General features: G+C 46.3%; 2 protein-coding genes and 1 pseudogene across 2 annotated transcripts; 1 reads left to right on the top strand and 2 right to left on the bottom strand.

The window, feature by feature from the left end:
- Positions 1-15,741: 15,741 nt before the first annotated feature.
- Positions 15,742-19,288, top strand: LOC136153924 (uncharacterized protein CXorf49 homolog). Its single transcript, XM_065916064.1, has 5 exons — positions 15,742-17,034; positions 17,666-17,822; positions 18,289-18,365; positions 18,641-18,686; positions 19,248-19,288. The coding sequence occupies exons 1-5, from the start codon at positions 15,742-15,744 to the stop codon at positions 19,286-19,288; spliced, it is 1,614 nt and encodes a 537-aa protein (XP_065772136.1).
- A 14,359-nt stretch (positions 19,289-33,647) lies between these two features.
- Positions 33,648-37,194, bottom strand: LOC136153923 (uncharacterized protein CXorf49 homolog). Its single transcript, XM_065916063.1, has 5 exons — positions 35,902-37,194; positions 35,114-35,270; positions 34,571-34,647; positions 34,250-34,295; positions 33,648-33,688 (listed from the first exon to the last, which is right to left on the bottom strand). The coding sequence occupies exons 1-5, from the start codon at positions 37,192-37,194 to the stop codon at positions 33,648-33,650; spliced, it is 1,614 nt and encodes a 537-aa protein (XP_065772135.1).
- A 23,381-nt stretch (positions 37,195-60,575) lies between these two features.
- LOC136154503 (phosphoethanolamine/phosphocholine phosphatase-like) lies at positions 60,576-61,478 on the bottom strand (annotated as a pseudogene).
- Between the last annotated feature and the right edge of the window lie 9,762 nt (positions 61,479-71,240).

Raw genomic sequence — 71,240 nt, 5'->3', positions numbered from 1 at the left:
TAGACAGCAAGGAGTTCAAACCTGTCAAGCCAAAGAAATCAACCCTGCACATTCACTGGAAGGACTGATGCTGAAGCTGAAGCTCCAATACTCTGGCCACCTGATGCGAAGAGCCGACTCATTGGAAAAGACCCTGATGCTGGGAAAGATTGAAGGCAGGAGGAGAAGGGGATGACAGAGGATCAGGTGTTTGGATGGCATCACTGACTCAATGAACATGAGTCTGAGCACCCTCTGGGAGACGGTGAAGGACAGGGAAGCCTGGCGTGCTGCAGTCCATGGGTGGCAAAGAGTGGGACACGACTGAGCTACTAAACAACAGTAAATTCTATTGCATATAATCCTGCAAGCCTAAAACATTCTTGTCTCCCCACTATGAATCAACATCAAATGAATAAGCATAGCCTCCTGCTGACGTAGCTAGCGCTCGCTCCTACATTGCTGGCTAGGGGGTCCTAGGTGTCCCAAAGTTCGCCTTGTCTTGCTGGTGAGTGTGGCTGTTTCTGGGGGCAGCTGGCTGACATGCCAGGGTGTCTTGAGGCTGGTTTGTCCTGCCATTGACTGGGTTTGCGGCCCAGGGTGTCCTGGGGCTAGTGCCAGCTCACTGGTGGGTGGAGCTCTGTTTCTGTTCCTGGCTCTCTAGCTGCAGGGCCCTGAGGGCCCCAGGGCTGGTCTCAGTTCACTGTTGGGTGGGGCCAGTTCCCCACATGGCTGCCTGTGGGATCCTAGATGTCCCAAAGGGGGCTTCCACACACTGCAGTGTGGGGACAGATTGCAGAGCTGCTGGCTGAGAGCTCCAAAGTGTCCCAGACCTGGTGTCGACTTGCTGGTACACTGTGCTGGGACTCAGTGGCTCTCGGGGCTGGGGTGGGCCTGCTGGTGGGTGACCTATTTCCTGTAGTGCAGGCTGCAGGGCTGGAGTTACTCCGCTTGCTGTTGTCTGCCTGCTGGTGTGTGGAGCTGGTTCTTGGGTTCTCTGGCTTCAGGGCTCTGGAGGAGTCCAGGAGTTGGTGTTTTGGGCCATTGGAGGCTGGGGCTGGGTCCAGGGCATCCTAGGGCTGTTGCCTACCCACTGATGGGTATAACTGGTCCTGGGGCTAGTGATGACCTGCTGTGGGCAGGAACTAGGTCCCAGGGTCTCTGACTGCAGGACCCTGGAGTCCTGGCTTAATGCCTTCTTCCTGGTGTATAGGGCCAGTGTGGTATGTCAGGGCCTCTGATTGACAGGTCCAGCTCCAGGGACTCTTAAGACAGCAGGCTTGCTTGTGGGTGGGGCTGCACCTCTGCCTGGCTAGTAGCTTGTCCTGCCCCAGTATTATTGCCTACAGGCTGATGGGTAGGTCTGGGCACTGGTGCTAGTAAGTAGAGGGAGGATTCCAAACGGCAGTGGCTAGTGCCAGTGTCCACGTGGTGGAAGGAGCTCCACAGAATGGCTGCTTCCAGGGTCGATGCCCCCAGGGTGAGTCCAGCTGCCTCTTGCCTCTCTGGGAGGCTCTCCAAGATCAGCAGCTGCCTCTGACCCAGGCTCCCTTCAAATTATTGCTTCAGCCCTGGGTCCTGGAGCATGTGAGATTTTGTATGCCCCCTTTAAGAGTGGAGTCTATTACCCACGGCTCTCTGGCTCTCCCAAAATTAAGCCCTGCCGGCTTCAAATCCAAAAGCTCTTGCAGATCCTCTTCATGTAAAAAATACAATTTCATTAGGAAAAATATACAAAGTACTACTACACAGAATAGGCATGAATCTCACAAATTTAACATAGATTGAAAAACCAAGAAGGAACACAGATATATTTAACACTTCCATTCATATAACTGTAAGTAGCTGTCAGCACTAACTCACAACATTATATATGTGTGTGTGTGTGTGTGTGTGTGTGTGTATATATATATTTGTATGTATATATTACAAAATCTTTGAGGAAAAGGGAAGAAAGGATGGCACATAAGTAAGAGTGTGCCTATTCTCCTTGAAGAAGGAACGGGCCTAAGATAAGACAGGGAAACTCTAGGAGTGTCGGGGGTAGCCGACACTATCCTTCTGTGACTTGGGGGTATACACTTCATGATCAATTATTAAACTCAACGCATATAGTGTGACTTTTTCTCTATCTTACGTTTCAGTATAATTGGAGAAAAATATAATGCCTAAGGAAATAACATCCCAGTGTAAGCATATTGTAACTATGTTCTAAGCAGAAGTAGCACCAAAGTTACTTTCTTTCTTTATAACATCTCTAACTGAGCTTAGTAATCTTATTTCATCTACATTAATAGCTATAATTTTGAGAACTCATGCCTTTTTTAATAATAAAGTGATGCTTACATAATTATAATATCAATCTCACTTTTTAATAAATAGTTCATATTTCGGTAGTACATTATCATTCAGAATTTAATTGTGAACTTGTGCTGAAACTCACAGAAGTGATGTACTTGGATACAATTTCTCAGAGACTTCTCCCCTCCCCATCCACTTCCTCTCAGAGGTGGAGCACCAAGAACCTGAGAAAAAGAAATGAAGGCAAAAAACCCAGAGCGCTGTGTCTGCATTGTAATACACCGATTTGACCGGCCGAGGGCAGTATGGTTTAAGGCTGTTTGTTGGGAAGGGCCAGATGCCATGCCTTTGGAGTCCCTCCTGTTCTTTGTGATTAGTCTATGAAGCCCTGAGACTAAGGGGCTTATTTGAGCCAACATGGTGGTGATGGTGCTGGTGCTGGTGGTTGGATGGGCGGCATCTCCCTTGCCCGTTTGGCACTTCTATCTTAACACCAGCCTTCACCCCTGCTCCCCGCAGCAGCAGCTCTTTTCTCCCTCTTTCTCCTCAGACAGAAACTGAGACCTTTGATGTGCTAGACTGGGTGAGCTCCCACCTTCCACTGGCACAGAAGCAGTAGGTGGGTGTGCACAACCCTTCAAGCCCTTCCTTGGTTCTTTGTAGGGGGCAAAGCTGAAAGAATTTTCCTTAAGTGTTAGCCGCCACCCCGCAGTGAGTGCCCCTGCTTTTGTTTCTAGTCTTGTGGCCCAAGTGAAGGCTCCACACTGGTTTGTGGCATTGATAGGGTCAACAGGAAGAATGTCATGTTCTTTTAAAATCTCATTGATTGATGAAATGAAACAAGAGTCATTTTCTGGGGCCAGCCCTCTGCCTAAAGATAACATAACTTTTCCCATTATAAATTCTGTTCCATCTTCTAACCTGGTTGTTCGGAATTCCAGCTATTATAATTCACCTCCCTTTTAAAGGATGGACTTGAAACCGAAATTGAGGTAACATTTCTCTTGGGACTTTACCTTAAATGACTGAGTATGTAAAGGGTCTTCTCGTGCTTATCAGGGATTTTTCATCTCTTTAAACTACATGTGCTTTATTGCTAATTCTTTGACGCCATCAGAAGACATTTTGAAAAAAACAAAAATTTGTTTTGCCCATGATTTGAGGACCCAGATGCCTCAACTGATTTTTCCCGCATGGTTCCTGCCCCAGAATCACAGATGTACAGAATATTAGAGCTAGATAATCTCATGTAGAAATCTAACAGGTCTACTCCTCAGGGGTGTACAAATGAGGAATCTGAGAGTAGAGGGACAGCCCCATGGCAAGGCCAGCAGACAGTTCAACTATACCTCTTCAGTCCCCACTTTGCTGTTTGGTAGGACAGAAGCACCTCCATCGCCTCACACTCAGAACTCTTGTGTGTGTATGTTGAACTTGGTGCAGCTTCTCCCCAACCTCCTGACTGATTTGAAACAATGAAATCTGCCCCATTTGCTGTCAGTTGTAGCTAGAGCCTTGTTCCCTCACTTGAGCACCCCAGGTGAAGCAATCCCCTTCACTGCATCCACAGAATCCCTAGTGTTTTGGGGTCACTGTGGATTGCTGACTTAACAGGCCTAACACAAGGCAGAGTAAGGTAGGGCAAGCACTTGATGAGGAATCAGGAGACCTACTTCTCTCCTAACCTGCTGAAAAGCCCTTCCCCTTTCTGAACCTCTTGTTTCCCCATCTGGGAAAAGAGGAAGGTGACCTAGAACAGTGGCTCTCAACGTGGGTTCCAAGAAGTTCCTGAAATTGTGTGCAAAGTTGTGGGAGGCATGTATACAGTCTTCTTAGGAGGGTGTGTAGAGCTTCCAATAGATTCTCAAAGGAGTCCTATTATGGGCTGAATTGTGTTGCCCCCAATTTCCTTTCTTAAAGCCCTAACCCTCAATGTGACTGAATTTGGAGATGGAGCCTTTAGAGAGGTAATCAGGGTTCATTGAGGGAGCTGGTAAAGAATCTGCCCGCAATACAGGTTTTAATTCCTGTGTCGGGAAGTACCCCTGGAGAAGGGATATGCTACCCACTCTAGTATTCTTGGGCTTCCCTGGTGGCTAGACGGTAACGAACCCACCTGCAGTGTGGCACACCTGAGTTCCATCCCTGTGCTGGGAAGTTCCCCTGGAGGAGGGCATGGCAACCCACTCCAGTGTTCTTGCCTGGAGAATTCCCAAGGACAGAGGAGCCTGGTGTGCCTCAGTTCATGGGGTCACCAAGAGTCGGACACAACTGAGCGACCAAGCACAACACACACAGAGGTTGTAAGAGTGGGGCCCTAATCCCAAAGGACCTGGCATCCTTATAAAAGGAGGAGTTACCAGATCTCTCGCTCTCTCTCTCTCTGTCTCCATACACACACAGAGGAAATGTCATGTGAGGAAACAGAGAGAAGGTTCCCAACTGCAATATAGCAGGAGTGCCTACACCAGGAACTGAACTTGCTGGCACCTTGATCTTGGACTTCTAGTATCCCAAACTATGAGAAACTAAACGCCTTTTGTTTAAGCCATCCAGCCTGTGGTATTTGGTTTCGTGACTGGAATAGACTAACACAGGGCCCACAACCAAAAAAAGGTTCAGAGCCATTGGACCCACTGGTTGCCAGAAACCCATCCTGGACATACATGTTTCAATACAACGTTTTTAGGTACTTGCAGATTTCTTGAGTTCTTCCTTGGAAGAGTGCAGTATATCTTTTATTGCAACATACTTCCTTTGCTAATAGTTGCATAACACGGGTTTGTATCTATATAAACCCAAAGACCAGAGTTTAAATCCTGATTCCACCACCTACTAGATGTTTGACTTTGGACAAGTTATCACATGTTTGTGCCTCGTATATAAACTAGGGGTAAGATTCGTGTCTACCTCACATGGCTGTTGTGAGAATTAAATGACATAATGCATGTATGAGGGCCTAGCACATAGTAAAGTTTCAACAGATATTAGTAGCTTTTGCGATGAAAATATAAGTAGCAGTCAGGGCTTTTTGCCCTTATAAACAGCACTGTTGTGAGTGAACTTCGTTATACACAGAGAATTTTATTTTAAAAATACTTACCTAGATTAACTAAGAGAAAAAGAGTAAAGTAACTAAAATCATTAAAAAAAGAGGGGATATTACAACCAATGTGACAATAACAAACAGGATCATACAAGAATATTATGAACAATTGTGGAAAACTGGTCAATCACTTGTAAAGGAATGAAACTAGAACACTTCCTAACATGACACACAAAAATAAATTCAAAATGGATTAAAGATCTAAATTTAAGACCAGAAACTATAAAACTCCTAGAGGAGAACATAGGCAAAACACACTCCAACATAAATCACAGCAAGATCCTCTATGACCCACCTCCCAGAATATTGGAAATAAAAGCAAAAATAAACAAATGGGACCTAGTTAAACTTAAAAGCTTTTGCACAACAAAGGAAACTATAAGCAAGGTGAAAAGAAAGTCTTCAGAATGGGAGAAAATAATAGCAAATGAAGAAACAGACAAAGGATTAATCTCAAAAATATACAAGCAACTCCTGCAGCTCAATTCCAGAAAAATCAATGACCCAATCAAAAAATGGGCCAAAGATTTAAACAGACATTTCTCCAAAGAAGACATACAGATGGCTAACAAACACATGAAAAGATGCTCAACAGCACTCATTGTCAGAGAAATGCCAATCAAAACCACAGTGAGGTACCATTACACGCCAGTCAGGATGGCTGCTATCCAAAAGTGTAAAAGCAATAAATGCTGGAGTGGGTGTGGAGAAGAGGGAACCCTCTTACACTGCTGGTGGGAATGCAAACTAGTACAGCCGCTATGGAGAACAGTGTGGAGATTTCTTTAAAAACTGGAAACAGAACTGCCATATGACCCAGCAATCCCACTTCTGGGCATACACACTGAGGAAACCAGACCTGAAAGAGATACATGCACCCCAATGTTCATCGCAGCACTGTTTATAATAGCCAGGACATGGAAGCAACCTAGATGCCCATCAGCAGACGAATGGATAAGGAAGCTGTGGTACATATACACCATGGAATATTACTCAGCCATTAAAAAGAATTCATCTTAATCAGTTCTAATGAGATGGATGAAACTGGAGCCCATTATACAGAGTGAAGTAAGCCAGAAAGATAAAGACCAATACAGCTTACTAATGCATATATATGGAATTTAGAGAGATGGTAACGATAACCCTATATGCAAAACAGAAAAAGAGACACAGATGTACAGAAGAGACTTTTAGACTCTGTGGGAGAAAGAGAGGGTGGGATGTTCTGAGAGAACAGCATTGAAACAAGTATACTATCAAGGGTGAAACAGATCACCAGTGCAGCTTGGATGCATGAGACAAGTGCTCAGGGCTGGTGAACTGGGAAGACCCAGAGGGATGGGATGGAGAGGGAGGCGGGAGGGGGGATCGGGAAGGGGAACACATGTGAATCCATGGCTGATGCATGTCAATGTATGGCAAAATCCACTACAATATTGTAACGTAATTAGCCTCCAACTAATAAAAATAAATGGGAAAAAAAAGAATACTATGAACAACTGTGGCAAGAAATTGGACAACCTGGAAGAAATGAATAAGTTCCTAGAAACACACAATCTACCAGAACTGAATCAAGGAGAAACAGAAAACCCAACAGACCAGTAATGAGATTGAATCGGTAATGAGAAACCTCCCCTCTGCGCCGCCCCCCGCCAAAATCAGGAACTGATAGCTTCACTGGAGAATTCCACCAAACATTCAAGGAATTCATACCAACCTTCCTCAAATGCTGCCAAAAAACTGAAGAAGAGGGAACACTTCCAAACTCACTTTATGAGGCCAGCACTATCCTGATATCAAAGGCACCAAAAGCAAAGAACACTACAGGCCGCTTTGCCGGATGAATGCAGATGCAAAACTCCTCAACAAAATACTAGCAAAACAATTCAACGGCATATTAGACGGACTATGTGCCATGGTCAAAAGGGATTTATCCCTTGGGTGCAAGGATAGTTTAACATACAAAAATCAATCAATGTAAGAAAACACATTAACAGAATGAAGGACAAAAATCACATGATCATCTCCATAGATGCATAAAAAATTTAACACTCCTTCACGAGAGAAAACAGTCAAAGAACTAGGAGTGGAAAGAAGTGACCTCGACATAAAAAAGGCCACAACTAACATCATACTCAGTGGTGAAAAACTGAAATCTCTTCTTCTAAGGTAAGGAACAAGGCAAGGAAGCCTGCTCTCACTATTATGTTAGTACTCAACAACTAGAAGTAATAGCCAGAGCTGTTAGGAAAGCAAAAGAAATAAAAGGCATCCACATCAGAAAGAAGTAAAGTTATCTCTGTTGAAGATAGCATCACTTTTTACATGCAAAATGCAAAAGATTACACACACCCATACACACACACACACACACACACACACACGCACGCACAAAACTGGTAGAACTGATAAACAAATTCAACAAAGTTGTAGGACAGAAAATCCAAAAACAATTCAGTTGTGTTACTATACACTAACAAAGAACAATTTGAAAAGGACATTAAGAATACAATTCAAGGGAGGCGGTCCTAAGAAGGCGGAGGAATAGGACGGGGAGACCACTTTCTCCCCCACAAATTCATCCAAAGAACATTTGAACGCCGAGCAAATTCCACAGAACAACTTCTGATTGCTGGCAGAGGACATCTGGCACCCAGAAAGGCAGCCCATTGTCTTCGAAAGGAGGAAGGACAAAATAGAAAAGATAAAAAGAGAGACAAAAGAGGTAGGGACGGAGATCCGTCCTGGGAAGGGAGTCTTAAAAAAGAGAGAAGTTTCCAAACACCAGGAAACACGCTCTCAGGCGGGTCTGTGGTGAGCCTTGGAATCTCAGAGGACAAAATAAGGGGGAGGAAAAATAAATAAATAAATAATTAAAACCCACAGATTACGTGCCTAACAGCCACTTCCAGTGGAGCAGCAGCCCGGACACTCGCATCCCCCACTAGCAAGCAGGGGAGGGACAGGGAGGAGCGGGCTGCATTGCTTAGCGTAAGATCCAGGCCTGAATGCCCTGAGGGCAATCTGAGGGGATTAGCTTGAGATAGCAACCCAGACTGTGGGGTAGCTATCCTGTGATCACGCGAAAAGCCCTAACCTAAGACATCTAAGACATCGCCAGGCACGCTCACAGAACAAAGCACTGAGCAGAGCTAGCCGGCTGCAGACCGGCCCATCCCCCGCCGGAGACAGGCAGGCGAGGGCAGCCAGAGTCGGAAGCGGGCATTCGACCCCAGAGAGGCACCCTATACCAAATGCAAGCAGATTTCTCTGCTAACCAAGACTTCTTGGGACTCTGGACGATCGACTAGCTAGGAGGGTCGCAGCCAGAGACCAGCTCCCCAGAATAGACACACGGCACACCTAAGAAGGCGCACTTGTTGCACACCCAGAAAACCAAGCGGCTGGAACGGGAGAGGGGGTAAGCCGCAGCCTCCAACTGGGGGTGGATACGCGCGCCAAGCCCCTGGTCACCTGAGCTGCTCGGGCCTGGGTCGGGCGCAAAACCAGGTCCAACCAAGTCTGCGCCTTTGTGCAGTACCTGAGAACCTGAACCTGAGCAGCTTAGGCCTCAGAAGTGCATGTAAACCAGAGTCTGCATCAGACAGTTCCCGGCAGAGCAACCTAGAGTCTGGGCAGTGTAGACTGGGGAAGCACACACGGCGTGAGCGGGGGCAAACCCTGTGTGGCTGAATCACTGTGAGCACACGCCAGTGATATTTGTTCACAGTGTTCCTCCCTCCCCAAAGCACGACTAAACAAGCGAGCCTAAAAAAAAAAAAAAAAAAAGGAAATAAAAGGGAACACCACCGCGCCCCTTGGAGCAGGGCAGAAATTAGACACTGAAGAGACCAGCAAACAGAAGCTAAAATAAACAGACGGAACCGCTTTGGAAGTGACAGGTGCAATAGATTAAAACCCTGGAGTTAGCACCGGCTACATAGGAAGGGGCCTATAGACCTTGGGAAATACAAGCCGGACCAAGGAGCTCTCTGAAGATGAACTGACCCCACACTGTCCGCAACAGCTCCAGAGAAAGTCTCAGATATATTTTTACTATTATCACTTTTTAAATATAAAAAAAAAAATTAAAATAAAAATTTTTTATTTTTTACTTTGTTGTCTTTTTAATTTTATTTTATCTTTTTATTTTTAAGTTCCCATTATTCCTTTAATTTTCATTTTTATAACCTAACATTACCTTGCCAAAAAAAGACCCTATATTTAAAACAAACTTCACATATACATATTTTATAATTTCTCTTACTTTGTCTTTTGTTTGTTTGTTCACTGGTTTGATTTTTTGCTTTTTTTCCTCTTTTTTTGCATTTTTCCTTTTTCTTTTTAAAAAAAAATACTGTAGTTTTGGAAATTTAACCTCTACTCAGGATTTTTAATCTTTGCTTTTTGGTATTGGTTATCAACTTTGTACCTTTAAGAACCCAATCTTCAGTACCCATTTTTACCTGGGAGCAGGATCACTGGCCTGATTGCTCTCTCCCCGTTTCTACTCTCCTTTTACTCCACCAGGTCGCCTCTATCTCCCCCACCCCCTTTTCTTCTCTACCCAACTTGGTGAATCTCTTTGTATGTTCCAGGCTGTGGAGAACACTTAGGGACCTGATTACTGACTGGATCTGTCTCTCTCCTTTTGATTCCCCCTTTGATCCTCCTGGCTGCCTCTGTCTCCTTCCTCCCTCTTCTCCTCTCTGTGTAACTCAGTGAAACTCTCCGAGGGGTCCAGACTGTGGAGAGCACATAGGGAAGCGATAACTGGCTAGCTTGCTCTTTCCCCTTTTGATACCCCTTCTGCTCCTCCTGGTCAGCTTTTTAACTCCCTCTTCTCTCTTCTCTTCTCCACGTAACTCTGTGTACCTCTCCGGGTGTCCCTCACTGTGGAGAAACTTTCCATCATTAACCTAGATGTTTTATCATTGGCGCTGTATAGATGAAGAAGTCTTGAGGATACTGTACAAATAAGACTGAAAACCAGTGGCAGGAGACTTAAGTCCAAATCCTGAGACTACCGGAGAACTCCTAAATCCAGGGAACATTAAACGATAGGAGCTCATCAAACGCCTCCATACCTACACTGAAACCTAGCACCACCCAAGGGCCAACAAGCTCCAGAGCAAGATGTACCACACAAATTCTCCAGCAACACAGGAACAAATCCCGAGCCTCAATATACAGGTTGACCAAAGCTACGCCAAACCCAATGACATCTCCAAACTTATTACCGGACACTTCATTGCACTCCAGAGAGAAGAAATCCAGCTCCACCCACCAGAACACTGACACAAGCTTCCCTAGCCAGAAAACCTTGACAAGCCACCTGTCCAACACCACCCACAGCAAGGAACCTCCACAATAAAGAGGAAACACCAATTGCCAGAATACAGAAAGGCCACCCCAAACACAGCAATATACACAAGACGAAAAGGCAGAGAAATACGCAGCAGGTAAAGGAACGGGATAAATGCCCACCAAACCAAACAACAGAGGAAGAGATAGGGAATCTACCCGATAAAGAATTCCAAATAATGATAGTGAAAATGATCCAAAATCTTGAAAGCAAATTGGAGTTAGAGATAAATAGCCTGGAGACAAGGATCGAGAAGATGCAAGAAAGGTTTAACAAAGACCTAGAAGAAATAAAAAAAGAGTCAATATATACTGAATAATGCAGTAAATGAGATCAAAAACACTCTGCAGGGAATCAGCAGTAGAAGAACGGAGACAGAAGATAGGATAAGTGAGGTAGAGGACTGAATGGTAGAAATAAATGAAACAGAGAGGAGAAAAGAGAAGAATTAAAAGAAATGAGGAGAATCTCAGAGACCTCTGGGACAACGTGAAACGCCCCAACATTCGAATCATAGGAGTCCCAGAAGAAGAGGACAAGAAGGAAGACCATGAGAAAATACTTGAGGAGATAATAGTTGAAAACTTCCCTAAAGTGGGGAAGGAAATAATCACCCAAGTCCAAGAAACCCAGAGAGTCCCAAACAGGATAAACCCAAGACGAAACACCCCAAGACACATATTAAACAAATTAAAAAAGATCAAACACAAAGAACAAATATTAAAAGCAGCAAAGGAAAAACAACAAATAACTCACAAGAGGATTCCCATAAGGATAACAGCTGATCTTTCAACAGAAACTCTTCAGCCCAGAAGGGAATGGCAGGACATACTTAAAGTGATGAAAGAAAATAACCTACAGCCCAGATTACTGTGCCCAGCAAGGATCTCATTCAAATATGAAGGAGAAATCAAAAGCTTTACAGACAAGCAAAAGCTCAGAGAGTTCAGCACCACCATACCAGCTCTCCAACAAATGCTAAAGGATCTTCTCGAGACAGGAAACACAGAAAAGATGTATAAACTCGAACCCAAAACAATAAACGGGATCATACTTATCAATGATTACCTGAAATGTAAATGGGTTGAATGCCCCAACCAAGAGAGAAAGACTGACTGAATGGATACAAAAGCAAGATCCCTATATATGCTGTCTACAAGCGACCCACCTCAAAACAAGGGACACATACAGACTGAAAGTGAAGGGCTAGAAAAAGATATTCCATACAAATAGAGACCAAAAGAAAGCAGGAGTCGCAATACTCATATCAGATAAAATAGACTTTAAAACAAAGGCTGTACAAAGAGATAGAGATGGACACTACATAATGATCAAAGGATCAATCCAAGAAGAAGATACAACAATCATAAATATATAGGCGCCCAACACAGGAGCACCACAATATGTAAGACAAATGTTAACAAGTATGAGAGTGGAAATTAACAATAACACAATAATAGTGGGAGACTTGTTGTGGAGTAATTAGCCTCCAACTAATAAAAATAAAAAAAATATAGTGGGAGACTTTAACACCCCACTCACGCCTATGGATAGATCAACTAAACAGAAAATTAACAAGGAAACAGAAACTTTAAATGATACAATAGACCAGTTAGACTTAATTGATAGTTATAGGACATTTCACCCCAAAACAATGAATTTCACCTTTTTCTCAAGCGCACACGGAAACTTCTCCAGGATAGATCACATCCTGGGCCATAAATCTGGCCTTGGTAAATTCAAAAGAAAATGAAATCATTCCAAGCATCTTTTCTGACCTCAATGCGGTAAGATTAGATGTCCATTACAGGAGAAAAACTATTCAAAATTCCAACACATGGAGGCTGAACAACACGTTGCTGAACAACCAACAAATCACGGAAGAAATCAAAACAGAAATCAAAAGATGCATAGAAACAAATGAAAATGAAAACACAACAACCCAAAACCTATGGGACACTGTAAAAGCAGTGCTAAGGGGAAGGTTCACAGCAATACAGGCATACCTCAAGAAGCAAGAAAGAAGCCAAATAAATAACCTAACTCTACACCTAAAGCAACTTGAAAAGGAAGAAATTATGAACCCCAGGGTTAGTAGAAGGAAAGAAATCTTAAAAATTAGGGCAGAAATGAATGCACAAGAAGCAAAAGAGACCATAGCAAAAATCAACAAAACCAAAAGCTAGTTCTTTGAGAAGGTATATAAAATTGACAAACCATTAGCCAGACTCATCAAGAAACAAAGGGAGAAAAATCAAATCAACAAAATTAGAAATGAAAATGGAGAGATCACAACAGACAGCACAAAAATTCAAAGAATCATAAGACACTATTATCAGGATCTATATGCCAATAAAATGGACAACTTGGAAGAAATGGACAAATTCTTAGAAAAGTATAACTTTCCAAAATCGAACCAGGAAGAAATACAAACTCTCAAGAGACACATCACAAACACGGAAAATGAAACTATAATCAGAAATCTTCCAACAAACAAAAGCCCAGGACCAGACGGCTTCACAGCTGAATTCTACCAAAAATTTAGAGAAGAGCTAATACCTATCCTACTCAAACTCTTCCAGAAAATTGCAGAGGAAGGTAAACTTCCAAACTCATTCTATGAGGCCACCATCACCCTAATTCCAAAACCAGAGAAAGATGCCAGAAAAAAAAGAAAACTACAGGCCAATATCACTGATGAACATAGATGCGAAAATCCTTAACAAAATTCTAGCAAACAGAATCCAACAACATATTAAGAAGATCATACATCATGACCAAGTGGGCTTTACCCCAGGAATGCAAGGATTCTTTAATATCTGCAAATCAATCAATGTAATCCACCACATTAACAAATTGAAAAATAAAAACCATATGATCATCTCAATAGATGCAGAAAAATCCTTTGACAAAATTCAACATCCATTTATGATAAAAACTCTCCAGAAAGCAGGCATAGAAGGAACATACCTCAACATAATAAAAGCTATATATGACAAACCCTCAGCAAACAGTATCCTCAATGGTGAAAAATTGAAAGCATTTCCCCTAAAATCAGGAACAAGACAAGGGTGCCCACTCTCACCACTACTATTCAACATAGTTTTGGAAGTGTTGGCCACAGCAATCAGAGCAGAAAAAGAAATAAAAGGAATCCAGATAGGAAAAGAAGTGAAACTCTCACTGTTTGCAGATGACATGATCCTCTACATAGAAAACCCTAAAGACGCTACCAGAAAATTACTAGAGCTAATCAATGAATAGAGTAAAGGTAGAGGATGTAAAATTAACACACAGAAATCCCTTGCATTCCTATGCACTAACAAACAGAAACCAGGAGGAGATATTAAGGAAGCAATGCCATTCACCATTGCAACACAAAGAATAAAATACTTAGGAGTATATCTACTTAACGAAACAAAAGGCCTATACATAGAAAATTATAAAACACTGATGAAAGAAATCGAAGAGGACACAACTAGATGGAGAAAGTCCAGGGTATCTGAGGTGGTTAATTTTATGTGTCAGCTTGACTGGTACACAGAGTGCCTAGATATTTAGTCAAATATTATTCTGGCTGTTTCCGTAGTGTGCTTTTCCATATTAACATTTAAATCAGTCAAATGGATAAGACAGATTTCCCCCTGATAAAGTGGGTGGGTTTTACCTAATCAGTTGATAGTCTGATTAAACAAAAAAGCAAACTTTCCTCATGCAAGAGAAGTCCTCCTGCGTGAAAGCCTTTGGACCTGGGACATCAGCTTCTTTTCCTGCCTTTAGACCCAAACTGAAATATCAACTCTATTGGTTTGGTTCTTAGGCCTTCTAACCTGGACTAGAGCTAAACCACTGGCTCTTCTCAGTCTCCAGCTAGCCACCTCACCCCCTAGATTTTGGGACTTACCAGCCGCTATAATTGAATGAGTCAATTCTTTTACACACACACACACACAGACACACACACTCCACTGAATCTGTTCTTCTAACACACTACCCAGAGTGATCTACAGATCCAATGCAAACTCTGTCATAATCCCAATAGCATGCTTTACAGAAATAGAAAAACTCATCCTAAAATTTAAGTAGAATCTAAAGAGATCCTTAATAGGGAAAACAACTTGGACAAAGAAAAAGTAGAGAACTCCAACTTCCTGATTTCAAAACATTACAAAGCTACACTAATGAAAACTGTGTGTTACTGCCATATTAACAAATAGATCAATGGAGTAAAATAGAGATCTTAGCAGTAAACCCTCACTTTTAGAAGATATGCCAGGCAGTGGACTTCCTGATAGAGGGGAAAACATACCTTTTTTAGATCTTTGAATCAAAGCAGTGACTCTGGAGTCAGATTGCTTGGCTTCAATTCTACCACTGATCCCCATGGGCCAAATGACCGTGGGTCAGTGGCTGAACCTTAGGCTGCTAATCATTAGTACTAGAGTCCTGGGAGCGTCACAAAGAACCACTACTACTTACATACAGCACTTAGAAGAGTGCCGGGCACGGGGTCTCTGCTGTATAAGTTGCTTTTCACAGATTCTGCGAAATTACCTCCCAAATGGCTTTCTTGCACCACCGCCACAGAGGTTTGCCGCTAAACTCTCCCACTCTCGGAATCGTTAAGCACTTGGAGGAGGTGGGACGAGAGGCTTGACAGAGGTATACTCGCAGCGTCACATTCACCCGCCAACTCGCCAACTGCCCGGACGGCCCTTGGACTTGGCAGCAAGCCAGAGGAGGCCCTCGACCCCATTGGTTACACCTCGAGGGGACGGCCAAACAAGGCGCGTGCTGGTTGGCAGGAACCGGACCAATGAGGAGGCGGCAGGGCTGGCGCGCTGAAAACCTCGCGTCATTTGCGGCCATCTCCAGCATGCTTGACGGCGAGCTCCAGACGCCGCCCGCCACACCTGCCCTGACCGCCGCCACCGCGACCCGGTTGATAAATGGTCGCCGCCCCTGATCCGGCGGCCACCCAGATCGCGACATGAGCTCCCCAGATGATGAGGTGTCTGTTTCGGGAGCGGGTTTCGGCTCAGAGTGCGGGGAGCAGACCAGCGGCCTTGAGGCCGGCTCCATAGCCCCGCGGGGACCCGGCCCCAGCCCAGAGCCTGGGGCACCACGAAGCGGCGAAGGTGAGGGCGGGAATGGCTTCCCAGACCCTGAGGGCTTCGAGTCAGAGCGGGAGGTGCTGGAAGCGGGAGCGCCGGTGCTGCAGGGCCGCGAACGCCGGCCTGGCTCCCTGGCCGACGACCAGGGGGACGCCCTGCAGCTGGCTGACGAGTCAGTGGCGGCCATCCTGCAGCAGCTGGCCGACCTGAACGACGTGCTGGGCACCCGCAGATACCTGTCCCAGGAGAGCTACGCGGTCGGCGAAGTGTCTGCCTTGCGGGACCTCGAGGCGCGACCCCGCAGTCGAGGCGGTGCCGCCCAGAGGTGTGGGGAGGCCGCACAGGCTGAGGCTGGCCCTCTCCGGGTCGGCGGGCCCAAGGCAGGCCGGGCCTGGGGGAACCCTAAGAAAGGCACTAAGAGTAGGTTGAACGTGGCTGTGAATTGCCAGTGGCCTCCGTCAGAAAGCACAGCCGGGCTGCTGTCCGACCCCGAGTCCTCCGATGAATTCAGTAAGATAGAGCGGATGAGGGTGAGCATTTATCCCAAAGACGGAGGCCAGGCCAAGCTCAACAGCCCCGAAGATCCTGGGAACACACCCAGACGCTTGCATGTCCAAGGCAGGGAGAATCTCCTTAATGTGCCAGACTCTTGCCTATCCTCGATTCCGCGAGGATTAATTTCGGTTGTGGAAAGGCAGGGCAGGCAGGGCGATGCAGGGCAGGAGGACACCTCTCCCCCTAGAAAAATGCAGAGCGTGCTCTGGGGGAAGGGGGGCAGCCTGTCCAGCTACCCGGGAGTGGCAGTAGCATCAGCTCCTGCAGCTGCCACTACAGGCAGCCTGCCGCGGCCCACTCCTAGAAGGAAGGGGGTCCAGGAGAAGAAGTCCCTTGGGGGCGTCTCCAAACCTGCCGTGGGGAGAATCTTCCCTTCCTGGGGGCAAAGAATCTCGGCCACTCCCCTGCAACCGGCCACCTTCTCCCCAATTTCTGGCATCCCGCTGCTCCGGAGGTCCAAGAAGGAGGCCTTGGTCCCTTGGGGAGCTGAAGAGTCCAAGCACACCCGTGCTGGGAAGAAACCCGTGGCTAGGCGGGCCCGGGAGTCGGTGGCAGCAATGGCGGTGTCGGGAGAAGACAACGATCCAAATAGAGACCCATTCCCAAAGGGCCAAGTGAGTAGGCCAGGCCCCTCCTCTCTCCTCACTCTTCCCCCTCCCACCCTCCCCACAACACAGGTCTTCACCCCTTGCTCCTTCTCTCCATCCCTCAGGGGTTGTCATTGGGTGACCCTCAGTCACTGGGTCATCAGGATGCCAGATTGGGGTCCTTTTACTAGGGACAAACGTTAAGGTAGCACTTTGGGTGTGCTGGGCTCGGTTTTCCACCCTTGGCCTGTTTCCAGCCTCCTCCACGAGGCTGGGGCTGGAGTGGACGGGAGAGCTGGTAGCTGAATTGATTTGCGGGGACCCCTTAAAAGCTTCACAGAGCTTCAGTGTTTAGTCGCATCACTTTCCTGAATCCTACTTGCTAGGTCTTCCCCAAACCTTCCTTGCAGGGACCCCAGGTTTCTCAGTGACACAATGCTGTCCCCAGCTCAGCTCTACCTGCTGACCTGGGGCTGACGGACAGAGAATGTGCTAAAGAGATCAGCCTTTCAATTCTCTTTCCAATTCCCTGCCTCAGCTCCGTCTTGAATCACATGAGCTCTCCCACACACAGGCATAGACATATAAATGCACTGGTACACACACGCGTGCACGTGCACACACACACTTCAGATCCGTGAGAAATCTGTCTTTCTAGCTGACCACTGACAGGCCATGGTCATCTTGTCCATGGGTGCATCATGGAGAACCCAGTAGCACCAATCTCATCATCAGAGGCACACAGTATTCAGGAAACTCAGAGCCCGTGGCCATGAACAAGGGAGAAGTCATGCCCAGAGGACCTGGCCCCTCAGGTGAGTGTCCTGGGTTTTGATATGGGGGGAGGTGGCCAGGGGTGAGGGCAGAAACCTCTGTCTCTGACTCTCTCTCTCTCTCTCTTCTGGGGGCTCAGCCTTGCTCTCAGGACGCTTCACCCATGGGAAAAAGGGTGTCAACTCTGGGCGTAGGCTGTAGGCTATTAGCCTTTTCTGTGAAGTGCTGTTCGCCCACATTGCTCTCCCAGGTGCTGGCTGTGGCTGCCACTCTGGGAGGTTCGAACCCAGAACAACAGCCTTTGGCAACCATTGAGGTGAAATGGCTGTCCCTGAGGTGTAGGAGGGGCAGGTCCAGAGAGAAGGTTTGTGCTGCCTGCCGGGCGGAGCAGGGGACGCTTGCTGCTAGCAGAGGGTGGTACTGCCTCACCTCACGTTAGACCTGGCTTGGCACTTTGCACCTCACTGGGAACCTGGGAAGCTGGATTGTGTGTCCTTTCCCTCTCAGGTGACCGGGAACCAACTGACCATCCCCCAAGACGGAAAAGGCAGCAGCAGCCACCCGGAAGGCAGGGCTGTCCTCGGGTAATGCTTCTTCTGGCTCCTGGAAATGCACACCCAAACCCCATGGTGGGATCTGAGTCCAAGTGCAACTGATATTTGTGGGCCCCCCACCCCCATCCCATCCCCGTCCTACACCCCAGGGAGGGAGCCCACCTCCTTTCCCCTGAGGAAAGTCTTTCCCTTGCCAGTCTAGACACCTGGTTTGGGATGGAGGGCCCGGGGGAGAGGAGAGGAGGAGGAGAGGGGAGGCGGGTGTATACTAACCATTTCTCTTCCTCCTGTGTCTGCTGGCCTAGTGTCTGGTGCTACAGAGAGAAATAGACGACCTTAAGGATCAACTTGGTATGAGGAACCAGGGACAGAGAGCAGCGGGTTCTTAGTGCAGAATCGGGGTGGTCCCTTGGGGTGGGGTGGGCTGCAGGTGCCGAGGGCCTCGTAGGGATCAGCGTTCCTGTGGGGAGGAGAACCTATCAAGCCTGTCGCTGGAGCGTGCGGTGCATATTCAGCTGCGGATGTGGACAAGTAGCAAAGTACTGCGTGGACTGTGTGCACACTCTGCCAGCCAGGAAGTCCTAGAGACCTCCTTCTGATAGGACTTTAGAGATGCCTTGTTGATCTGGTGTGGCCTCTAAGAGTCTTGCTGGATTGTTTACGAGACAGTTTTTGAATGGTTTGTGCGTGGCCCCAAGCTTGAGAGCTGCTGGCACATTTTGTTTCCTTTTAGGAAATGGCTCCACATTAAATTCCGTTGGCGGGGAGTGATCAGGCCCAGAGCTCTTTGCATTGGGGCTGGGGGTATGTGCGTTTCAGGTTGCAGGGCTAGGTGGTTCCCCACCGGGACAGGGGCACAGGCTTCTATGTCCGTCTGTCTGGAGCACCTGTTTATGCCTCTCCCTGTTGCAGCCTCCATGCGGTACCTGGCTGACAAGTTCCAGATCGTTTGAAGTGAGTGTTACACACTGCATACCCCTTCCCACAATGCTGGCTGTTGAGCAGGGCTGTGGGCTGCCCCGGCTTGAGGCTCTTCCCTGACTCTGCTGTCTTACAGGTTGAGTCCAGTATCTTCCTGCAAGAGGAGCAGCTGTTACCTCCGGGGCTGGCGAGCTGTGGCCAAGCTTGCTGCCTCTCGTTCTGCCTCCACCAGGGCATCCTCTGCCCCTTGTTTTGTCCCCTCTCAGCCCAGTGTCACAGCAGTTTTTGATTAAAGGACTTCTCATGTTCTTTGTGCTGCCCTTTCTCTGGGGGGTAGGGGTTGGGGGAGTGGTGGGGCAAGGCCTGGTGAGGAGCAACTCCGTATCATAGCCTGTTGCAGAGCAGTACCTCTGGCATCCTGTGGTGGGGTCTCTCGGTCAGCCTCTTCTACCATCCAGGCCATCAGGGCAACGGAGTGCCCCCAGTCTGGGTTTACTGAGGGCCTTGACTGGCCACATTGGCACATCCTCCCATCCCCCTAAAGGCCCTCTTCTAGTTCGCTAAACACCCTCCTCTGGAATTTGCCGGTTCCCATCCATTGCTGACATTCTGCCTCCCCGTTGGAAGGAACACATGACCCCCTTACAGAGCTCCAACCCATCCTCCTGCCTCACTGGACTCATGGTCCTACTTACCCTGACCACTCTCTTTTCCTGTTGGAGCACCCTCGATCCCTTCCCTGACTTGCCATTGGTGACTTTGCCTGCACGTGTAGTTCAGCAGGTGGAAACAGGCAGAGGTGCCCTCATCTCTCCCTTCCCAGGCTCTGCCCTCTCATTGGAGTCCCTACTGCGCGTACCATCCCCACCACTGCCCCAGTCCCACCTTGCACGCTGGAACCTGCACACAGTCCTCCTCTCCTCTTTAGCCCTCACCCCTGAGACGCAAGCGCCAATAGTTTCACTTCTCCTTCTTTGGATTCAATAAGGGGCTTGGGCATGAAGCCTGGACCCAGTGACCTGGGGAGCAGGAGAGAAGGTATAGGCAACACAGGAGACAGGCTAGGCTCTGGACTAGAGGTCAGGAGATGCATCTGTTTGGTGCCAACCTGGGTCAGACTGCACCCTGGCGGCTAGAGATGGATGGTGGAGTCCTCAGTGTTTTCACATCCTCCCTGCCCTAGCCAGCTGACCACCCTCGCCGCCAGCCTGAGCCTCTCTATACCCTTGAGTGGAAATGGGCCCAATCACGCTCTATGGCAAGTGTGGTTAGTAAGTCTCTGTTATTGCAGGGTCCCTATCAAATACCGATTGACCAGACCCATGACACAGATCTTCCAACAAATGATATTTCCCAGAGTATCCCAGCTCAGTATCCTGGACTACATCTTTAGGGCACATGACAATGAGCCTGAACTCTGTGTTCAATTCCCCCCTCGCTGGAATTTGGGGAGCACTTTGTTTCCCTCAGCCAGCACTCCAGGACTGTGCCAGCCTGAGACTCAGAGAGACAGATCTGTGTTTAAGTGAACTGAGGGTAGGGTCGGCCTGACACCATTCCTGAAAGACCAGGGTTTTATTACACAAAAGTGGGTATGATGGTAGGTAGCACATTCAGAGTTGGTGCCTGGACATCTCTCTATGTGAATAAAAGTCAGCTAGGATAAGGCCCTTGAGGCAGAAAATGTAGAGACTTGTCCAGATTCTGTAAGGCACTGAGTGAGCTGAAGCAAGTGTTGGATCCCCGATATTCAAGGGGTATTGTTACATTCCCAAAATGTAGGAGGGGGATGATGCAGGGGTCACCAAACCTCAGGACAGGGTGTTGGGACTCTGACAGAGTTGGAGTGGCTGGAGGAGGCCCTGAATCCTACCTTGCCATTCTATGATATCTGCCAACTGCTGAGGGTGTGGATGACTGAAAATGGGAAGAGTGGCTCTGGAGAGTACCAGGGATATCGCTGCTCATCTTAGAAACAGGAGACCGCCCAACATGAGTTACTCGAGGCAGGGGCAAGAAGGGTGCCACGAGGAAGCGAATTTAGGAGTGACTGCACCTGGACAATGGGGAGCACTTCGCCCATATTCTCACGTTGATTCCCTTCCAGGCCTCTTGGCATGAGGCCAGGTGGACAGACTACGTGTGGGTGGAACAGTCAGAGACCTCATGGTAAGAAAAGAACATGCGCGGGACTTACTCCTTCCACTCAGACCCCTCCCTGGAAGTTGGTCTTGATCACTTAGTTTAGAGCTGATCCAGTGGTGATTGCCTGGTAGTGTATCCCATCTCGCTGTTGTCTGAGTGAGTAAATTTGGCAGAGACCGTCCAGCTGAGGTCTCTGCCGACTGAGACATGTAGGTAAGTTGTGCCCAGGGAGAAGTCCAGCACCAGCATCAGCAACACACTTGGGCAGAGAGGGACCCAGGACTTTGGTCACCAGGGTGAGGAAGTGGAGGAGCTCATGGAAGAGGAGGTGCAAGGGCGTGAACACAAACCCTCGTTCACTTTTAACCAGACTCCCTTCCCTCCTCTGAGCACACAGTTCAGACCAACTACCTCACTATAATGTTGCTGGAAACCTAGATATCACAGGCCTTGGCTCAGCCCCAAGCCTTCCACTTCCAGTGGGAAATCTGTGGCAGGGCCTGAGGCACAGGTTAAAGAAATCCATCTGGGCCGCAGGGGGTACGAGGAATGAAGAAACCCGGCCTCATTCAGTGCACCCCTGTTGCCTTTCCCCCTCTTGCCCCTTCTCCAGCCTGGGAGACAATGACAGCTCCTTTGGAGAGCCCTAGCCTCCATCCTGCCTGGTTCTGCTGCCTGTCCATCACCTGGGAAGATGCTCCCTCCCCGTCACACCCCCACCCCACCAGCCCCAGTCCCAGGTCTACCTCCCTCTCTGGACTCTTGAAGGAGATTGGCACAAACCAAGAAAGTAAAGTAGGTGAGTCCTGAAGAGGGAGCCTGGGGTGGTGAGCACATTAATCTTGCCCAAAGATGTCCAAGTCCTAATCCCTGCAGTTGGCTTTTATTTACCTTTGCGTGGTAACAGTGGGTTATGCTTGCAGATGCGATAAATGCTGCTACTCAGCTGAATTAATGTGAGGTAAGTCTCACCTGCATTGCCCAGATTCTCCCGGGCACACTGGGGCTGCCAGATTTTCCACCATGACTATCCCTGGGTAACTATCCCAGTTCCTGGGCCCTCCGAGTGTTTGAATGACTGTGTTGTTCTTGGTGCCCTTGTGCTTGTGCAATATTGAAGGTCTGGTAAGTACTGCTCAGATGCAGATAAAGAACAGACTTGTAGTTTTGAACCCCCCTTTTGTTCCAAGCCAATCACTTCTTCCTCCCTAGTCCTCTTGAGGTATCTGCCAGCCTGACTTTTACAATGATGATTCACTTTTTAAAAAGGATTTACTATTGCTTTTTCATAAAATAGCCCTTCCAAACATAAAAGTTAATTACATTGAATTAAATATGAATTTAACAGACTATACATATACACGTTGTGGAGAGTGTAAGCCCTCAGTATCACAAATAATTATGAACCAATCAACCCATGTAACTATACTCAGGTGACATAAATGTACATTGCACATCCAGAAGTCACCTATATGTTCTTTTCTCTGAGGAATCCAAATGGATAAATCTCCATACTGCCCGATTCCATTTACTTCACAGTCTTGAGCAGGCCAAACTATAGACACAAGAAAACAGACTGGGGATTGCCAGGGTCTCGGGCTTGAGATGAGGGGTTAAACTACCAAAGAGCATGAAACAATTTTGTAGCTGATGAAAATATTTTTTATGTTGATTGTAGTGGTGGTTCCATAATAGCATGTTTGCAGGCACTTAGATTTTGTGTGTAAATTAATTTCAATAAACCCATATTATTTAATAAATTGTAGAAAGTACTTTATGAGATGGCAATCAGAGAAGAAAAAGAAACAAAGGGAATCCAAAATGGAAAAGGAAAATTAAAACTGTCACTGTTTGCAGATGACATGTTACTATACACTGGAAATCCTAAGGATGCCACCTGAAATCTACCAGAATTCATAAGTCAATTCAGTAAAGTTGCAGAGTACAAAAGCATTATATAGAAATCTGTTACATTTCTATCCTGCTCATGGGGTCCAATCCCAAAGAAGGGTAATGCCAAAGAACGTTCAAATTACAATACAATTGTGCTCATTTCACATGCTAATAAGTGAAAGTGAAAGTATTAGTTGCTCAGTCGTGTGTGACTCTTGGCAAACACATGGACTGTAACCCACCAGGCTCCTCTGGTTATGGGTTTCTCCAGGCAAGAATACTGGAGTGAGAAGCCATTCCCCTTCTCCAGGGGATCTTCCTGACCCAGGGACCAGAACTCATGTTTCCTGCATTGCAGTCAGATTCTCTATCATCTGAGATGGGAGTACCAGACCAATTTACCTGTCTCCTGAGAAACCTGTATGCGGGTCAAGAAGCAACAGTTAGAACCAAACATGGAACAATGGACTGGTTGAAAATTGGGAAAGGAGTACATCAAGGCTGTATTTTGTCACCCTGATTAAATAATCAGAATACATCATGCGAAATGCTGGGCTGGATGAGTCACAGGCCGAAATCAAGATTGCCAGGAGAAATAGCAATAACCTCAGATAGGCAGGGGATACCACTCTAGTGGCAGAAAACGGAGAGAAACTAAAGAGCCTCTTGATGAAGGTGAAAGAGGAGAGTGGAAAAGCTGGCTTAAAAGTCAACATTCAATAAATGAAGATCATGGCATCCGGTCCCATCACTTCCTGGCAAATAGATGGGGAAACAGTGGAAACACTGACAGACTTTATTTTGGGGGGCCCCCCAAATCACTGCAGATGGTGACTGCAGCCATGAAATTAAAAGACGTTTGCTCCTTGGAAGAAAAGCTATGACCAACCTAGACAGCATATTAAAAAGCAGAGACATTACTTTGCCGACAAATGTCTGTCTAGTTAAAGGTATGGTTTTTCCAGTAGTCATGCATGGATGTGAGTCTTGGATTATAAAAATGCTGAGTGCCGAAGAATGACACTTTTGAACTCTCGTGTTGGAGAAGACTCTTGCGAGTCCCTTGAACTGCAAGGAGATCCAACCAGTCCATCCGAAAGGAAATCAGTCCTGAATATTCATTGGAAGTACTGATGCTGAAGCTGAAACCCCAATACTTTGGCCACCTGATGCGAAGAACTGACTCATTGGAAGAGACCCTGATACTGGGAACGATTGAAGGTGGGAGAAAAAGGGGACGACAGAGGATGAGGTTGTTGGATGGCATCACCGGCTGGATGGACATGAGTTTGAGTAAGTTCCGGGAGTTGGTGATGGACAGGGAAGCCTGGCGTTCTGCAGTCCATGGGATCATAAAGAGTCAGACACGACTGCACGACTAAACTGAACTGAACTGAACTTGGATTGGAAGAATCAATATTGTAACATGGCCACGGTACCCACGGCAATCTACAGATTTCAGTGCAATCCCTATTCAGTTACCAATGGCATTTTTCACACAACTGGAACAAATAATTTTCAAAATGGCATGGAAACACAAACAGCCCTGAATTGTGGAAACAATCTTGAGAAAGAAGAATGTAGTTGTAGAAATTATGCTCCCTGACCTTAGACTGTGCTACAAAGATACAGTAATCAAAACAGCATGGTACCAGCACAAAAACAGACACAAAGATCAATGTTGTAGAAAGCCCAGAAATAAACCCATGCACTTATGGTCAATTACTCTGTGACAAAGGAGGCAAGAATATACAATGGAGAAAAGAGAGTCTCTTCAGAAGGTGGTGTGGGAAAACTACTTCAAAATAGCCAAGACATGGAAGTAACCTAAATGTCCATCAACAGAGGAATGAATAAAGAAGATGTGATATAAATATACATATACATACACACACATACATATGTCTATATATCTATATCTATACACACATAACATACACACGTGGAATAGAATGGGCAAAGAAGATGTGTGTATATATATATGTATATATATATATATATATATATATATGCATACAATGGAATATTAGCCATAAAAAAGAAAGAAATAATGCCATCTGCATCAACATGGACGGACCTAGAGATGATCGTTCTTTATAGAGTTTTGTTTTCTGTCAAACATCAACATGAATCAGCCATAGGTATACATATGCCCCTCCCTCTTGAACCTCCCTCCCATCTCCTTCTCTACCCTGCCCCTCTATGTTGATACAGAGCCCCTGTTTGAGTTCCCTGAGACATACAGCAAATTCCCATTGGCCATCTATTTTACATATGGTAATGTAAGTTTCCATGTTACTCTCTCCACACATCTCAAACTCTCCTCCCCTCTCCCCATGTCCATAACTCTGTTCTCTATATCTGTTTCTCCATTGCGGCCCTGCAAATAAATTCATTGGTATCATCTTTCTAGATTCCATATATATGCATCAGTGTATACAATATTTATTTTTCTCTTTCTGACTTATTTCTCTCTGTATAATAGGCTCTAGGTTCTTCCACCACATTAGAACTGATTCAAATGCGTTCCTTTTTGTGGCTGAGTAATATTTCATTGTGTATATGTACTACAGCTTCGTTACCCATGCATCAGTCGATGGACATCTAGGTTGCTTCCGTGTCCTAGCTATTGTGAACAGTGCTGCAATGGACATTTGGGTACATGTGTCTTTTTCAATTTTGGTGTCCTCAGGGTATATGCCTAGGAGTGGGATTGCTGGGTCACATGGTGGTTTTACTCCTACTTCTTTAAGGAATCTCCATAACATCTTCCCTGGTGGCTGTGTCAATTTACATTCCTACCAACAGTGCAAGAGGTGTCCCTTTTCTCCACACCCTCTCCAGCATTTATTGTTTGTAGACATTTTGATGATGGCCATTCTGACCGGTGTGAGGTGATATCTCATTGTAGTTTTGATTTGCATTTCTCTAATAATGAGTGATGCTGAGCATCTTTTCATGTGTTTGTTAGCCATCTGTATGTCTTCTTTGGAGAAATGCCCTTTTAGGTCTTTGCCCCACTTTTTGATTGGGTTGTTTGTTTCTCTGGTATTGACTTGTATGAGCTGGTTGTATATTTTGGAAATTAATCCTTTGTCAGTTGTTTCACTTGCTAATATGTTTTCCCATTCTGAGCATTGTCATTTCACCTTGTTTATAGTTTCCTTTGCTGTGCAAAAGCTTTTAAGTTTAATTAGGTCCCACTTGTTTATTTTTGTTTTTATTTCCATTAGTCTAGGAGGTGGTCATGGAGGATCTTGCTTTGATTTATGTCATTGAGTGTTCTGCCTATGTTTTCCTCTAAGAGTTTTATAGTTTCTGGCTTTACATTTAGGTCTTTAATCCATCTTGAATATATCTTTGTGTATGGTGTTTAGGAAGTGTTCTACTTTCATTCTTTTACATGTTGATCGCTACAACATCTTAAGCAGTTTTCAAACTTAGAAAATTTAACTTTGAAGCAATACAATTATCTACTGAAGTCACTCATTCAAAATCCACGTGTCCCCAAACTGTCCTTTGTCTCTATAATTTTAATTCTGCTTCCAATCAAAGAACATGCATTGCATTTAGTTTTCATGTCTCTTTAGTGTCCTTTAAACTAGAACAATTTCCTAGACATTTTTTGGTCATGTGTGACATCACCTTTCACTGTTTAGTATGATACTGATGCTGAGCTTGTCATATTTGGCCTTTATTATGTTGAAGTATATTCCTTCTATACCCAACTTGTTCAGCATTTTTATCCTGAAGTGATGTATTTTGCCAAATGCTTTTTCTTCATATATCAAAGAGATCATATGATTCTAAGTTTTCACTTTTTAATGTGGTATATCACACTTACTGATTTAAATAGGTTGAACCACCCTCGCCTCTCAGGGATAATTCTCACTTGGTCATGGTATATACTTCTTTTCATGTGCTGTTGAGTTTGGCCTGCTATTTTGTTAAGAATTTCAGTGACATCAGTGACATTAGTCTATAGTTTTCTTGTAGTGTCTTTCTCTGACCTTGGTATCAGATAACACTGGCCTTGTGAAATGAGTTCAGAAGTATTCCACCCTTCTTAGTTTTCTGGAAGAGTTTGAGAAAGACTGGCATTAATTCTTCCTTAAATGATCGGTAGAATTCACAATTGAAACCACCTGGTCTTGGCCTTTTCTTTGCTGAGAGGTGTTTTTTTGGCCTTCACTGATTTGATCTCCTTGCTCATAATTGGTCTGTTCGTATTTTCTATTTCTACATGATTCAGTCTTGGTAAAGTGCATGTTTCTAGAAATTTATCCATTCCTAGATTTCTAGTTTGATGGTGTATGTCTGTTCATAATTGTCTCTCACAATCTTTGTATTTCTGTGGTGTCATTGTAATGTCTCCTATTTCATCTCTGATTTTGTTTGAACTCTTTCTCCTGAGTTAATCTAGTAACAAGTTTGTCAATTTTGTTTATCATTTCAAAAAGCCAGCTCTTATTTACATTGATCTTTTCTATTCATTCTCTGGTCTCCATTTCAATTTTTTTTCTTCTCTGATCTTTGTTGTTTCCTTCTATCTCGAACTTTGCACTTAGCTTTTTCTTTTTTTCCCTTATTCCACAAGGTTGTTTATTTGGTAGCTTTCTTGTTTCTTTTTTTAAAAAAATATAATTTCATTCCCATGTATTTATTTTTGGCCAAGCTTGGTCTCCGTTGATGTGCAGGCTTTTCTCCAGTAGCAGCAAATGGGGGCTACTCTCTAGTTGTGGTGTGCAGGCCCCCGGTTGCAGTGGCTTCTCTTGTCGTGGAGCACAGGCTCATAGTTGTAGTGCACAGGCTTAGTTGCTCTGCGGCTTGTGGGATTCTCCCAGATCAGGGCATGAACCTGTGTATCCTGCATTGGCAAGCAGATTCTTTTCCACTGAGCCAACGGAGAATCCCTCTTTCTTGTTTCTTAATGTATTCATTTATCATTATAAACTTCTTTCTTAGGCCTGATTTTGTAGTACATTGTGGTTCCATTTTCTTTTGTTTCGAGATATTCTTAAATATACCATTTTATTTCTTCTTTGACCCGTTAGTTGCTCAGGAGTGTGCTATTTAATATCCAGATATTTGTGAATTTTCCAGCTTTGTTCCTGTTACTGATTTCTAGTTTCATGCCATTGTACTCACAAAAGATACTTGGTGTGGTTTCAATCTTCTTAAATTTAATTAGAGATATTTCAGGAGCTATCATATGATCCATCCTGGAAGAGGTTTCATTTGCCCTTGAGAAGAATTTGTTCTGCTGCTGTGAGATGGAATGTTGTATAATTCTGTTAAGTCCATCTGGGCTACAGTATGGTTCAAGCCCATTTCCTCTTTCCTTTTGTTGATCTCGTGTGGATAATCTATCCATTGTGGAAGTGGAATATTCAAATCCCCTATTATTGTCGTGTTGTTACCTATTTAGCTGTTCAGATCTGTCAGTATTTGCTCAATATACACAGGTGTTCCAATGGTGGGTGGGTATATATTAATATTCACAATCCTTGTATCATCTCGATGAACTGACACCCTTTGTCATTATATAATGAATTTTTTTTGTCTCAAATTACCATTTTGGGCTTAAAGCCTATTTTGTCTGATATCGGTATGGCTACTCCTGCTCTCTTTTGTTTACCACTTTCATGGAATACCTTTCACCATGCCTTCGTTTTGAGCATATGTATGACCTTAAACCTGAAGTGAGTGTCTTGTAGGTAACAGTGCAATTGAGCACTGTTTTTCGGTGTTTTTTCTAAATCCATCCATCCACTCTATTCCTTTTGCTGGAGAACTAAATCCAGTTACATTTAGAGTAATTATCGAAACATAACATTTTAATACTTAATGCCCCTGTCCCTGTGGGGACCTAATTAAAATTAAAAGCTTCTGCACAACTCAGAAAACTATAAACAAGGTGAAAAGACAGCCTTCACAATGAGAAAAAATAACAGCACATGAAGCAACGGACAAAGAATGAATCTCAAAAATATACAAGCAACTCCTGCAGCTCGATTCCAGAAAAATAAACGACCCAATCAAAAAGTGGGCCAAAGATTTAAACAGCCATTTCTCCAAAGAAGACATACAGATGGCTAACAAACACATGCAAAGATGCTCAACAGCACTCATTATCAGAGAAATGCAAATCAAAACCACAAGGAGGTACCATTTCACACCAATCAGAATGGCAGCTATCTAAAGTGTACAAGCTATAAATGCTGGAGAGGGTGTGGAGAAAGGGGAACCCTCTTACACTGTTGGTGGGAATGCAAACTAGTGCAACCACTATGGAGAACAGTGTGGAGATTCCTTAAAAAACAGGAAATAGAACTGCCATATGACACAGCAATTCCACTGCTGGGCATACACACTGAGGAAACCAGACCTGAAAGAGACACATGCACCCCAATGTTCATCACAGCACTGTTTATAGTGGCCAGGACATGGAAACAACCTAGATGTCCATCAGCAGACGAATGGATAAGAAAGCTGTGGTACATATACACCATGGAATAGTACTCAACTATTAGAAAGAATACATTTGAATCGGTTCTAATGAGGTGGATGAAACTGGAGCTGATTATACAGAGTGAAGAAAGCCAGAAAGAAAAACACCAATACAGTACACTAATGTATATATAGGGAATTTAGAAAGAAGAAACAGTAACCCTGTATGCGAGACAGCAAATGACACACAGATGCATTGAACAGTCTTTTGGACTCTATGGGAGAGGGCGAGGGTGGGATGCTATGGGAGAATGGCACTGAAACATGTAAATTATCAATGTGAAACGAATCGCCAGTCCAGGTTTGATGCATGATACAGGATGCTCGGGGCTGGTGTACTGGGATGGGGAGGGAGGTGGGAGGGGGGATCATGATGGGGAACACATGCACACCCGTGGCGGATTCAGTCAATGTATGGCAAACCAATACAATGTTGTAAAGGAAAATTGACTAATCAATTAATTTAAACAAAGGTGAATCATCATTGTAAAAGTCAAGCTGGCAGATAACTCAAGAGGACTAGGGAGGAAGAAGTGATTGGATTGGAACAAAAGGGGGGTTCAAAACTACAGGTCTGTTCTTCATCTGCATCTGAGCAGTACTTACCAGGCCTTCACTATTGCACAAGCACAAGGGCACCAAGAACAACACAGTCATTCAAACACTGGGACAGGCCAGGGACTGGGATAGTTACCCAGGGATAGTCAAGGTGGAAAATCTGGCAGCCCCAGTGTGCCCGGGCAAATCTGGCCAATGCAGGTGAGACTCACCTCACATTAAGTCAGCTGAGTAGCAGCCTTTACTGCATCTGCAAGCATAACCCACTGTTACCGCACAAAGGAAAATAAAAGCCAACTGCAAGGATTAGGACTTGGACATTTTGTGGCAAAATTACTGTGCTCACCACCCGAGATTCCCTCTTCAGGACTAACCTACTCTACCTTCTTTGTTTGTGCCAATCTCCTTCAAGAGTCCAGAGAGGGAGGTAGACCTGGGGCTGGTGCTGGTGGGGTGTGGATATGATGGAGAGGGAGCATCTTCCCAGGTGTTGGACAGGTAGCAGAATCAGGCAGGATGGGGCCTAGGGCTCTCCAAAGCAGCTGTCACTGTCGCCCAGGATGGAGAAGGGGCATAAGGGGGAAAGGCAACAAGGTGCACTGAATGAGGCCGGGATTCTGCATTCCTCCTACCCCCTGGCACCCAGATGGATTTCTTTAACCTATGCCTCAGGCCCTGCCACGGATTTCCCACTGGAAGTGGAAGGCTTGGGGCTGAGCCAAGGCCTGTGATATCTAGGTTTCCAGCAACATTATAGTGAGGTAGTTGGTATGAGCTGTGTGCTCAGAGGAGGGAAGGGAGCCTGGTAAAAAGTGAACGAGGGATTGTGTTCACACCCTCGCACCTCCACTTCCATGAGCTTCTCCACTTCCTCACCCTGGTGACCAAAGTCCCAGACCCCTCTCTGCCCAAGTGTGTTGCTGATGCTGGTGCTGGTCTTCTCCCTGAGCACAACTTACCTACATGTCTCGGTCGGCAGAGACCTCAGCTGGACGGTCTCTGCCAAATTTACTCACTCAGACAACAGCGAGATGGGATACACTACCAGGCAATCACCACTGGATCAACTCTAAACTAAGTGATCAAGACCAACTTCCAGGGAGGGGTCTGAGTGGAAGGAGTAAGTCCCGCGCATGTTCTTTTCTTACCATGAGGTCTCTGACTGTTCCACCCACACGTAGTCTGTCCACCTGGCCTCATGCCAAGAGGCCTGGAAGGGAATCAACGTGAGAATATGGGCGAAGTGCTCCCCATTGTCCAGGTGCAGTCACTCCTAAATTCGCTTCCTCGTGGCACCCTTCTTGCCCCTGCCTCGAGTAACTCATGTTGGGCGGTCTCCTGTTTCTAAGATGAGCAGCGATATCCCTGGTACTCTCCAGAGCCACTCTTCCCATTTTCAGTCATCCACACCCTCAGCAGTTGGCAGATATCATAGAATGGCAAGGTAGGATTCAGGGCCTCCTCCAGCCACTCCAACTCTGTCAGAGTCCCAACACCCTGTCCTGAGGTTTGGTGACCCCTGCATCATCCCCCTCCTACATTTTGGGAATGTAACAATACCCCTTGAATATCGGGGATCCAACACTTGCTTCAGCTCACTCAGTGCCTTACAGAATCTGGACAAGTCTCTACATTTTCTGCCTCAAGGGCCTTATCCTAGCTGACTTTTATTCACATAGAGAGATGTCCAGGCACCAACTCTGAATGTGCTACCTACCATCATACCCACTTTTGTGTAATAAAACCCTGGTCTTTCAGGAATGGTGTCAGGCCGACCCTACCCTCAGTTCACTTAAACACAGATCTGTCTCTCTGAGTCTCAGGCTGGCACAGTCCTGGAGTGCTGGCTGAGGGAAACAAAGTGCTCCCCAAATTCCAGCGAGGGGGGAATTGAACACAGAGTTCAGGCTCATTGTCATGTGCCCTAAAGATGTAGTCCAGGATACTGAGCTGGGATACTCTGGGAAATATCATTTGTTGGAAGATCTGTGTCATGGGTCTGGTCAATCGGTATTTGATAGAGACCCTGCAATAACAGAGACTTACTAACCACACTTGCCATAGAGCGTGATTGGGCCCATTTCCACTCAAGGGTATAGAGAGGCTCAGGCTGGCGGCGAGGGTGGTCAGCTGGCTAGGGCAGGGAGGATGTGAAAACACTGAGGACTCCACCATCCATCTCTAGCCGCCAGGGTGCAGTCTGACCCAGGCTGGCACCAAACAGATGCATCTCCTGACCTCTAGTCCAGAGCCTAGCCTGTCTCCTGTGTTGCCTATACCTTCTCTCCTGCTCCCCAGGTCACTGGGTCCAGGCTTCATGCCCAAGCCCCTTATTGAATCCAAAGAAGGAGAAGTGAAACTATTGGCGCTTGCGTCTCAGGGGTGAGGGCTAAAGAGGAGAGGAGGACTGTGTGCAGGTTCCAGCGTGCAAGGTGGGACTGGGGCAGTGGTGGGGATGGTACGCGCAGTAGGGACTCCAATGAGAGGGCAGAGCCTGGGAAGGGAGAGATGAGGGCACCTCTGCCTGTTTCCACCTGCTGAACTACACGTGCAGGCAAAGTCACCAATGGCAAGTCAGGGAAGGGATCGAGGGTGCTCCAACAGGAAAAGAGAGTGGTCAGGGTAAGTAGGACCATGAGTCCAGTGAGGCAGGAGGATGGGTTGGAGCTCTGTAAGGGGGTCATGTGTTCCTTCCAACGGGGAGGCAGAATGTCAGCAATGGATGGGAACCGGCAAATTCCAGAGGAGGGTGTTTAGCGAACTAGAAGAGGGCCTTTAGGGGGATGGGAGGATGTGTCAATGTGGCCAGTCAAGGCCCTCAGTAAACCCAGACTGGGGGCACTCCGTTGCCCTGATGGCCTGGATGGTAGAAGAGGCTGACCGAGAGACCCCACCACAGGATGCCAGAGGTACTGCTCTGCAACAGGCTATGATACGGAGTTGCTCCTCACCAGGCCTTGCCCCACCACTCCCCCAACCCCTACCCCCCAGAGAAAGGGCAGCACAAAGAACATGAGAAGTCCTTTAATCAAAAACTGCTGTGACACTGGGCTGAGAGGGGACAAAACAAGGGGCAGAGGATGCCCTGGTGGAGGCAGAACGAGAGGCAGCAAGCTTGGCCACAGCTCGCCAGCCCCGGAGGTAACAGCTGCTCCTCTTGCAGGAAGATACTGGACTCAACCTGTAAGACAGCAGAGTCAGGGAAGAGCCTCAAGCCGGGGCAGCCCACAGCCCTGCTCAACAGCCAGCATTGTGGGAAGGGGTATGCAGTGTGTAACACTCACTTCAAACGATCTGGAACTTGTCAGCCAGGTACCGCATGGAGGCTGCAACAGGGAGAGGCATAAACAGGTGCTCCAGACAGACGGACATAGAAGCCTGTGCCCCTGTCCCGGTGGGGAACCACCTAGCCCTGCAACCTGAAACGCACATACCCCCAGCCCCAATGCAAAGAGCTCTGGGCCTGATCACTCCCCGCCAACGGAATTTAATGTGGAGCCATTTCCTAAAAGGAAACAAAATGTGCCAGCAGCTCTCAAGCTTGGGGCCACGCACAAACCATTCAAAAACTGTCTCGTAAACAATCCAGCAAGACTCTTAGAGGCCACACCAGATCAACAAGGCATCTCTAAAGTCCTATCAGAAGGAGGTCTCTAGGACTTCCTGGCTGGCAGAGTGTGCACACAGTCCACGCAGTACTTTGCTACTTGTCCACATCCGCAGCTGAATATGCACCGCACGCTCCAGCGACAGGCTTGATAGGTTCTCCTCCCCACAGGAACGCTGATCCCTACGAGGCCCTCGGCACCTGCAGCCCACCCCACCCCAAGGGACCACCCCGATTCTGCACTAAGAACCCGCTGCTCTCTGTCCCTGGTTCCTCATACCAAGTTGATCCTTAAGGTCGTCTATTTCTCTCTGTAGCACCAGACACTAGGCCAGCAGACACAGGAGGAAGAGAAATGGTTAGTATACACCCGCCTCCCCTCTCCTCCTCCTCTCCTCTCCCCCGGGCCCTCCATCCCAAACCAGGTGTCTAGACTGGCAAGGGAAAGACTTTCCTCAGGGGAAAGGAGGTGGGCTCCCTCCCTGGGGTGTAGGACGGGGATGGGATGGGGGTGGGGGGCCCACAAATATCAGTTGCACTTGGACTCAGATCCCACCATGGGGTTTGGGTGTGCATTTCCAGGAGCCAGAAGAAGCATTACCCGAGGACAGCCCTGCCTTCCGGGTGGCTGCTGCTGCCTTTTCCGTCTTGGGGGATGGTCAGTTGGTTCCCGGTCACCTGAGAGGGAAAGGACACACAATCCAGCTTCCCAGGTTCCCAGTGAGGTGCAAAGTGCCAAGCCAGGTCTAACGTGAGGTGAGGCAGTACCACCCTCTGCTAGCAGCAAGCGTCCCCTGCTCCGCCCGGCAGGCAGCACAAACCTTCTCTCTGGACCTGCCCCTCCTACACCTCAGGGACAGCCATTTCACCTCAATGGTTGCCAAAGGCTGTTGTTCTGGGTTCGAACCTCCCAGAGTGGCAGCCACAGCCAGCACCTGGGAGAGCAATGTGGGCGAACAGCACTTCACAGAAAAGGCTAATAGCCTACAGCCTACGCCCAGAGTTGACACCCTTTTTCCCATGGGTGAAGCGTCCTGAGAGCAAGGCTGAGCCCCCAGAAGAGAGAGAGAGAGAGAGTCAGAGACAGAGGTTTCTGCCCTCACCCCTGGCCACCTCCCCCCATATCAAAACCCAGGACACTCACCTGAGGGGCCAGGTCCTCTGGGCATGACTTCTCCCTTGTTCATGGCCACGGGCTCTGAGTTTCCTGAATACTGTGTGCCTCTGATGATGAGATTGGTGCTACTGGGTTCTCCATGATGCACCCATGGACAAGATGACCATGGCCTGTCAGTGGTCAGCTAGAAAGACAGATTTCTCACGGATCTGAAGTGTGTGTGTGCACGTGCACGCGTGTGTGTACCAGTGCATTTATATGTCTATGCCTGTGTGTGGGAGAGCTCATGTGATTCAAGACGGAGCTGAGGCAGGGAATTGGAAAGAGAATTGAAAGGCTGATCTCTTTAGCACATTCTCTGTCCGTCAGCCCCAGGTCAGCAGGTAGAGCTGAGCTGGGGACAGCATTGTGTCACTGAGAAACCTGGGGTCCCTGCAAGGAAGGTTTGGGGAAGACCTAGCAAGTAGGATTCAGGAAAGTGATGCGACTAAACACTGAAGCTCTGTGAAGCTTTTAAGGGGTCCCCGCAAATCAATTCAGCTACCAGCTCTCCCGTCCACTCCAGCCCCAGCCTCGTGGAGGAGGCTGGAAACAGGCCAAGGGTGGAAAACCGAGCCCAGCACACCCAAAGTGCTACCTTAACGTTTGTCCCTAGTAAAAGGACCCCAATCTGGCATCCTGATGACCCAGTGACTGAGGGTCACCCAATGACAACCCCTGAGGGATGGAGAGAAGGAGCAAGGGGTGAAGACCTGTGTTGTGGGGAGGGTGGGAGGGGGAAGAGTGAGGAGAGAGGAGGGGCCTGGCCTACTCACTTGGCCCTTTGGGAATGGGTCTCTATTTGGATCGTTGTCTTCTCCCGACACCGCCATTGCTGCCACCGACTCCCGGGCCCGCCTAGCCACGGGTTTCTTCCCAGCACGGGTGTGCTTGGACTCTTCAGCTCCCCAAGGGACCAAGGCCTCCTTCTTGGACCTCCGGAGCAGCGGGATGCCAGAAATTGGGGAGAAGGTGGCCGGTTGCAGGGGAGTGGCCGAGATTCTTTGCCCCCAGGAAGGGAAGATTCTCCCCACGGCAGGTTTGGAGACGCCCCCAAGGGACTTCTTCTCCTGGACCCCCTTCCTTCTAGGAGTGGGCCGCGGCAGGCTGCCTGTAGTGGCAGCTGCAGGAGCTGATGCTACTGCCACTCCCGGGTAGCTGGACAGGCTGCCCCCCTTCCCCCAGAGCACGCTCTGCATTTTTCTAGGGGGAGAGGTGTCCTCCTGCCCTGCATCGCCCTGCCTGCCCTGCCTTTCCACAACCGAAATTAATCCTCGCGGAATCGAGGATAGGCAAGAGTCTGGCACATTAAGGAGATTCTCCCTGCCTTGGACATGCAAGCGTCTGGGTGTGTTCCCAGGATCTTCGGGGCTGTTGAGCTTGGCCTGGCCTCCGTCTTTGGGATAAATGCTCACCCTCATCCGCTCTATCTTACTGAATTCATCGGAGGACTCGGGGTCGGACAGCAGCCCGGCTGTGCTTTCTGACGGAGGCCACTGGCAATTCACAGCCACGTTCAACCTACTCTTAGTGCCTTTCTTAGGGTTCCCCCAGGCCCGGCCTGCCTTGGGCCCGCCGACCCGGAGAGGGCCAGCCTCAGCCTGTGCGGCCTCCCCACACCTCTGGGCGGCACCGCCTCGACTGCGGGGTCGCGCCTCGAGGTCCCGCAAGGCAGACACTTCGCCGACCGCGTAGCTCTCCTGGGACAGGTATCTGCGGGTGCCCAGCACGTCGTTCAGGTCGGCCAGCTGCTGCAGGATGGCCGCCACTGACTCGTCAGCCAGCTGCAGGGCGTCCCCCTGGTCGTCGGCCAGGGAGCCAGGCCGGCGTTCGCGGCCCTGCAGCACCGGCGCTCCCGCTTCCAGCACCTCCCGCTCTGACTCGAAGCCCTCAGGGTCTGGGAAGCCATTCCCGCCCTCACCTTCGCCGCTTCGTGGTGCCCCAGGCTCTGGGCTGGGGCCGGGTCCCCGCGGGGCTATGGAGCCGGCCTCAAGGCCGCTGGTCTGCTCCCCGCACTCTGAGCCGAAACCCGCTCCCGAAACAGACACCTCATCATCTGGGGAGCTCATGTCGCGATCTGGGTGGCCGCCGGATCAGGGGCGGCGACCATTTATCAACCGGGTCGCGGTGGCGGCGGTCAGGGCAGGTGTGGCGGGCGGCGTCTGGAGCTCGCCGTCAAGCATGCTGGAGATGGCCGCAAATGACGCGAGGTTTTCAGCGCGCCAGCCCTGCCGCCTCCTCATTGGTCCGGTTCCTGCCAACCAGCACGCGCCTTGTTTGGCCGTCCCCTCGAGGTGTAACCAATGGGGTCGAGGGCCTCCTCTGGCTTGCTGCCAAGTCCAAGGGCCGTCCGGGCAGTTGGCGAGTTGGCGGGTGAATGTGACGCTGCGAGTATACCTCTGTCAAGCCTCTCGTCCCACCTCCTCCAAGTGCTTAACGATTCCGAGAGTGGGAGAGTTTAGCGGCAAACCTCTGTGGCGGTGGTGCAAGAAAGCCATTTGGGAGGTAATTTCGCAGAATCTGTGAAAAGCAACTTATACAGCAGAGACCCCGTGCCCGGCACTCTTCTAAGTGCTGTATGTAAGTAGTAGTGGTTCTTTGTGACGCTCCCAGGACTCTAGTACTAATGATTAGCAGCCTAAGGTTCAGCCACTGACCCACGGTCATTTGGCCCATGGGGATCAGTGGTAGAATTGAAGCCAAGCAATCTGACTCCAGAGTCACTGCTTTGATTCAAAGATCTAAAAAAGGTATGTTTTCCCCTCTATCAGGAAGTCCACTGCCTGGCATATCTTCTAAAAGTGAGGGTTTACTGCTAAGATCTCTATTTTACTCCATTGATCTATTTGTTAATATGGCAGTAACACACAGTTTTCATTAGTGTAGCTTTGTAATGTTTTGAAATCAGGAAGTTGGAGTTCTCTACTTTTTCTTTGTCCAAGTTGTTTTCCCTATTAAGGATCTCTTTAGATTCTACTTAAATTTTAGGATGAGTTTTTCTATTTCTGTAAAGCATGCTATTGGGATTATGACAGAGTTTGCATTGGATCTGTAGATCACTCTGGGTAGTGTGTTAGAAGAACAGATTCAGTGGAGTGTGTGTGTCTGTGTGTGTGTGTGTGTAAAAGAATTGACTCATTCAATTATAGCGGCTGGTAAGTCCCAAAATCTAGGGGGTGAGGTGGCTAGCTGGAGACTGAGAAGAGCCAGTGGTTTAGCTCTAGTCCAGGTTAGAAGGCCTAAGAACCAAACCAATAGAGTTGATATTTCAGTTTGGGTCTAAAGGCAGGAAAAGAAGCTGATGTCCCAGGTCCAAAGGCTTTCACGCAGGAGGACTTCTCTTGCATGAGGAAAGTTTGCTTTTTTGTTTAATCAGACTATCAACTGATTAGGTAAAACCCACCCACTTTATCAGGGGGAAATCTGTCTTATCCATTTGACTGATTTAAATGTTAATATGGAAAAGCACACTACGGAAACATCCAGAATAATATTTGACTAAATATCTAGGCACTCTGTGTACCAGTCAAGCTGACACATAAAATTAACCACCTCAGATACCCTGGACTTTCTCCATCTAGTTGTGTCCTCTTCGATTTCTTTCATCAGTGTTTTATAATTTTCTATGTATAGGCCTTTTGTTTCGTTAAGTAGATATACTCCTAAGTATTTTATTCTTTGTGTTGCAATGGTGAATGGCATTGCTTCCTTAATATCTCCTCCTGGTTTCTGTTTGTTAGTGCATAGGAATGCAAGGGATTTCTGTGTGTTAATTTTACATCCTCTACCTTTACTCTATTCATTGATTAGCTCTAGTAATTTTCTGGTAGCGTCTTTAGGGTTTTCTATGTAGAGGATCATGTCATCTGCAAACAGTGAGAGTTTCACTTCTTTTCCTATCTGGATTCCTTTTATTTCTTTTTCTGCTCTGATTGCTGTGGCCAACACTTCCAAAACTATGTTGAATAGTAGTGGTGAGAGTGGGCACCCTTGTCTTGTTCCTGATTTTAGGGGAAATGCTTTCAATTTTTCACCATTGAGGATACTGTTTGCTGAGGGTTTGTCATATATAGCTTTTATTATGTTGAGGTATGTTCCTTCTATGCCTGCTTTCTGGAGAGTTTTTATCATAAATGGATGTTGAATTTTGTCAAAGGATTTTTCTGCATCTATTGAGATGATCATATGGTTTTTATTTTTCAATTTGTTAATGTGGTGGATTACATTGATTGATTTGCAGATATTAAAGAATCCTTGCATTCCTGGGGTAAAGCCCACTTGGTCATGATGTATGATCTTCTTAATATGTTGTTGGATTCTGTTTGCTAGAATTTTGTTAAGGATTTTCGCATCTATGTTCATCAGTGATATTGGCCTGTAGTTTTCTTTTTTTTCTGGCATCTTTCTCTGGTTTTGGAATTAGGGTGATGGTGGCCTCATAGAATGAGTTTGGAAGTTTACCTTCCTCTGCAATTTTCTGGAAGAGTTTGAGTAGGATAGGTATTAGCTCTTCTCTAAATTTTTGGTAGAATTCAGCTGTGAAGCCGTCTGGTCCTGGGCTTTTGTTTGTTGGAAGATTTCTGATTATAGTTTCATTTTCCGTGTTTGTGATGTGTCTCTTGAGAGTTTGTATTTCTTCCTGGTTCGATTTTGGAAAGTTATACTTTTCTAAGAATTTGTCCATTTCTTCCAAGTTGTCCATTTTATTGGCATATAGATCCTGATAATAGTGTCTTATGATTCTTTGAATTTTTGTGCTGTCTGTTGTGATCTCTCCATTTTCATTTCTAATTTTGTTGATTTGATTTTTCTCCCTTTGTTTCTTGATGAGTCTGGCTAATGGTTTGTCAATTTTATATACCTTCTCAAAGAACTAGCTTTTGGTTTTGTTGATTTTTGCTATGGTCTCTTTTGCTTCTTGTGCATTCATTTCTGCCCTAATTTTTAAGATTTCTTTCCTTCTACTAACCCTGGGGTTCATAATTTCTTCCTTTTCAAGTTGCTTTAGGTGTAGAGTTAGGTTATTTATTTGGCTTCTTTCTTGCTTCTTGAGGTATGCCTGTATTGCTGTGAACCTTCCCCTTAGCACTGCTTTTACAGTGTCCCATAGGTTTTGGGTTGTTGTGTTTTCATTTTCATTTGTTTCTATGCATCTTTTGATTTCTGTTTTGATTTCTTCCGTGATTTGTTGGTTGTTCAGCAACGTGTTGTTCAGCCTCCATGTGTTGGAATTTTGAATAGTTTTTCTCCTGTAATGGACATCTAATCTTACCGCATTGAGGTCAGAAAAGATGCTTGGAATGATTTCATTTTCTTTTGAATTTACCAAGGCCAGATTTATGGCCCAGGATGTGATCTATCCTGGAGAAGTTTCCGTGTGCGCTTGAGAAAAAGGTGAAATTCATTGTTTTGGGGTGAAATGTCCTATAACTATCAATTAAGTCTAACTGGTCTATTGTATCATTTAAAGTTTCTGTTTCCTTGTTAATTTTCTGTTTAGTTGATCTATCCATAGGCGTGAGTGGGGTGTTAAAGTCTCCCACTATATTTTTTTTATTTTTATTAGTTGGAGGCTAATTACTCCACAACAAGTCTCCCACTATTATTGTGTTATTGTTAATTTCCACTCTCATACTTGTTAACATTTGTCTTACATATTGTGGTGCTCCTGTGTTGGGCGCCTATATATTTATGATTGTTGTATCTTCTTCTTGGATTGATCCTTTGATCATTATGTAGTGTCCATCTCTATCTCTTTGTACAGCCTTTGTTTTAAAGTCTATTTTATCTGATATGAGTATTGCGACTCCTGCTTTCTTTTGGTCTCTATTTGTATGGAATATCTTTTTCTAGCCCTTCACTTTCAGTCTGTATGTGTCCCTTGTTTTGAGGTGGGTCGCTTGTAGACAGCATATATAGGGATCTTGCTTTTGTATCCATTCAGTCAGTCTTTCTCTCTTGGTTGGGGCATTCAACCCATTTACATTTCAGGTAATCATTGATAAGTATGATCCCGTTTATTGTTTTGGGTTCGAGTTTATACATCTTTTCTGTGTTTCCTGTCTCGAGAAGATCCTTTAGCATTTGTTGGAGAGCTGGTATGGTGGTGCTGAACTCTCTGAGCTTTTGCTTGTCTGTAAAGCTTTTGATTTCTCCTTCATATTTGAATGAGATCCTTGCTGGGCACAGTAATCTGGGCTGTAGGTTATTTTCTTTCATCACTTTAAGTATGTCCTGCCATTCCCTTCTGGGCTGAAGAGTTTCTGTTGAAAGATCAGCTGTTATCCTTATGGGAATCCTCTTGTGAGTTATTTGTTGTTTTTCCTTTGCTGCTTTTAATATTTGTTCTTTGTGTTTGATCTTTTTTAATTTGTTTAATATGTGTCTTGGGGTGTTTCGTCTTGGGTTTATCCTGTTTGGGACTCTCTGGGTTTCTTGGACTTGGGTGATTATTTCCTTCCCCACTTTAGGGAAGTTTTCAACTATTATCTCCTCAAGTATTTTCTCATGGTCTTCCTTCTTGTCCTCTTCTTCTGGGACTCCTATGATTCGAATGTTGGGGCGTTTCACGTTGTCCCAGAGGTCTCTGAGATTCTCCTCATTTCTTTTAATTCTTCTCTTTTCTCCTCTCTGTTTCATTTATTTCTACCATTCAGTCCTCTACCTCACTTATCCTATCTTCTGTCTCCGTTCTTCTACTGCTGATTCCCTGCAGAGTGTTTTTGATCTCATTTACTGCATTATTCAGTATATATTGACTCTTTTTTTATTTCTTCTAGGTCTTTGTTAAACCTTTCTTGCATCTTCTCGATCCTTGTCTCCAGGCTATTTATCTCTAACTCCAATTTGCTTTCAAGATTTTGGATCATTTTCACTATCATTATTTGGAATTCTTTATCGGGTAGATTCCCTATCTCTTCCTCTGTTGTTTGGTTTGGTGGGCATTTATCCCGTTCCTTTACCTGCTGCGTATTTCTCTGCCTTTTTGTCTTGTGTATATTGCTGTGTTTGGGGTGGCCTTTCTGTATTCTGGCAATTGGTGTTTCCTCTTTATTGTGGAGGTTCCTTGCTGTGGGTGGTGTTGGACAGGTGGCTTGTCAAGGTTTTCTGGCTAGGGAAGCTTGTGTCAGTGTTCTGGTGGGTGGAGCTGGATTTCTTCTCTCTGGAGTGCAATGAAGTGTCCGGTAATAAGTTTGGAGATGTCATTGGGTTTGGCGTAGCTTTGGTCAACCTGTATATTGAGGCTCGGGATTTGTTCCTGTGTTGCTGGAGAATTTGTGTGGTACATCTTGCTCTGGAGCTTGTTGGCCCTTGGGTGGTGCTAGGTTTCAGTGTAGGTATGCAGGCGTTTGATGAGCTCCTATCGTTTAATGTTCCCTGGATTTAGGAGTTCTCCGGTAGTCTCAGGATTTGGACTTAAGTCTCCTGCCACTGGTTTTCAGTCTTATTTGTACAGTAGCCTCAAGACTTCTTCATCTATACAGCGCCAATGATAAAACATCTAGGTTAATGATGGAAAGTTTCTCCACAGTGAGGGACACCCGGAGAGGTACACAGAGTTACGTGGAGAAGAGAAGAGAGAAGAGGGAGTTAAAAAGCTGACCAGGAGGAGCAGAAGGGGTATCAAAAGGGGAGAGAGCAAGCTAGCCAGTTATCGCTTCCCTATGTGCTCTCCACAGTCTGGACCCCTCGGAGAGTTTCACTGAGTTACACAGAGAGGAGAAGAGGGAGGAAGGAGACAGAGGCAGCCAGGAGGATCAAAGGGGGAATCAAAAGGAGAGAGACAGATCCAGTCAGTAATCAGGTCCCTAAGTGTTCTCCACAGCCTGGAACATACAAAGAGATTCACCAAGTTGGGTAGAGAAGAAAAGGGGGTGGGGGAGATAGAGGCGACCTGGTGGAGTAAAAGGAGAGTAGAAACGGGGAGAGAGCAATCAGGCCAGTGATCCTGCTCCCAGGTAAAAATGGGTACTGAAGATTGGGTTCTTAAAGGTACAAAGTTGATAACCAATACCAAAAAGCAAAGATTAAAAATCCTGAGTAGAGGTTAAATTTCCAAAACTACAGTATTTTTTTTTAAAAAGAAAAAGGAAAAATGCAAAAAAAGAGGAAAAAAAGCAAAAAATCAAACCAGTGAACAAACAAACAAAAGACAAAGTAAGAGAAATTATAAAATATGTATATGTGAAGTTTGTTTTAAATATAGGGTCTTTTTTTGGCAAGGTAATGTTAGGTTATAAAAATGAAAATTAAAGGAATAATGGGAACTTAAAAATAAAAAGATAAAATAAAATTAAAAAGACAACAAAGTAAAAAATAAAAAATTTTTATTTTAATTTTTTTTTTTATATTTAAAAAGTGATAATAGTAAAAATATATCTGAGACTTTCTCTGGAGCTGTTGCGGACAGTGTGGGGTCAGTTCATCTTCAGAGAGCTCCTTGGTCCGGCTTGTATTTCCCAAGGTCTATAGGCCCCTTCCTATGTAGCCGGTGCTAACTCCAGGGTTTTAATCTATTGCACCTGTCACTTCCAAAGCGGTTCCGTCTGTTTATTTTAGCTTCTGTTTGCTGGTCTCTTCAGTGTCTAATTTCTGCCCTGCTCCAAGGGGCGCGGTGGTGTTCCCTTTTATTTCCTTTTTTTTTTTTTTTTTTTAGGCTCGCTTGTTTAGTCGTGCTTTGGGGAGGGAGGAACACTGTGAACAAATATCACTGGCGTGTGCTCACAGTGATTCAGCCACACAGGGTTTGCCCCCGCTCACGCCGTGTGTGCTTCCCCAGTCTACACTGCCCAGACTCTAGGTTGCTCTGCCGGGAACTGTCTGATGCAGACTCTGGTTTACATGCACTTCTGAGGCCTAAGCTGCTCAGGTTCAGGTTCTCAGGTACTGCACAAAGGCGCAGACTTGGTTGGACCTGGTTTTGCGCCCGACCCAGGCCCGAGCAGCTCAGGTGACCAGGGGCTTGGCGCGCGTATCCACCCCCAGTTGGAGGCTGCGGCTTACCCCCTCTCCCGTTCCAGCCGCTTGGTTTTCTGGGTGTGCAACAAGTGCGCCTTCTTAGGTGTGCCGTGTGTCTATTCTGGGGAGCTGGTCTCTGGCTGCGACCCTCCTAGCTAGTCGATCGTCCAGAGTCCCAAGAAGTCTTGGTTAGCAGAGAAATCTGCTTGCATTTGGTATAGGGTGCCTCTCTGGGGTCGAATGCCCGCTTCCGACTCTGGCTGCCCTCGCCTGCCTGTCTCCGGCGGGGGATGGGCCGGTCTGCAGCCGGCTAGCTCTGCTCAGTGCTTTGTTCTGTGAGCGTGCCTGGCGATGTCTTAGATGTCTTAGGTTAGGGCTTTTCGCGTGATCACAGGATAGCTACCCCACAGTCTGGGTTGCTATCTCAAGCTAATCCCCTCAGATTGCCCTCAGGGCATTCAGGCCTGGATCTTACGCTAAGCAATGCAGCCCGCTCCTCCCTGTCCCTCCCCTGCTTGCTAGTGGGGGATGCGAGTGTCCGGGCTGCTGCTCCACTGGAAGTGGCTGTTAGGCACGTAATCTGTGGGTTTTAATTATTTATTTATTTATTTTTCCTCCCCCTTATTTTGTCCTCTGAGATTCCAAGGCTCACCACAGACCCGCCTGAGAGCGTGTTTCCTGGTGTTTGGAAACTTCTCTCTTTTTTAAGACTCCCTTCCCAGGACGGATCTCCGTCCCTACCTCTTTTGTCTCTCTTTTTATCTTTTCTATTTTGTCCTTCCTCCTTTCGAAGACAATGGGCTGCCTTTCTGGGTGCCAGATGTCCTCTGCCAGCAATCAGAAGTTGTTCTGTGGAATTTGCTCGGCGTTCAAATGTTCTTTGGATGAATTTGTGGGGGAGAAAGTGGTCTCCCCGTCCTATTCCTCCGCCTTCTTAGGACCGCCTCCCTTGAATTGTATTCTTAATGTCCTTTTCAAATTGTTCTTTGTTAGTGTATAGTAACACAACTGAATTGTTTTTGGATTTTCTGTCCTACAACTTTGTTGAATTTGTTTATCAGTTCTACCAGTTTTGTGCGTGCGTGTGTGTGTGTGTGTGTGTGTGTGTGTGTATGGGTGTGTGTAATCTTTTGCGTTTTGCATGTAAAAAGTGATGCTATCTTCAACAGAGATAACTTTACTTCTTTCTGATGTGGATGCCTTTTATTCCTTTTGCTTTCCTAACAGCTCTGGCTATTACTTCTAGTTGTTGAGTACTAACATAATAGTGAGAGCAGGCTTCCTTGCCTTGTTCCTTACCTTAGAAGAAGAGATTTCAGTTTTTCACCACTGAGTATGATGTTAGTTGTGGCCTTTTTTATGTCGAGGTCACTTCTTTCCACTCCTAGTTCTTTGACTGTTTTCTCTCGTGAAGGAGTGTTAAATTTTTTATGCATCTATGGAGATGATCATGTGATTTTTGTCCTTCATTCTGTTAATGTGTTTTCTTACATTGATTGATTTTTGTATGTTAAACTATCCTTGCACCCAAGGGATAAATCCCTTTTGACCATGGCACATAGTCCGTCTAATATGCCGTTGAATTGTTTTGCTAGTATTTTGTTGAGGAGTTTTGCATCTGCATTCATCCGGCAAAGCGGCCTGTAGTGTTCTTTGCTTTTGGTGCCTTTGATATCAGGATAGTGCTGGCCTCATAAAGTGAGTTTGGAAGTGTTCCCTCTTCTTCAGTTTTTTGGCAGCATTTGAGGAAGGTTGGTATGAATTCCTTGAATGTTTGGTGGAATTCTCCAGTGAAGCTATCAGTTCCTGATTTTGGCGGGGGGCGGCGCAGAGGGGAGGTTTCTCATTACCGATTCAATCTCATTACTGGTCTGTTGGGTTTTCTGTTTCTCCTTGATTCAGTTCTGGTAGATTGTGTGTTTCTAGGAACTTATTCATTTCTTCCAGGTTGTCCAATTTCTTGCCACAGTTGTTCATAGTATTCTTTTTTTTCCCATTTATTTTTATTAGTTGGAGGCTAATTACGTTACAATATTGTAGTGGATTTTGCCATACATTGACATGCATCAGCCATGGATTCACATGTGTTCCCCTTCCCGATCCCCCCTCCCGCCTCCCTCTCCATCCCATCCCTCTGGGTCTTCCCAGTTCACCAGCCCTGAGCACTTGTCTCATGCATCCAAGCTGCACTGGTGATCTGTTTCACCCTTGATAGTATACTTGTTTCAATGCTGTTCTCTCAGAACATCCCACCCTCTCTTTCTCCCACAGAGTCTAAAAGTCTCTTCTGTACATCTGTGTCTCTTTTTCTGTTTTGCATATAGGGTTATCGTTACCATCTCTCTAAATTCCATATATATGCATTAGTAAGCTGTATTGGTCTTTATCTTTCTGGCTTACTTCACTCTGTATAATGGGCTCCAGTTTCATCCATCTCATTAGAACTGATTAAGATGAATTCTTTTTAATGGCTGAGTAATATTCCATGGTGTATATGTACCACAGCTTCCTTATCCATTCGTCTGCTGATGGGCATCTAGGTTGCTTCCATGTCCTGGCTATTATAAACAGTGCTGCGATGAACATTGGGGTGCATGTATCTCTTTCAGGTCTGGTTTCCTCAGTGTGTATGCCCAGAAGTGGGATTGCTGGGTCATATGGCAGTTCTGTTTCCAGTTTTTAAAGAAATCTCCACACTGTTCTCCATAGCGGCTGTACTAGTTTGCATTCCCACCAGCAGTGTAAGAGGGTTCCCTCTTCTCCACACCCACTCCAGCATTTATTGCTTTTACACTTTTGGATAGCAGCCATCCTGACTGGCGTGTAATGGTACCTCACTGTGGTTTTGATTGGCATTTCTCTGACAATGAGTGCTGTTGAGCATCTTTTCATGTGTTTGTTAGCCATCTGTATGTCTTCTTTGGAGAAATGTCTGTTTAAATCTTTGGCCCATTTTTTGATTGGGTCATTGATTTTTCTGGAATTGAGCTGCAGGAGTTGCTTGTATATTTTTGAGATTAATCCTTTGTCTGTTTCTTCATTTGCTATTATTTTCTCCCATTCTGAAGACTTTCTTTTCACCTTGCTTATAGTTTCCTTTGTTGTGCAAAAGCTTTTAAGTTTAACTAGGTCCCATTTGTTTATTTTTGCTTTTATTTCCAATATTCTGGGAGGTGGGTCATAGAGGATCTTGCTGTGATTTATGTTGGAGTGTGTTTTGCCTATGTTCTCCTCTAGGAGTTTTATAGTTTCTGGTCTTAAATTTAGATCTTTAATCCATTTTGAATTTATTTTTGTGTGTCATGTTAGGAAGTGTTCTAGTTTCATTCCTTTACAAGTGATTGACCAGTTTTCCACAATTGTTCATAATATTCTTGTATGATCCTGTTTGTTATTGTCACATTGGTTGTAATATCCCCTCTTTTTTTAATGATTTTAGTTACTTTACTCTTTTTCTCTTAGTTAATCTAGGTAAGTATTTTTAAAATAAAATTCTCTGTGTATAACGAAGTTCACTCACAACAGTGCTGTTTATAAGGGCAAAAAGCCCTGACTGCTACTTATATTTTCATCGCAAAAGCTACTAATATCTGTTGAAACTTTACTATGTGCTAGGCCCTCATACATGCATTATGTCATTTAATTCTCACAACAGCCATGTGAGGTAGACACGAATCTTACCCCTAGTTTATATACGAGGCACAAACATGTGATAACTTGTCCAAAGTCAAACATCTAGTAGGTGGTGGAATCAGGATTTAAACTCTGGTCTTTGGGTTTATATAGATACAAACCCGTGTTATGCAACTATTAGCAAAGGAAGTATGTTGCAATAAAAGATATACTGCACTCTTCCAAGGAAGAACTCAAGAAATCTGCAAGTACCTAAAAACGTTGTATTGAAACATGTATGTCCAGGATGGGTTTCTGGCAACCAGTGGGTCCAATGGCTCTGAACCTTTTTTTGGTTGTGGGCCCTGTGTTAGTCTATTCCAGTCACGAAACCAAATACCACAGGCTGGATGGCTTAAACAAAAGGCGTTTAGTTTCTCATAGTTTGGGATACTAGAAGTCCAAGATCAAGGTGCCAGCAAGTTCAGTTCCTGGTGTAGGCACTCCTGCTATATTGCAGTTGGGAACCTTCTCTCTGTTTCCTCACATGACATTTCCTCTGTGTGTGTATGGAGACAGAGAGAGAGAGAGCGAGAGATCTGGTAACTCCTCCTTTTATAAGGATGCCAGGTCCTTTGGGATTAGGGCCCCACTCTTACAACCTCTGTGTGTGTTGTGCTTGGTCGCTCAGTTGTGTCCGACTCTTGGTGACCCCATGAACTGAGGCACACCAGGCTCCTCTGTCCTTGGGAATTCTCCAGGCAAGAACACTGGAGTGGGTTGCCATGCCCTCCTCCAGGGGAACTTCCCAGCACAGGGATGGAACTCAGGTGTGCCACACTGCAGGTGGGTTCGTTACCGTCTAGCCACCAGGGAAGCCCAAGAATACTAGAGTGGGTAGCATATCCCTTCTCCAGGGGTACTTCCCGACACAGGAATTAAAACCTGTATTGCGGGCAGATTCTTTACCAGCTCCCTCAATGAACCCTGATTACCTCTCTAAAGGCTCCATCTCCAAATTCAGTCACATTGAGGGTTAGGGCTTTAAGAAAGGAAATTGGGGGCAACACAATTCAGCCCATAATAGGACTCCTTTGAGAATCTATTGGAAGCTCTACACACCCTCCTAAGAAGACTGTATACATGCCTCCCACAACTTTGCACACAATTTCAGGAACTTCTTGGAACCCACGTTGAGAGCCACTGTTCTAGGTCACCTTCCTCTTTTCCCAGATGGGGAAACAAGAGGTTCAGAAAGGGGAAGGGCTTTTCAGCAGGTTAGGAGAGAAGTAGGTCTCCTGATTCCTCATCAAGTGCTTGCCCTACCTTACTCTGCCTTGTGTTAGGCCTGTTAAGTCAGCAATCCACAGTGACCCCAAAACACTAGGGATTCTGTGGATGCAGTGAAGGGGATTGCTTCACCTGGGGTGCTCAAGTGAGGGAACAAGGCTCTAGCTACAACTGACAGCAAATGGGGCAGATTTCATTGTTTCAAATCAGTCAGGAGGTTGGGGAGAAGCTGCACCAAGTTCAACATACACACACAAGAGTTCTGAGTGTGAGGCGATGGAGGTGCTTCTGTCCTACCAAACAGCAAAGTGGGGACTGAAGAGGTATAGTTGAACTGTCTGCTGGCCTTGCCATGGGGCTGTCCCTCTACTCTCAGATTCCTCATTTGTACACCCCTGAGGAGTAGACCTGTTAGATTTCTACATGAGATTATCTAGCTCTAATATTCTGTACATCTGTGATTCTGGGGCAGGAACCATGCGGGAAAAATCAGTTGAGGCATCTGGGTCCTCAAATCATGGGCAAAACAAATTTTTGTTTTTTTCAAAATGTCTTCTGATGGCGTCAAAGAATTAGCAATAAAGCACATGTAGTTTAAAGAGATGAAAAATCCCTGATAAGCACGAGAAGACCCTTTACATACTCAGTCATTTAAGGTAAAGTCCCAAGAGAAATGTTACCTCAATTTCGGTTTCAAGTCCATCCTTTAAAAGGGAGGTGAATTATAATAGCTGGAATTCCGAACAACCAGGTTAGAAGATGGAACAGAATTTATAATGGGAAAAGTTATGTTATCTTTAGGCAGAGGGCTGGCCCCAGAAAATGACTCTTGTTTCATTTCATCAATCAATGAGATTTTAAAAGAACATGACATTCTTCCTGTTGACCCTATCAATGCCACAAACCAGTGTGGAGCCTTCACTTGGGCCACAAGACTAGAAACAAAAGCAGGGGCACTCACTGCGGGGTGGCGGCTAACACTTAAGGAAAATTCTTTCAGCTTTGCCCCCTACAAAGAACCAAGGAAGGGCTTGAAGGGTTGTGCACACCCACCTACTGCTTCTGTGCCAGTGGAAGGTGGGAGCTCACCCAGTCTAGCACATCAAAGGTCTCAGTTTCTGTCTGAGGAGAAAGAGGGAGAAAAGAGCTGCTGCTGCGGGGAGCAGGGGTGAAGGCTGGTGTTAAGATAGAAGTGCCAAACGGGCAAGGGAGATGCCGCCCATCCAACCACCAGCACCAGCACCATCACCACCATGTTGGCTCAAATAAGCCCCTTAGTCTCAGGGCTTCATAGACTAATCACAAAGAACAGGAGGGACTCCAAAGGCATGGCATCTGGCCCTTCCCAACAAACAGCCTTAAACCATACTGCCCTCGGCTGGTCAAATCGGTGTATTACAATGCAGACACAGCGCTCTGGGTTTTTTGCCTTCATTTCTTTTTCTCAGGTTCTTGGTGCTCCACCTCTGAGAGGAAGTGGATGGGGAGGGGAGAAGTCTCTGAGAAATTGTATCCAAGTACATCACTTCTGTGAGTTTCAGCACAAGTTCACAATTAAATTCTGAATGATAATGTACTACCGAAATATGAACTATTTATTAAAAAGTGAGATTGATATTATAATTATGTAAGCATCACTTTATTATTAAAAAAGGCATGAGTTCTCAAAATTATAGCTATTAATGTAGATGAAATAAGATTACTAAGCTCAGAGATGTTATAAAGAAAGAAAGTAACTTTGGTGCTACTTCTGCTTAGAACATAGTTACAATATGCTTACACTGGGATGTTATTTCCTTAGGCATTATATTTTTCTCCAATTATACTGAAACGTAAGATAGAGAAAAAGTCACACTATATGCGTTGAGTTTAATAATTGATCATGAAGTGTATACCCCCAAGTCACAGAAGGATAGTGTCGGCTACCCCCAACTCTCCTAGAGTTTCCCTGTCTTATCTTAGGCCCGTTCCTTCTTCAAGGAGAATAGGCACACTCTTACTTATGTGCCATCCTTTCTTCCCTTTTCCTCAAAGATTTTATAATATATACATACAAATATATATATATACACACACACACACACACACACACACACACACACACACATATAATGTTGTGAGTTAGTGCTGACAGCTACTTACAGTTATATGAATGGAAGTGTTAAATATATCTGTGTTCCTTCTTGGTTTTTCAATCTATGTTAAATTTGTGAGATTCATGCCTATTCTGTGTAGTAGTACTTTGTATATTTTTCCTAATGAAATTGTATTTTTTCACATGAAGAGGATCTGCAAGAGCTTTTGGATTTGAAGCCGGCAGGGCTTAATTTTGGGAGAGCCAGAGAGCCGTGGGTAATAGACTCCACTCTTAAAGGGGGCATACAAAATCTCACATGCTCCAGGACCCAGGGCTGAAGCAATAATTTGAAGGGAGCCTGGGTCAGAGGCAGCTGCTGATCTTGGAGAGCCTCCCAGAGAGGCAAGAGGCAGCTGGACTCACCCTGGGGGCATCGACCCTGGAAGCAGCCATTCTGTGGAGCTCCTTCCACCACGTGGACACTGGCACTAGCCACTGCCGTTTTGGAATCCTCCCTCTACTTACTAGCACCAGTGCCCAGACCTACCCATCAGCCTGTAGGCAATAATACTGGGGCAGGACAAGCTACTAGCCAGGCAGAGGTGCAGCCCCACCCACAAGCAAGCCTGCTGTCTTAAGAGTCCCTGGAGCTGGACCTGTCAATCAGAGGCCCTGACATACCACACTGGCCCTATACACCAGGAAGAAGGCATTAAGCCAGGACTCCAGGGTCCTGCAGTCAGAGACCCTGGGACCTAGTTCCTGCCCACAGCAGGTCATCACTAGCCCCAGGACCAGTTATACCCATCAGTGGGTAGGCAACAGCCCTAGGATGCCCTGGACCCAGCCCCAGCCACCAATGGCCCAAAACACCAACTCCTGGACTCCTCCAGAGCCCTGAAGCCAGAGAACCCAAGAACCAGCTCCACACACCAGCAGGCAGACAACAGCAAGCGGAGTAACTCCAGCCCTGCAGCCTGCACTACAGGAAATAGGTCACCCACCAGCAGGCCCACCCCAGCCCCGAGAGCCACTGAGTCCCAGCACAGTGTACCAGCAAGTCGACACCAGGTCTGGGACACTTTGGAGCTCTCAGCCAGCAGCTCTGCAATCTGTCCCCACACTGCAGTGTGTGGAAGCCCCCTTTGGGACATCTAGGATCCCACAGGCAGCCATGTGGGGAACTGGCCCCACCCAACAGTGAACTGAGACCAGCCCTGGGGCCCCCAGGGCCCTGCAGCTAGAGAGCCAGGAACAGAAACAGAGCTCCACCCACCAGTGAGCTGGCACTAGCCCCAGGACACCCTGGGCCGCAAACCCAGTCAATGGCAGGACAAACCAGCCTCAAGACACCCTGGCATGTCAGCCAGCTGCCCCCAGAAACAGCCACACTCACCAGCAAGACAAGGCGAACTTTGGGACACCTAGGACCCCTTAGCCAGCAATGTAGGAGCGAGCGCTAGCTAAATCAGCAGGAGGCTGTGCTTATTCATTTGATGTTGATTCATAGTGGGGAGACAAGAATGTTTTAGGCTTGCAGGATTATATGCAATAGAATTTACTGTTGTTTAGTAGCTCAGTCGTGTCCCACTCTTTGCCACCCATGGACTGCAGCACGCCAGGCTTCCCTGTCCTTCACCGTCTCCCAGAGGGTGCTCAGACTCATGTTCATTGAGTCAGTGATGCCATCCAAACACCTGATCCTCTGTCATCCCCTTCTCCTCCTGCCTTCAATCTTTCCCAGCATCAGGGTCTTTTCCAATGAGTCGGCTCTTCGCATCAGGTGGCCAGAGTATTGGAGCTTCAGCTTCAGCATCAGTCCTTCCAGTGAATGTGCAGGGTTGATTTCTTTGGCTTGACAGGTTTGAACTCCTTGCTGTCTAAGGGACTCTCAAGAGTCTTCTCCAGCACCACCCTTCAAAGGCATCAATTCTTCAGCACTCAGCCTTTTTTCTTTTCCAGCTCTCACGTCCCTACATGACTGCTGGAGAAACCATAGCTTTGATTACAAGGACTTTGTAGGCAAAGTAATGTCTCTGCTTTTTAATATGCTCTGCTGTCTATGTTTGTTTTTGCTTTTCTTCCAAGGAGCAAGAGTCTCTTCCTGGCTGCAGTCACCATTCACAGTGAGTTTGGAGCCCAAGAAAATAAAGTCTGTCACTGTTTCCGTTGTTTCCTCATCTATTTGCCATGAAGTGATGGGACCAGATGCCATGATCTTCATTTCTCGAATGTTGAGTTTTAAACCAGTTATGTCACTCTTCTCTTTCACCTTCATCAAGAGGCTCTTTAGTTCCTCTTCACTGTGTGCCATAAGGGTGGTGTCGTCTGGGTACCTGAGGTTATTGCTGTTTCTCCCCGCACTCATTATTAGAAAATGTAAATCAAAACTATGACGAGGTATCACCTCACACCGGTCAGAATGGCCGTCATCAGGATATCTACAAACAATACACGCTAGAAATGATGTGGAGAAAATCGAACCCTCTTGCACTGTTGGTGGGAATGTAAATGATACAGCCACTGGAGAACAGTATGGAGAGTCCTTGAAAAAACTAGGAATAAACAACCGTAAGGGCTGACAATCCCACTAGTGGGCACGTACCCTGATGATTCCATAATGGAAAAGGACACATGTATGCCAGTGTTCACTGCAGCACTATTCATAACAGCGAGGAAATGCAAGCAACTCAGATGACCATTGACAGATGAATGGATAAAGAAGTTGTGGTACATATATACAGTGGAACAACACTCAGCCATAAAAAGAAACACATTTGGGTCAGTTCTATTGAGGTGGATGAACCTAGAGCCTATTATGCAGAGTGAAGTAACTCAGAAAGAGAGAAACAATTATCGTATATTAACACATATGTATGGAATCTAGAAAGGTGGTACTGACGAACCTATTGGCAGGGCTGCAGTGGAGACACAGACATAGAGAACAGACATGTGAATGCAGTGGGGGAAGGAGTGGGTGGGACAAATGGAGAGAGTAGCATCCAAACACATACATTACCATATGAAAAACCAGTAGTCATTGGGAATTTGCTGTATGATGCAGGGAACTCAAACCTCGTGCTCTGTGTCCAACTAGATGGAGGGGTGGGGTGGAGTGGGAGCTGGGAAGGAGGTTCAACGGGGAGGGGATATATGTATACCTATGGCTGATTCATGTTGGTGTATGTCAGAAGCCAACATAATATTTTAAAGCAATTATCCTACAATTAAAAAAAGTTTGAAACGAACCAAGAACAGAGAATCTAAAGGCGAACCTAACAGAGATGAAGAGTACAATAAGTGAAATAAAAATATACTTCAATGGTAGGTGAGAAGACACAGAGGAACGGATCATGAAGCTGGAAGACAGAATAGTGGAAATCACTGAAGCGGAACAGATAAAAAGGAAGAATAAACAGAGAAGAGGACAGTTTCAGAGACCTCTGGGACCAGGTCAAGCATAGAAACATTTGAATTCTAGGGGTCCCAGCAGGAGGAGAAAGAGAGAAAGGGGCAGCGAGCATAAGTGGAGACACACTAGCCGAACACTTTGCTAACCTGGCAAAAGACGTGGGTATCCAGGTACTGGAACACAGAGAGCCCTACACAGAAAGAAAACCACACCAAAACACATTGTAATCACAATGGCAAAAAGTAAAGCTACAGAGGGGTATTAAAAGCAGCAAGGGAAAAGCAACACGTTACAAACAAGGGATTTTTCAGCAGAAACACTGCAGGCCAGAAGAGAGTGGCATGATATATGTGAAACGGTAAAGAGAAAAGCCTACAACCAAGAAGACACTACTGGAAAGACTGTCACTCAGATTTGAAGGAGAGGCCAAAGTTTTACAGACAGGAGAAAGCTACAAGAGTCCAGCATCACCAAACCAGCTTTACAGGAAATGTCAAGAGGACTTCTCCCAGCAAAAAAGAAAAGGCGCAACTAGAAACATGAAAATGATGCGAGGAGAAAGCTCACTGGTAAAGGCAAATATGCAGTAAAGGTAGCACATCACTCACTTACAAAGCTAATGGGAAGGTTAAAAGACAAAAGTAGTAAAATCATCTGTATCCGCAGTGAGTAGTTAAGGGAGCATTGCTATTGTTTAGTTGCTAAGTCATGTCCGAGTCTTTGAAAACCCCATGGACGTAGCCCGCCAGGCTCCTCTGTCCATGGGATTCTCCAGGCAAGTATATTGGATTTGGTTGCCATTTCTTTCTCCAGGGGACCTCCCCGACCCAGGGGTTGAACCCATGTCTCCTGCATTGGCAGGCAAATTCTTGGCCACTGAGCCACCAGGGAAGCCCCTTAGTTAAGGGATACACAGAAGAAAAAGATGAACAATATGATGTCAGAAACAGTAAACTCAAGGAGAGGAGTAAAAATGGGGGGTGGTTAACATGCATTTAACCTTAAGAGGTCAGCAGATTAAAGCAATCAGATAGAAAAAGAGACAGGCATAGTGTAGGGAACAGAGTCAATAACTATGCCCTATCCTTGTTTGGTGGCATATCATAACCAGAATTACAGTGTTGAACATTTTGAAATGGATAGAAATAATAACTCACGATGTTGTATACCAGGAGCTAACATAGTGTTGTAGGTCAATTACGCTTCAAAACAGACAAGCAAGCAAACAAACAAGGATGCGGAGGAAAGGAGATAAGCTTTGCACTTACCAGAGGGTAGGTGTGGGGGAGCGGAATTGGACAAAAGTGGGCCAAACAGACACACGTCCAGTTATTAGATAAATAAGTACGAGGGCTGTAACGTACAACATGATAGCTACAGTTGACACTGGTGTATGTTATATATGAAAGATGTTAACAGGGCAAGTCCTAAGAGTTCTCCCATCCTAAGGGTTGTCTTTTCATCTTGTCTATAGTCTCCCCCAGCCCCTCGCCCCACCGCCTTTGCTGTACAAAAGCTTTTAAGTTTAATTAGGCCCCACTTGTTTATTTTCATTTTTATTTTCATTACTCTAGGAGGTGGATGCAAAATCATATTGCTGTAATTTATGTTAAAGTGTGTTCTGCATGTGTTTTCCTCTAAGAGTTTCATAGTGTCTTGTGTTAGATTTAGATTTTAATCCATTTTTAATTTATTTTTGTGTATGATGTTAGAGAGTGTTCTAATTTCATTCTTTTCTGTGCAGCTGTTTTCCCAGCACCACTTACTGCAGAGACTGTCTTTTCTCGTTGGTATGTTCTTGCCTCCTTTGTCAGAGATTAATTCACCATAGGCCCATGGATTTATTTCTGGGCTTTCTATCCTGTTCGTTTGATCAGTATTTCTGTTTTTGTGCCAGTACCATACTGTTTTGATGACTGTACCTTTGTAGTATTGTCTGAAGTCCAGGAGCCTGATTCCTCCAGCTCCATTTTTCTCGCTCAGGATTGCTCTGGCGATTGATGGTCTTTTGTGTCTGCATACAATCATTGGGAATGTTTGATCTAGTTCTGTGAAAAATACCATTGGTAATTTGATAGGGATTCAATAGCATCAGTAGGTTGCATTGGGTTGTATAGCCATTCTGCCAATATTGATTCTTCCAATCCAAGGGATGTCAGAGAGGCAGCAGTGAGCTGTGGCTTTAAGTTTGCCCCTTTGAAAAATGCATTTCTCAAGGAGGCAAAATCTGTTAAAAAAAAAAAAGAGGTACAGAGTTTATTGTTAGAGACACAGCACAACAAGTAGGAGAGCACACAGAGAAACAGTTTGTTTAGTTAAGACAGAGAAGGCAATGATACACACTTGGAGAGAAAAGGTGTGGGCATCTGTCCTACTGAGGAGAAGTGCAGTAAGAGGCAGTTAAGTCATTTTTATAGGACAGTCCTTTTGGGTCTTTGTTTAGGTTTGGCCAGTTATCTTGTTTCTTTTCTCACACCTGACCTGTCCTAGGACCCTCTCCAACATGCATGAGCATCTCTATTCCCAGATGCATGCCAGCCCGGAGACCTATGGGGGAGACGTGGCATCACACATTATGGGGTGGGGCCCCTTTGTTTTTGACCCCCAAGGAGCCTTTCTTCCCATGTGCAGTGTCTCTCCTGCCCTGAGAATGGGACATATGTGACCTCTTGATGTTTTACTCAAACAGAGAGTAGCCCCTCTGTCTCTGCCAGAGCTGTTATCTTACATTGTCCTCAGGAAACAAAGCCTGACTATTTACCCTGTTACTCTTATTCGTTCTATTTCAGAGTGCAAGCTGGAGACTGACTGTAAATACCTGGACTGAAGCCCACTTGCCTCCTTCCTTAGGAAGTGTAAAGCAGAGGCTAGTTGTAAATGCTTGGCCTCACAAGCATATAATATTTCCTTCCGTCTGTTTACATCATCTTCAACATCTCTCATTAGGATGTTATAGATTAGGATCTTTATCCCTTTCCTACCTCTGCCTTTCCCTTTTGGTAATCATGTTTTCAAAGCCTGTTTCCATTTATTTAATAAGTTCATTTGTACAACTTTTTAGGTTCCACATGTAAGGGACATTTGTCTTTCTCTTTCTGACTTTCTGCACTCAGTATGGCAATCACTACGTCCATCCATGTTGCCCCAAGTGGCATTATTTCATTCCTTTTATGGTAAAGTACTATTCCGCTGTATATGTGTACCACATATTCTTTATCCATTCCTCTGTCGATGGATATTTAGGTAGCTACCGTGTCTTGGCAGTTGTAAATAGTGCTGCAACCAACGTTGGGGGTGCATGCATCTTATAGATTTGTGAGTACAGCTCTTTGGTCTCCTTAGGTTTATTCCTTGGCATTTTATTCTTTTTGATGGGATGGTAAGGGGGATTGTTTATTTAATTTCTCTTTCTGAAATTTCATTGTTAGCATGTAAAACTGCAAGAGATTTCTGTGCATTCATTTTGTATCCTGCAGCTTTACTGAATTCATCGATGAGCTCTAATAGTTTCTGGCAGCATCTTTAAGATTTTCTATGCACAGTATCATGCAAACTGCAAGCAGTGACAGCTTTATTTCCTTTCCAACTTGGATTCTTTTATTTCTTTCTCTCTGATTGCTGTGGTTAGATCTTCCGTACTATATTGAATAAAAGTGGTGAGATTGGCCATCCTTCTCTTCTTCCTGATCTTAGAAGAAATGCTTTCTTCTTTTTACTATTGAGTATGATGTTATCGGTAGGTTTGTGAAATGTGGCCTTTTTAATGTTCAGATAGGGCCCCTCTATGCCCACTTTCTGGAGAGTTATCACAAATGGATGTTGGACTTTTTTCTAAAGCTTCCTCTGCATCTATTGAGATCTATGGATTTGTGGATATTGAAAAATTCTTGCATCACTTGGATGAATCCCACTTGATCATGCTATGTGGTCCTTTTAATGTCTTGCTGGATTTGGTTTGCTACTGTTTGGTTGAGAATTTTGTGCCTATGTTCATCATTAATATTGCCCTGTAACTTTCTTTTTTGGTGGTATATTTGTCTGCTTGTGGTATCAGGGTGATGGTGGCCTCATAGGATGAGTTTGAGGAGTGTTCTCTCCTCTGCAAGTTTTTGGAATAGTTTCTGAAGGATAGGTATTGACTCTTCACCAAATGCCTGACGGAATTTGCCTCTGAAGTCATCTGGTCCTGGCCTTCTGTTTTATGGAAAATTTTAAATCAGAGTTTCAATTTCAGTACATATGATGTGTTTCTTTGTAGTTTCTATTTCTCTCTGGTTCATACTTGGAAAATTGTACCACTCTATATGCAGATCAAGAAGCAACAGTTAGAACTGGACATGGAATAACAGACTGGTTCTAAATAGAAAAAGGAGTACGTCGAGGCTGTATATTGTCACCCTGCTTATTTAACTTATAGGCAGAATACATCATGTGAAATGCTGGGCTGGAAGAAGCACAAGCTGGAATCAAGATTTCCGGGAGAAATATCAATAACCTCAGATATGCAGATGACACCACCCTTATTGCAGAAAGTGAAGAGCAACTAAAAAGCCTCTTGATGAACGTGAAAGTGGAGAGTGAGAAAGTTGGCTTAAAGCTCAACATTCAGAAAACTAAGATCATGCCATCTGGTCCCATCACTTCTTGGGAGATAGATGGGGAAACAGTGGAAACAGTGACAGACTATTTTGGGGGGCTCCAATATCACTGCAGATGGTGACTGCAGCCATGAAATTAAAAGACACGTACTCCTTGGAAGGAAAGTTATGACCAACCTCGATAGCATATTGAAAAGCAGAGACATCACTTTGCCAAGAAAGGTCCATCTAGTCAAGGCTATGGTTTTTCCAGTGGTCATGTATGGATGTGAGAGTTGGACTGTGAAGAAAGCTGAGCACCGAAAAATTGATGCTTTTGAACTGTAGTGTTGGAGGAGACTCTTGAGAGTCCCTTCGACTGCAAGGAGATCCAACCAGGCCATCCTAAAGGAGATCAGTCCTGGGTGTTCATGGAAGGACTAATGCTGAAGCTGAGGCTCCAGTACTTTGGTCACCTCATGCGAAGAGTTGACTTACTGGAAAAGACCCTGATGCTGGGAGGGATTGGGGGCAGGAGGAGAAGGGGACGACAGAAAATGAGATGGCATCACCGACTCGATGGACATGAGTTTGAGTCAACTCTGGGAGTTGGTGATGGACAGGGAGGCCTGGCGTGCTGTGATTTATGGGGTTGCAAAGAGTCAGACACGACTCTGCGACTGAACTGAACTGAAATGAATAATTGGTCCATTACTTCTAAGTTGTTCATTTCATTGGCAAATATTTGCTTCCTGTATTCTCTTACAATTCTGTGTATTTCTGTGATATCACTTGCAAGTTACTTCTCCATGTCTAATTTTATTGAATTTAACCCTCTCCCTTTATTCTTTTTTTTTTTTTTCTTTTGGGTTTCACTGGCTCTGCTTTTAAATCATCATGGCTTTCTGTTCCATTCGGGAGGGGTGGGGTTCAGAGGGTCCAGTCGGCGGGACGACTTTGGTTCAGTCCCTGGTTTCTTGCTGCATAGAAGAGGCTGGGGTGCGAGGAGGAGACGTGGTCGCGTTTTCTGAGGTCCCTGGCTGGCGGGACCCGAGCCCTGGACAGTGTGCTACCTCATTCCACCACCAGGAGGCGATTGTTCCCTCTGGGATTTCTTCCTGTGGGGACGCTGACAGCGTGCGTGGGGGTTGGGGGGGGGGAGGCAGGAGTGTAATGTAGGGTCACAGAAGGTAAAGCAAGACCTAGGCCTGAGACTGGCGTCGGTGTAGAGCACCACCTCTCCGCGGGGAGTCTGGGGCTGAAGGGGCGGGGGGAGGAATTTCAGGACCTGGGTCCCCCTGACAGAAGTCTAGGGGAAGGAAATCATGTGGCCCAAGGCAACAGTTAATGCAACACAGTGGGAGATGTTCCTTCTCTACCCTGCCAGGCAACCTCTTCCCCCCAGTTGGGAAGGGGCAAGATTTTTGGAAAACACTGCTGCCTGCTTGGGTCTGCGCACCACCCTGGTGGGGCCAAACTCTAGAATTCGCTTGCAGTGGAACTGGGGGAGACAGCCAAGCTGGGTTAACTGCATAGACGGGGACAGCTCCGAACTCTCTCCTCCAGCCCCCAAATGGACGAGCTCCGGATGCCCGAAATTCCTGGAGGGACCCACCAAAACGAAAGGGAAAGGGACTAATAAAACTAGGTTTGTCTTTCCCTGTCCCCAGCCCCCTGGCCCCCTTCCCGCTGGGCGACCCCTGCAGGCCACGTCCTCAGCACGCGTCAGCACCTGTTGCAGATGGAGGCGCACTTCGGTGGCATTTTCCCAGGGTACCACGCTGGCGTGGAAGGAGCTGGGCTCAGCCTTCTGTGCCTCCTGGATAAGGCGGTGCATGGGGTAGCCGCGGCGAGGGAAGGCCACATCACCACCGGCCAGCAGCCCCATGGGACAGAAGTCGTTGGCGCCGTCGCCCACGTAGGAAAGGCCCTCGAAGTGCACGCGGTCATGGGCCCGCTCGCGCAGGTAGTCGCTGAGCACCTTGTGCTTGCACGTGTTGGCCGGGCAGCGCGCGCAGCTGTGTGAGTGGAAGGGCTGCAGCGCCAGCAGCCCCTGAGCGTCGGGCCCTGAAGGGTTGCTGAAGATGCGGCAGAACAGGCCTTGGTGGCCGGCGGCGCGCAGCGCGCTCTCCACGCCAAAGGTGTTGGCATCTGAGATGAGAATAACCTCAAAGCAGGAACCCTGCTTGGCCACAAACTGCAGCATTTCACCCATGCCGGGCGACAGCGGGATGGACTCGTAGACCACGCGCAGGTCTCGCGGCCGCACACCCTCTTCACCCAGGTACTGGAAGACGCGCTGCATGTACTCGTTGTAGAAGCCCTCGCGGTAGGTGACACGCAGGCTCTCTGGGAGCTGTTTTCGTCCACGATAGTCTCATCAAAGTCGAAGGTCAGGAGGAAGCGCGGCGAGCCCTGCGCAGCCATCCCGCTGTCCCTAGGCAGGCATCGGAGGCCAGCAACTGGAAACCACCCGCTCACTGTCAGTACATCACCCTGAGCACCACCTGTAGGGATTGTTGGCCTCCAGCTGTCGGTCCAGAGCTCCTGACCACCATACAAGGTCCATGTGAGGGTGCCCAGCCAGGTGGCTTTGTTTCCACCACTAACATCCACCTGATCCTATCCCCTCTCCTGAGCCCCAGGAACCACTCAGTAAAAACAGCCCATCAAATAAGCTAAGGACCACAAGGCCCTTGCTAGGCATCCTCTTAACAATCCCTCATGATGCTGGAAAGGTTACAGATATTATTGAAGACCTAGAAAGGGTAACCAACTTGTGCAAACATCACCCACTATATATGGCAGAGACAGACCTCAAAACCAGATCTCAGAGTCTGAGACCAGTGTTTTTTTTTCTCTATATGTTCATTGCCCCTTTCTTGTGTATGGTACATCATGGCTTACAAATCAGCTTCACTCATATTCTGTCCTTGCTCAACACAATTCCATGGATCCAGCAGATGAAAAGGACTCGAGAGATTAAATAACTTGCCCAAGGCTACCATGTTTCTATTGGGCAAAGCCTGGTTCATGAACACTTGGTCACAGCCTTGCCTGCCCTCTGTCCTCAAAAGGGAAGAGGCAGATGCCCAGGGCTGGGCATCCACTGCAGCTGAAGGGCTAGGACCCCTGGGTACCACAGGTGATCTAGGACTGTCTCACTCAGTGGTGCTTCTAGAGACTGGCAGTCCGCCAAGAGTCAGGTTGATATTTCTGCCAGATTTTGCTATGTGACTTTGGGGACAGGATTTGGCTTCCTGGGGCCTTCACCAATGCTGCTTCAAACCTATAGCTCCCAGTTGCTCCCCTCCACCCTGGGTTTAAATGAGAAACTAGATGCAGCTGGGACACATCTGGACCACTACTGCGAGCCAGACTAGACAGGGGCAGGAGCAAACGTCTGGCTGGCTGCTGCCCTCTGGTGGTGAGAGTGGGTTGACACTGGGTACCCCTCTGACTTTGTCAAGGTGACTCTCCCCAGACCATCCCAGGACAGCAAGGAAAATCAACAGCTTCTCAAGAGAGAGACTGGGACTTTGCAGGAGCAGGGCACCAGTCAGAGGAAGGGCTCCCTCCATCTTGAGGTACCCCATCTGTCCCCACTCCCTGGCTACACATGGAATGGGGGTTTCAGCCTTTTCCCTAAGCATTTGTAGTCTAGGAATCTAGTTGTGGCCAAAGCTCTGGAAGCTTTCTCCTGAGTGACTGAATCCTCTTGTGGTCAGCAAATAGTGTCTCTCAGAGGAAAGGGGGACAGGACCTCTGAGCTTTTCCAGCCGGGTGGGAGGCGGCGGCGGCAGAGGTCTGTCCCGGCTGAGTTTGGAGTGTGAAGAGTAGGGGTACACGGGCTAGCTGAGGTGTTTGGGCTCAGGATGGAGCAAGGGGTGCTTACGGGAATTGGAGGGGATGCGGTGTCTTATCCACCCCCGGATTTCTGGGCTTCGGCTCTCACGAGTCCCTCCAGTCCGGAGGGGCCGTGGATGACGTGCGTCTGGGCCGACCCTTCCACTTGCCCCCCATCCCCCCTCCCTTTTATTCTTGATGGGTCTGGCAAAAGGTCTATCAATTTTGCTTATCCTTTCAAAGAACCAGCTTTTAGTTTTATTCACTTCAGTTCAGTCACTCAGTTGTGTCTGACTATTTGCAACCCCATGGACTGCAGCACGCCAGGCTTCCCTGTCCGTCACCAACTCCTGGAGCTTACTCAAGCTCCTGTCCATCGAGTCAGGGATGTTCTCCAATCATCTCATCCTCTGTTGTCCCCTTCTCCTCTCACCTGCAATCTTTCCCAGCATCATGGTCTTTCCCAATGAGTCAGTTCTTCACATCAGGTGGTCAAAGTAGTTTCATTGATCTCATCTGTTGCTTTCTTAATCTCTATTGCTTATATCTCTGCTCTGATCTTTGATTTCTACCCTTCTGCTAACTTTCCATTTTCTTTGTTCCTTTTTCTCTCATTGCTTTAGGTGTAAGGTTAGGTTGTTTATTTGAGGTTTTTCTTGTTTCCTGAGGTAAGATTGTATTGCTACAAAATTCCCTCTTAGAACTGCTTTTGCTGCCTTCCATAGGGTTTCTGTTTTCCCTTTCATTTCCCCATAGGTATATTATGATTTACTCTTTGATTTCTTCACTGACTTCACCTCCACATGTTTGCTTTTTTCTACAGTTTTGTTTTTTGCTGCAGATGATTTCTACTTTTTATCACTGTTCAAGAATATGGGTTTGTTGTTGATGTTCAGCCGCACAGTCGTGTCTGACTCTTGGCGACCCCATGGGCTGCAGCTTGCAAGGCCTCCGTGTCCCTCACCATCTCCCGAAGTTTGCCTAAGTTCATGTCCATTGCATCGGTGATGCCATCCAGTCATCCCATGCTCTGATGCCCTCTTCTCCTTCTGCCCTCAGTCCTTCCCACCATCGGGGACTTTTCCAATGAGTCAGCTGTACATATCAAATGACCAAAATAATGGAGTTTCAGCTCAGCATCATTCCTTCCCAATGAGGATTGTTGATTCCGCTTAAGATTGACTGGTTTGAATTCCTTGCTGTCAAAGAGACTTGCAGGAGTCTTCTCCAGCACCACACTTTGAAGGCATCGATTCTTTGGTGCTCCACCTTCTTTACACTCCAACACTCACAACCATACGTGCCCACTGGGAAGACCATAGCCTTGACTATATGGATCTTTGTCAGCAGAGTAATGTGTCTGATTGTCAACACACTGTCTAGGTTTGTCATAGCTTTCCTGCCAAGAAGCAAACGTCCTCTGATTTCATGGCTGCAGTCACCATCCACAGTGATTTTAGAGCCCAAGAAGAGGAAAGCTGTCACCATTTCCACTCCCCCCCCCCCAATTGTCATGATGGAATGGGGTGGATGCCATGATCTTTTTCTTTTCAATATTTAGTTTTAAGCTGGCTTTTTCCACTCTCCTCCTTCACCCTCATCAAGAGGCTCTTTAGTTCCTCTTCCTTTTCTGCCATTAGAGTGGTATCATCCCCATATCTGAGGTTGTTGAGGTTTCTCCTGCCTATCTTGATTCCAGCTTGTAAATCATCCAGCTCGGCACTTCTCATGATGTGCTCAACATATAGATTAAAGAAACAGGGTGACAGCAGACAGCCCTGTCATACTCCTTTCTCAATCCTGAACCAATCAGTTGTTCCATACAGTGTGTGTTTCTTCTGGACCCACATACAGGTTTCTCAGGAGACAGGTAAGATGGTCTGGTATTCCCATCTCTCTAAGAGCTTTCCACAGCTTATCATGATCCACACAAAGGTTTTGGCATAGTTGATGAAACAGAGGTAGATGTTTTCCTGGAATTCCCTTGGTTTCTCTATGATCCACCGAATGTTGGCAACTTGATCTCTGGTTTCTCTTCCTTTTCTAAACCCAACTTGGACATCTAGATATTCTTGGTTTGCATAATGCTGAAGCCTAGCATGCAAGATTTTAAGCATTTCCTTACTAGCATGGCAGACGAGTGCAATTGTCTGATGGTTAGCACATTCTTTGGTACTACTCTTTTTGGGAATTGGGGTGTGGATTGACTTTTTCCAGTCCTGTGGCCACTGCTAGGTCTTCCACGTTTGCTGGCATATTGAATGCAACACTTTGATGGCATCATCCTTTAGGGTTTTGAGAAGTTCTACTGGAATTCTGTCGCATCCACTAGCTTTGTTAAGAGCAATGCCCTTTAAGGCCCACTTGACTTCACTCTCCAGAATAGGTTGCTCTGGGTGGTGACCACACCATCACAGTAATCCAGTACATTAAGATCTTTCTTGTACAGTTCTTCTGTATATTCTTTCCGTATCTTCTTGATCTTTTCAGCATCTACTAGGTCTCTTCTGCTTCTGTCCTTTATTGTGCACATCTTTGGGGAAAATATTCCCTTAATATCTCCAATTTTCCTGAAGAGATCTCTAGTAGTTCCTCTTCTGTTTTTTCTTCTAGTTTTATACACTGTTCATTGAAGAAGGCCTTCTTGTCTCTCCATGCTTTTCTTTGGAAATCTGCATTTAGTTTGATACCTGTCCCTTTCTCCCTTGATCTTTGCTTCTCTTCTTTCTTTAGCTATTTGTAAGGCCTCCTACCACTTTGGTTTCTTGCTTTTCTTTTTCATTTGGATGGTTTTGTTCACAGCCTCCTGTACAGTATTACAGACCTCAGTTCATCTTCTTCAGACACACTGTTTACAAGTTCTAATCCCTTGAATCCATTTGTCGCTTCTGCTGCATCATCATAGTGGATTTGCCTTAGGTCGTACCTGACTGGTCTAGAAGTTTTCACCACATTTCTAGGTTAAGCCTGAATTTTGCTATGTGAATCTGATGATCTGAGCCACAGTTAACTCCAGGTCTTGTTTTTTCTGACTATATACAGATTCTTCATGTTCAGCTACAAAGACTGTAGTCATTTTCATGTTGGCATTGACCATGAGGTGATGACCATGCATAAAGCTGTCTCTTGTGCTGTTGAGAAAGGGTATTAGTATCTCAATAATATGGAATTACTTACAAGGTCTCTGGCCGCTATAAGCACATCCTCTTATGGTACCACCACCACAATCGAAACAAAACCGTTTTCATCACCTGCAAAATTGCTTCTGGGTTTTTGTCAGTTAAGCCCTTATGTCAATCCCCAGAGGCAGGCAACACCCCATCTGTCTTCTCTATATATAGTTTGACCCCCTCAAGAATGTCGAGTAAATGGAATAGGCAGTAGGTCGACTTACCCACGAGGATTCTGTGAGGGAAAAGGATATACAGGTGACTCCTGGATGTGCAATGTACATGTCACCTGAGTATAGTGAAATGGGTTGATTGTTACCTACCTATTCGTCAGACTGAAGGCTTAACCTGTCTATAATGTGTATATGTGTTGTCTGTTTAACTCATATTTAATTCAATGCAATTTCTCTTCTATGTTTGGAAGGGTTGTTTTATGAATTAGAAATGGTAAATCTTTTGAAAGAAAGTGAATCTTCTTTGTAAAAGTCCTCCATCTGCATCTGAGCAGTACTTACCAGGATGTCAACATTGATTGCACAAGCACAGGTACAACAAGCACACTGTAGTCACTCAAACGCTGCTCCCTGGGTCACACAGGGACAGTCCACCTGGCAACCCTGGCAGGCCCAGAGTACCTGGCCGGACCTGCCCATTGGAGGTGAGAGTGTCCCCACCTTAAGTCAGCTGAGTAGCATCCTTTATTGCATCTGCAAGCTTAACCAACTGCTATCATGCAAAGGAACATATAAGCCAACTGCAGGGATTAGGACTTGGACATTTTGGGGCATGATTACTGTGCCCACTGCAGCTAGCACTCTCTTCAGGGCTCACCTACTGTAAATTCTTTGTTTGTGCCAGTGTCCCTCAATAGTCCAGAGAAAGCGGTAGACCTGGGGCTGGTGCTGGTGGGCTGAGGTGTGATAGGGAGGGAGCGTCTTCCCTGGAGTTGGACAGGCAGCAGAACCAGGCAGGATGGGGCCTAGGGCTCTCCCAGGCTGAAGGGGAAAGGCAACAGGGATGCCCTGAATGAGGCCGGGCTTCTGCATTCCTCCTACCCCCTGGGGCCCAGATGGATTTAACCTATGCCTCAGGCCCTGCCACAGATTTCCCACTGAAAGTGGAAGGCTTGGGGCTGAGCCAAGGCCTGTGATGTCTATGTTTCCAGCAACATTATAGTGAGGTAGTTGGTCTGAACTGTGTGCTCAGAGGAGGGAAGGGAGCCTGGTAAAAAGTGAATGAGGGGTTGTGTTCATGCCCTTGCACCTCCACTTCCATGAGCTCCTCCACTTCCTCACCCTGGTGACCAAAGTCCCAGGCCCCTCTCTGCCCAAGGGTGGTGCTGATGCTGGTGGTGGACTTCTCCCTGGGCACAACTTACCTACATGTCTCAGTGGCCAGAGACCTCAGCTGAACGGTCTCTGCCAAATTTACTCGCTCGGACAATAGCTAGAAGTGCTACACCATCAGGCAATAACCACTGGATCAGCTCTGAACTAAGTGATCAAGTCCACCTGCTCCAGGGAGGAGTCTGAGAGTGGACGGAGTAAGTCCCACCCATGTTCTTTTCTCACCCTGAGGTGTCTACTATTCCAACCCACACGTAGACTGTCCACCTCACCTCATTCCAAGAGGCCTGGAAGGGAATCAACGTGAGAATATGGGCACAGTGTTCCCCATTGTCCAGGTGCAGTCACTCCTAAATTCGCTTCCTCATGGCACCCTTCTTGTGCCTGCCTCGGTTAATTCATCTTGGGCGGTCTCCTATTTCTAAGATGAGCAGCAGTATCCCTGGTGCTCTCCAGAGCCACCTTTCCCATTTTCATTCATCCACACCCTCAGCAGTTGGCAGATATCATAGAATGGCAAGGTAGGATCCAGGGCCTCCTCCAGCGACTCCAACTCTGTGAGAGTCCCAACACCCTGTCCTGAGGTGTGCTGACTCCTGCATCATCCCTGTCCTACATTTTGGGAACATGACAACACCCCTTGAATATTGGGGGTCTGACCCTGGCTTCTGCTCACACAATGCCTTACAGAATCTGGACCAGTCTCTACTTTCTTTTCTCCCCGAATCACATCGTTATGCCTCAAGGGCATTATCCTTGCTGACATTTATTCACACAGAGAGATATCCAGGCACCAACTCTGAATGTGCTACCTTCCATCATACCCCCTTTTGTGTAATAAAACCCTGGTCTTTCAGGAATGGTGTCAGGCAGAACCTACAATCAGTTCACTCAAACACAGATCTGTTCTTTCAAAACATCCCACCCTCGCCTTCTCCCACATATTATCAAGCGTGAAACAGATCACCAGCCCAGGTTGGAGGCATGAGACAAGTGCTTGGGGCTGGTGCACTGGGAACACCCAGAGGGATCAGATGGAAAGAGAAGAGGGAGGAGGCATCAGGATGGGGAATACATGTAAATCCATGGCTGATTCATGTCAATGTATGGCAAAAACCACTACAATATCGTAAAATTATTAGCCTCCAACTAATAAAAATAAATGGAAAAAAAACACAGATCTGTCTCTCTGAGTCTCAGGCTGGCACAGTCCTGGAGTGCTGGCTGAGAGAAAGGCAGTGCTCCCCAAATTCCAGCAATGAGGAAATTGAACACAGAGTTCAGACTCATTGTCATGTGCCCTAAACAAGTAGTCTGGCATTTCTCCAAAGAAGATATACAGTTGGCTAACAAACACGTGAAAAGATGCTCAACATCACTCGTTATCAGAGAAATGCAAATCAAAACCTCAATGAGGCACCATTACACACCAGTCAGAATGGCTGTTATCCAAGAGTCTACAAGAAATAAATGCTGGAGTGGGTGTGGAGAAAAGGGAACCCTCTTAACACTATTGGTGGGAATGCAAACTAGTCCAGCCACTATGGAGAACAGTGTGGAGATTCCTTAAAAAAATGGAAATAGAACTGCCATATGACTCAGCAACACCACTCCTGGGCATACACACCGAGGAAACCAGATCTGAAAGAGACACGTGTACCCCAATATTCATCGCATCACTGTTTATAATAGCCAGGACATGGAAGCAACCTAGATGCCCATCAGCAGATGAATGGATAAGAAAGCTGTGGTACATATACACAATGGAATATTACTCAGCCATTAAAAAGAATACATTTGAATCAGTTCTATTAAGGTGGGTGAAACTGGAGCCCATTATACAGAGTGAAGTAAGCCTGAAAGAAAAACACCAGTACAGTATACTAACACATATATATGGAATTTAGAAAGATGGTAACGATAACCCTCTATGCAAGACAGAAAAAGGGACACAGATGTATAGAACAGACTTTTGGACTCTATGGGAGAAGGCGAGGGTGGGATGATCTGAGAGAACAGCATCAAAACATGTATATTATCAAGTGTGAAACAGATCGCCAGTCCAGGTTGGACGCACGAGACAAGTGCTCGGGGATGGTGCCCTGGGATGACCCAGAGGGAAGTGATGAGGAGGGAGGTGGGAGGGGGTTTCAGGATGGGGAACACATGTAAATCCATGGCTGATTCATGTCAATGTATGGCAAAAACCACTATAATATTGTAAAATTATTAGCCTCCAACTAATAAAAATAACTGGGGAAAAAAGAAGTAGTCTGGGATACTGAGCTGGGATACTCTGGGAAATATCATTTGTTGGAAGATCTGTGTCATGGGCCTGGTGAAACAGTATTTGACAGGGACCCTGCAAGAACAGGGACCTACTAACCATACTCGCCATAGAGCATGATGGGCCCATTTCCACTCAAGGGTATAGAGAGGCTCAGGCTGGAGGCGAGGGTGGTCAGCTGGCTAGGGCAGGGAGGATGCGAAAAGACTGAGGACACCACCATCCATCTCTGGCTGCCAGGGTGCAGTCTGACCTGGTTGGCACCAAACAGATGCGTCTCCTGACCTCCAGCCCAGAGACTAGCTTGTCTCCTGTGTTCCCTGTACCTTCCCTCCTGCTCCCCAGCTCACTGGGTCCAAGCTTCATGCCCAAGCCCTTTATTGAATCCAAAGAAGGAACAGGGAAATTGTTGGTGCCTGAGTCTCAGGGGTGAAGGCTAAAGAGGAGATGAGGACTGTGTGCATCTTCCAGCGTGCAAGGTGGGACTGGGGCGGGAGTGGGGATGGTATGGGCAGTAGGGACTCCAATGAGAGGGCAGAGCCTGGGAAGGGCGAGATGAGGGCACCTGTGCCTGTTTCCACCTGCTGAACTACACGTGCAGGCAAAGTCACCAATGGCAAGTCATGGGAGGGATCGAGGGTGCTCCAACAGGAAAAGAGAGTGGTCACGGTAAATAGGACAATGAGTCCAGTGTGGCAAGGAGGATGGCTTGGAACTCTGTTAAGGGGGTCATGAGTTCCTTCCGATGGGGAGGAAGAATGTCAGCGATGGATGGGAACTGGCAAATCCTTGAGGAGGGTGTTTAGAGAACTAGAAGAGGGCCTTTAGGGGAATGGGAGGATGTGCCAATGTGGCCAGTCCAGGCCCTCAGTGAACCCAGACCAGGGGTATCCGTTGCCCTGCTGGCCTGGATGGTAGCAGAGGCTGACCCAGAGTCCCCAACACAGGATGCCAAAGGTACTGTTCTGCAGCAGGATCTGATATGGAGTGGCTCCCCACCAGGCCTTGCCCCACTCCCCCAACCCCTACCCCACAGAGAGAGGGCAGAACACAGAATATGAGAAGTCCTTTAATCAAAAACTGCTGTGAGACTGGGGCGGAGAGGGGGCAAATCAAGGGGCAGAGGATGCCCTGGTGGAGGCAAAACAGGAGGCAACAAGGTTGGCCACAGCTCACCAGCCCCAGAGGTAACACCTGCTGCTCTTGCAGAAAGATGTTGGTCTCAACCTATGAAACAGCAGAGTCAGGGAACAGCCTCAAGACAGGGCCAGCCCACAACCCTGCTCAACAGCCAGGACTGTGGGAAGGGGTATGGTGTGTGTAACACTCACTTCAAAGGATCTGGAACTTGTCAGCCAGGTGCTGCATGGCGGCTGCAATAGGGAAAGGCATAAGAAGGTGCTCCAGACAGAGGGATATAGAAGCATGTCTCCTTGTCCCTGTGTGGAACAACCTAGCCCTACAACCTGAAACCCACCCCACTAGCCCCAATTCAAAGAGCTCTGGGCCTGATCACTCCCCACCACCTGAGTTCAATGTG

The sequence above is a fragment of the Muntiacus reevesi genome, chromosome X (assembly GCF_963930625.1).
Source record: "Muntiacus reevesi chromosome X, mMunRee1.1, whole genome shotgun sequence".
In the NCBI taxonomy this organism is placed as follows: Eukaryota; Metazoa; Chordata; class Mammalia; order Artiodactyla; family Cervidae; genus Muntiacus; species Muntiacus reevesi.
This window is presented reverse-complemented; position numbering and strand designations above follow the sequence as displayed.

What these genes read in the sequence shown, in the direction of transcription:
- LOC136153923 (XM_065916063.1), bottom strand. Translation starts at nt 37,194, where the DNA reads ATGAGCTCCCCAGATGATGAGGTGTCTGTTTCGGGAGCGGGTTTCGGC. An exon ending in ACCCATTCCCAAAGGGCCAA is followed by an intron (nt 35,271 to 35,901) that starts GTGAGTAGGCCA and finishes CTGTCTTTCTAG; the next exon opens with CTGACCACTGACAGGCCATG. An exon ending in GAAGGCAGGGCTGTCCTCGG is followed by an intron (nt 34,296 to 34,570) that starts GTAATGCTTCTT and finishes CTGCTGGCCTAG; the next exon opens with TGTCTGGTGCTACAGAGAGA.
- LOC136153924 (XM_065916064.1), top strand. Translation starts at nt 15,742, where the DNA reads ATGAGCTCCCCAGATGATGAGGTGTCTGTTTCGGGAGCGGGTTTCGGC. An exon ending in ACCCATTCCCAAAGGGCCAA is followed by an intron (nt 17,035 to 17,665) that starts GTGAGTAGGCCA and finishes CTGTCTTTCTAG; the next exon opens with CTGACCACTGACAGGCCATG. An exon ending in CGACCTTAAGGATCAACTTG is followed by an intron (nt 18,687 to 19,247) that starts GTATGAGGAACC and finishes TCCCTGTTGCAG; the next exon opens with CCTCCATGCGGTACCTGGCT.